Consider the following 70,963-nt stretch of genomic DNA (forward strand, 5'->3'; position numbering starts at 1 on the left):
GTGAGAAAGGAGGGGCTATTGAACTAATGAAGAAGATGAGTGATTTAATTTTTTCCAATTTTATATTTATTTTATGTGTTTTAGTCTTTTTTGGCTTGGTCAAAAATTGTAGGAAAATTAAAATGAGTTTTGACATCATGATGATGTCATCCAATGAGGTAAGCATGATGTAAATAAACTTTTTATATTTTCTTTTTATTTTGTATTTATTTTTCTATTAGTTCTTTAATTTAATTATTGATCCCGAAATTTTCTTTTCTCTAATTTTGTTGGACAGTTAGGTCAGGAGTCAGCTCTAGGGGTGAATTGACCAAGTTGCCCTTCGCTAGTTCAATCCGGTTTGTAAGTTATTCGATATTTCTTTCGGATCCCTGACCTAATTATTTGACCTGCTTAACAACTCTTTTTCCTGATTTTCTCTTTTCCACTGTGTTCGCAATAGTCCTAAGGACCGCGACGTCACATTTTTTGGTTCATAATTCGGGTTACGATTGACCTCGCAGTCATTTCCCAAGAAGGTCACCCATCACTGTGACTTCCGACTCATTTAACTTCTGGTGTTCTATTTTTCTTATTTATACTTAACTATTTGGCAATTACTAATTATTTGTATTCAGTTCTTATCTAGGTGTCTTAAATGTGGTTCTAATTCTCTTAATTATCCGAACCAACACCGGTCACTAGAACAGTGAAATGCACAGGACCGTGCATATAGGGGTGTTACAGGTTTATGAAATGTTTAAGAGTCTGACCTAGAAGATATATGTGTCATATCGGACAGACACAATGGGATTATAAAAGGCAATGCAGGATGATTGGTGGCAACCTCTTACAGCTTATCACCAGTTTTGCGTTTGGCACATCTTAAACAATTATAATGCCAAGTTCAAGAAACCAGTCATGAAAGATGCATTACGTAAGGCTGGTTAGTACAAAAACTATTATGTATATTTTTAAATTTAAATAGAGTAATAAGATAAGGCAATAACTGATAAATTTTTTTTTTCATTTTGAATGATTACAGCACATCAAAACCAAAAGAAGAAATTTTATGAAGCAATGAACAAAATTCGAGATATGCATCAAGAAACATATGATTAGGCAGCAAAGATAGATTTGCAAAAGTGGACTCGATCTCACAAAGGAGGTAAAAGGTATGGTTTAATGACAACAAACAATGTTGAGTTGGTGAACGAAATGCTTAAAGGATTATGTGCATTATCAATAACTACAATAGTAGAAAAAATATTTTACCAATGCGTGGAGTATTTTGATACACGACGCACGACATTTTGGGAATAAGAACAAATGGGCTTTAAGTTCACACAATTGTGTAGCAAAATTTTACAAGAAAATGTACGAAAAGCATATGGACATCATGTCCGTGTCTTCAGCACCAATTGTGGTGAATTTGAAGCGAGGACTGGTAGGCAAGGTCATAAGCAGGTGGTCAAGCTAAATGATCAAACTTACTATTGTGGCAAATTCCAAGAGATGAGAATCTCGTGCTCTCATGTCATTGCAATATGCCAATCCAAAGTAATAGATTATGGGCAATATGTGTCTGATTATTATAAGTTGGAACGAGCATTGAAATGTTATGAGTTAATGTTCCATGCTCATGGAGATGAAGCTTATTGGCTAGAATCGAATGGCGATCCTCTTGTTCCTGACTCAACAAGGAAAAGGCAGAAAGGGAGACCAATGTCCAGTAGAAGGATGAGCGAAATGGATTGGATGCTTAAGGGAAAATTAGGGAAGAGATCAACAATCTACTGTTCAATTTGTCTTGAACCCTGACAAAGTTGTCCTATGAAGAATGTAGATCGCTAATATTATTGTTTATATAGTTCATGAGTTGATGTATTTTTCTAAGTCATTAATGAAATTGAATATTTTCAATTGAATAAATTCTCGTAATGTACTAATATAAATTTATTTCAATTTTGTCGCTAATGTAACAAGCAATATGAGTAGGATAAACGTTGGTGGTGAAACATCAAAGAATAAAACATTTCACACGACCATGTGTTCATGCAGGGAGTTATATTGTAGACAAATATACTGATCCCAATGGATGCACATGATATAGTCATAAAAGACCTTTTGTCAACTTGCCTAGTTAAACGTGTATTCAGAGAGGCTATGCAAACCATATATTTGTTGGAAAGCATTCAAAGGATATTGCTAATTTTGGTAGAGTTGCAATTTCTCCACAACATGAATGGGAGAGATTATGGGAGATACATTGTAAGATGGAAGTATATTGTAGATTTCACTATTTATCAGTCTTGAAAGTGCATTCAGCTGAATTAAAATGTAATACTAATGAAGAAATATGCAAAGTGAAAACACAATTACAACTTGAGATAGATAAAATAAATAGTCATCTTGAATATTTTCACAATCAGTTTAGTCCACACAAAAATGCAGGTGAAAAATAAAGTCTAACTACATCACAATTAATTATTGATTATGATGAAATTTCTGATAAAATTGCAACCTAAATTGTCATAATACCCTATCAGGTTGGTGCCACTCCATAATGTGAAAGCAGATTAGTGACACCATCGCCCACCACACACTCTCTCCTTACATGCAATACTCAGGCAAATCATTTCGTACATCTTGGGTGCATAGTTCCCACATAAACTGCAAATATAAACCATAGAAAAAATTGTTGTTAGATGAAAATCAGGAAAATAAGATTAACTCTCATAATTAATTTAATAGAAATATGTTATTATGTATCTTACATCATTATCCGTCATTCTATCAGTATTATCTCTCATTTGGATTAATACATGCGTGGTAACCTGTGTCACCTATCGCATATTACTACACCTGCAAAGTAACCCATTAATTTATTTCTTAATTTATAAATGTTTAAATTTTGTATTACATATTAAAAAAATCAATACTAACATACGTACCTACTACCCAATGGAGCATCATCATGCGGTGCTGGATCTGGTAATGACGGAGCAATTGTCTTAATTCTCTCCCATGCCCAAATCTATAGGATGAAAAGGGCATCAGATATCTCTTTAGTTTCAGGATATGCTCCATGGCAAAACTCTCTATATAGATATGCAAGGCATGCTGAACTCTAACTATATTGCCCAGCCTGTTTCATATCCATAAGCAATGGTAGGAACATCAAATTAACATGAGCATTTGATTTTTTATTGAAAAGTGAACATATAATTAAACGCATTATATATGCTCGTGCGTGTATAAGTAAAGTGGCATCATCAGCTTCTTTAGGAATAGCTTCAAATTAACCTATAAGCCATGACATATATAATCCACATCCCTTAAATACATGTGGAGGTGGCCTTATGCCTAGATATTCTTCACAAACAGATGGCCAATCCAATCTAGAATTGCCAATTACTGCATGACCATCTATAGACAATCCAGTAATTATGCTGATATCTTATAGAGTGATAGTGCACTCTCCTATCAGCAACATGAATGTGTGTGTCTCAAGTCTCCACCTTTCAATTAGAGCTGATATGAGATGTCAGTCTAATGTAAAAAATCTTATTCGAGATACTCCAATAAAACCACTTTCCGTCAAATGAGGAACAATCAATTGTGGAGGGGCATCCAAGTAAAGAATATCTACATGTCTTCTGCAAGTTATCACTTCTTCCTGCATTGTATCTTCCCAGATAGACTCTGACCGATGAAGTCTCTGGTGTCTGAGTATTGAAGGATCAAATGGACCTGTCTGGTGTCTGAGTATTGAAGGATCAAATGGACCTGGCCGCAGGTAATTTCGACTGTGCATTTGTTCTCCTTCCATTCTTATTAAGGGTAATAATCAACTTATTAATCTTTCACTGCACCTTATTATTACTCTTCTATTATAAAAATAAATGAATAAACAATCACTCTAATTATTAGTCTTTTAATCTATTAATATCTATTATAACACGCTATATAAAAAACTTAACAAATACAATATTGTATTTATATCTAATATATCAATTTCTATTTAGATTTTCATATAACAACAATAATACAAAAATTAATGTCAAAATAAATATTACCTAAAAATTTTCCACAATAATAAAATAATGTCATATATGAAAAAAATGTCACATGAATAATAAAAAAATTTAGCTCAAAATAAAAATTACCTCAAGATTCACAACATTAATTTTATACAGCAGTTATTTTTATTATAAAAATATTATTTAACAATAATAATTAAAAAAATTTACTTTTACTCTTACAAAAAATTGTTTTTTTTAGAGTGTGCAAGAATTTTAATCAATAATAGTTTTTTTACAGTATTATAAAAAATTATATTATAATAGTTTTTATTATAAAATTGGTATTTAACATCAATAATTAAAAAAAATGTAATATGAATAATAAAAAAAATTAGCTCGAAATAAAATTTACCTCAAAATTCACTGTACCTTAATTTCTCTATAGGCACACAGAGAGAGAGAGAGAGAGAGAGAGAGAGAGAGAGAGAGAGAGAGAGAGATTGAGAGGGAGAGATTAGAGTGTCAAAAAATTATAGTACAATAATTTGTAATATGGCATCAATAATTAAAAAAACATATCAAAATGCACTGGAACTTACTTTCATTACATGCTGAGAGAAAGAGTATTAATAGAAAAATAGAGAGGGAGAGAGAGATTAGAGTGTTACAAAAAAATTATATAACAGTAATTTTTATTATAAAATTATTATTTAACAACAATAATAAAAAAAATTTACTATTAGACTTACAAAAAATTATTTTATTTTACAGTGTCTACGAATTTTAATAAATGGTAGTTTTTTACAGTATTATAAATAATTGTATTACACTAATTTTTCTTATAAAGTTAATATTTAACATCAAAAATTAAAAAAAAATCTCAAAATAAAAAATTACCTCAAAATTTACTTCATCTTAAGTTCTCTATAGGTCGAGAGAGAAAGACAGAAAGAAAGAGAGGAGAGAGAAAGAGAGGGGGGGTGGAAGAGGGAGAGATTAGAGAATCATAAAAAATTATACTATAATAATTTATAATATAACATTAATAACTAAAATAATACCTCAAAATGCACTGCACTTTACTTTTTTTTACAAGCTGAGAGAAAGAGATACAGACAAAGAGAAAGAGAGGGAGAGGGAGATATTAGAGTATTACAAAAAATTATGTTACAGTCATTTTTATTATAAAAATATTATTTAACAACAATAATAAAAAAAATTATACTGTTACACTTATAAAAAATTATTTTCTTTATTCGAGTGTGCAAAAATTTTAATAAATAGTATTTTTATTGGAGTATTATAACAAATCATACTACAATAATTATTATTATATCATTATTATTTACATTAATAATAATAACAATAAAATCATCTCAAAATAAAATTACTTAAAAATTTAATGGACTTTAATTTATCTACAAATAGAGAGAGAGAGACAGAGATAGAGATATTGTTATCATATAAAAAAACATATCAGATATTGTTAGATAGAGATATTATTATATGATATTTATATAGCATGAATAATAAAAATTAACTCTAAATATATTTATTTACCTTTTGTTTCCTCTATAATCAAAGAGAAATAATCAAATAAATGATCACTAAATTTCTTACATAGTGTTGATCTCCAGCAAAATTTTAGAGGGAGAGCAGAGTAGGGTTGTAAAAACTTTTTTGTTATAGCTGATGGGTTGTTGGAGACGAGAGGGAGAAGTGTTTAAATAGTGCACTCAGATACTACTATCATTCGCGTCTACCTGCAGGACAAGACTACTCTATTACGGGTTCTGACGCCACACGTCAAACGAGAAGGAACTCTGCAGAGTAACGTGTTCACGGGTACCTGGACATTACCTTTGGTAGCGACTGGCTGCCGCATCTGATAACGTGGCAACTAGACACTATCATGGGTAGCACCCAGCTGCCTACACTTCTTTTTTTATTTTTGACATTTTTATTTTTTCGCAAAACAATACCTTTTTTAACTTTTTCACAAAACGAGACACCTTTTTCATAAAAGGAGAAAATCTGTACTATTCACTGCAGCCAGACTCTACCATGGATAGCACCCAGCTATCTCTGCCATTTTAATTTTTTTTTTTTTTTTACATTTCAGTCCCAAATAAGGTTTTTTGTTACAAGTTAGTCAATAGTTGCTACTCATGATTGAATTTATCTGTCTCTCTACTCCACATCATCAAAAATATCCTCTTTTAGTAAATAATTTTTTCCTCATCCCCTTTTTGTAATTTAGTTTTTAAATTGCATCCTCTAGGTAATTTCGCCATTCCTAGAAGGGAGAGAATGCATTAAGGAGGGAGAAATTTGTTTACTATTGGGCTTTTTTTTTTCCTTTCCTTGAATCAGCATTTTATAATATGTCTCTCGTTGGCGCGTGTTCATTTATGCTCTCTACTAACTGTGAGATCATAAGGTTATCCTAATTTCAGTATTTTAAAATTTAGATGTGTATAAAAGCTTTTTCTATAAAGTTAGGTGTGAATTTATATGTTATGCCAAATAATAATAATAATGCAGGTTCATATGATATCAGTAAAAGCTAATTCAATTGTCCTTCAATATGCATCCTTATTTAGCATGATTGTATCCATTATCCAACAACATAACAGAATGCATGCTGAACTTTTTTTATTTTCTCAGATTTCATGGTGAGGTTATCTAAAGACAACTTCACTGGAATGGTAAGTTAATTTATTAGGCCAAGATAGGCCGCTGGACATAAACAAGATATGTATATATGTATATGATAAACGAATTGATAGTTACCTATATATAAAAACAGAAGAGGAATGAAAGGAATGAAAGAAAAGTCTCTAATCCTTTGGGTTGGTTAAAATACAAGACGAAGGACCAAAACCCAACTTACTCCTGCCAATATCAAACTCCCAATAATGACCTTGCTGCATAATGTTACCGATGATGGAGATATCACCCTTTTGAGGTGGCTGAAATCCAAGACACTTGATCCCATCGGCCGCATCAATGATATAGCTCTTAACTAGCGGCTCAAGCTTAGCCCCATCAGCAAAATGAATTACGAAATTTGGCACGGATGATTCTTGGAATCCTGTAGCTTCAAAACAAAACTCCGTAACTGGCATTTCTACCTTTTTAAATTTTGTCAAGGTGCCAATAAAAGCATCCATCACAGCGGCATATGCAGCTTCTGCTAGAAGTGTCAAAGTTGTACCAGAATCAATAATGGCTCCACCACCATTTGTAATGTTCCATGTCTCTGGTGGAATATTTAACATTTTATCGCCCACTGAGATACCGGAAACATTAACCCAATAAAACACATCAGAGTTATGTAGGATTAATTCTGTATACTGCATTTTTTGTGGCTTCGAATGCTGAGGCTCTCCAAAACTGAGGTAATTGTTAAGGTTACTTGGGCTTAAGTGGTCAACCAAGCAATATGAGAATTTGTTTCCAAACATATCTGCCAATCTCATGGCGAAAGAAATACTGCTGAATCCCAACCCCATCACTCCATCCGGAAAAGGTGGAGGAAGACGAGACGACTCAGTGCACCCAAAAAGCACATGATAAAGTACTATTTTATGGTGACCGTGAAGTCCCACTGTGACGGTCTCATTGGCAAACACCCCTGACGCACTTCTATCTCCATAATAGCTGCCATAAAAAAATAAAAATATTATCTAATAAGCCCGTGCGTGTGATGATTGTTTAAAATATTACAACATCCGCATGATGATGATTTCAATTTCTGGAAAAATCATAGCTGAAAAGATCTAAATTCTGTTGCCATGAAATGAGAAGATGCATACTTTTTCATTAAGAAGAAATAATAATTACCTGTAATTATAGAGGCATGGCGTATCAGGGGTAGGACAATCAGGCAAAGCAAAAGATTGAACAAGATCTTCCTGACAAGTTTTACCGCCGCATGGAATTGTCTGAAAGGAAGGAGAATCCTTAGCCTGAAAGACCCTTCCCGAGCTAAAATTGAACTCCGGACAACCTTTGCACAACAATTTGCAATTCATCCAGGTGAGATCACTGGCCGTATCTGCCACCAACACAAACTTCTGTGGATGAGGACTCCCAATTCGGAACGATACATAGAATACCCCATGTCCAACACTTGCACCTGATCGCAATGGAATCTCAGCTGTCGGACTCTGTATCATCATCCTCCTTTGGCCCAGGCGATGTGATGATAACATTGTCCGCCTGGCATTGTCGTTTTCGAGCAATTGCATAAAGCGATCCAGTCTACACTTGGGAGTTCCAAGAGAAATTTCCTGTGTCTTTAGCTCGGGCGAGTGCATGTGGAACATTTCAAACGATATCCCAGTAGTATCATTGGAAACAAATGTTGCGTCTGCCTGAAGAAAGAAGACCACAACATTGCAGCACCAGATCAACCACAATAACAACAGCAGGTGGGGCTTAGACATCTCTGTATGGCTAAAATTCCAGGAGGAAGGCAGCCAAAATGTCAATGCTCAATGATGAACAAAGCTATAAATGAAAAAGAGAAAAAAAGAGGAACTCAAGTGATTAGTTAATGGTGGAAAACTCATCAGGTAAAGATTGGCGAATGTTTTAGGCTGCAAATGCGGGGATTCTCACATTTTTAGGGAACATGTCTCTCTTCTCATGGATGGCTAAATATAATCCTTGTATTGCCTTTCCCCCTTCGAAAATACTATATGCTACCACCTCACATTACCGCCTAATATGGCACTCCCATGTTGGCAAATTGAAACCAAACATAGCTCTAATGTTGGCAAATGGGTGTTTCTTCCCACAATATGGAGACTGTTGCTGTGTAATAATGAGATACACGTACCCAAACAAATTTTTATTGTGGGAGCTGCATGCTACTCCCAACTTTAGTGGCCATATTTTTACAAAGGAAGCTAAAGCCTGTTGCCTGTTCAGGAGTTGCATTGGTCATCATACGGATGACGGAATAGCCACGACTGATATTGTTATTAATTTTTTTTTCTTACCTTAAATACTATCAATTAATTAATTTATTCATAATTAAATGCCATCATTTTTTTTCAATTTATAAATTAACTTTTTTAGTCAAAAGATGTTAACTATATATAAAAAAAAAGATTACATTATAATAACTTTTGAATAATCAAGTACATGTTTTGTAATCATAAAAAAATAAAAATTTAAATTTTAGTTACACTTTAAAAAGAATATTAAAATAAAAAATTATGAATGAGATGAATAAAAGTAATATCTCAATTTATGCATGTTATTAATAATTTCAAGTGTAATTATTTAATTTATTATTAAATTTTAATACCATCACTTAGTTTTAGTTTGTTATGACATAAAATGATCCAATTTTTATTTTTATTTAATAAAATTAATTATATTATTAAATTTGATAAATGTTTTTTGTGTAAAATAAATTTTAAAAAATATTTAAGTAGCACGTCAAATTTTTAATTAAATTATTATAATGTATTACTATATTGATATACTAAAATAGATGACAATTTCACTGTTTTTAAAAATAGTAAAAGTACAACTTTACCCTTTAATTTATTCTATTTTATCCTTTCTAATTTACGTTTTTCACTAGATCTCATATTCCTTTTCTCTTTTAAGAATCAATAATTTTATCCCCTCGCGGACCGTCTAATCACATGCGAAGATTGCTTTAATGAAAGCACCAATCAAGCCTCATATATACATAATCCAATCACAACAAAATGTTGCCAATAACACATATAGGGATCTTCTCTGAGGAGTGTTTCCTGCAAAAAAAAAATCCAAAATAAATTTCTTCGGCCCAATTCTAAGAATTCAAACCAAAAACACACACAACAGAATAAAAGTTTAGTCGGGAGACTTGGCAAAGTTGTGGCAACCGTCGAGCCATGAAACTTGAGGATGAAATTGTACAAATTGGATTGTTTAATAGCCATCTCGCTACCATAAAACGAACTCAGCGACAGTAGCAAGAAAGAGTGACGGGGAGGTGGGGACTGCAGTTGGCAGAAATGAGACAGTGTGAGCTGCCATTAGCAACAGAGGCTTCGATTAGACAGGGATTCGACTTTCTACGAGATTGGCTTTTCTAGGAGGGTTTGGTGTTTGTTGGGCTCATTGCCTGCCTCAGGCCCTCAGAATTCTGAGCCTCTTCTTTGCCCTTGCGTTGGAAACTTGAAGCAGAAGCTGGGCGTCATTCAAAGATGAAGGGCCCAACTAGTGAGGCACTGGAAATACTTGGGCCAATGGGTCTCGCTCATCTTTAGCCACAAATTTATTCAGTTGTGGAGGAACAAGTTGCCCGCTTCACCACGCCCAAGGCTCAGCTGCCAAGCTCAACCACGGATGTTTTTGTTTTTTACTTTTTTTTGTAATTTACAATTTAATAATTTTATTAATAAATAAAATTATTATAAATATTAAAATTATATAGATTAAATTATTTTATATATTAAAATTAAAAAATTTAAAATTTATTTTTTAATTTTAATAATTAAAGTGTAATATAATATATAATTCAGATATTAAATAATTAATTTTTTAAAATTTAAAAATTAAAATATAATATAAAATAAAACCTATTAACCAAATTATAAATTTTCCTTTTCTCTTGCCAAGCTCAGCCTAATAAGGATAGTAATTATTTTCAAACCTACTCTAAATTGAATCATTTTTTTTCTTCAATGTCAATATTAGGAGATAGGATTACTTGCCTTGAATCTCCGTAATTTATTCCACTCGTATTGTATTTTTATTAAAAATTATTTTTTATATATTTATGTATTTAAATATTATATTTTAAACTTTTAATTTATTTTTAATAAATAAATTTCTACTATATAATGATACAAAAATAAAAAAAGAAAATTCTTCTTGGAAAACCCATCTCACTTTACCTCCTTGTACCAATAAGGATGGCAATAGGTTAAATAGTTATAGGTACTCGATCTAATCAAATATTATAATAAAACAGATTTTAATAGTATATAAATAAGTTTAAAATAGATTTATCAATTTGGGTTTAATAAATAATGTTTAAGTTAGGTTTAATTTTTACACATTAAATATGCTTACATGAATCACTTTATATAAGTAATTAATTAAATATAAAATATATGTTTTATAATAATGTTTATAAATTTTTATATATTATATTTTAAATAAATAAAATTTAAATATTTTATAAAATTATTAAAATTTAAAAATATAAATTATTGATAAAAAATATTTTTTATGTAAATTATTAATTAAAATATATAAAATTAAATAAATTTTAATATTTTTTAAATAATTTAATAAATTTTAATTGAGTTTTAAAAATATTAAATATTAAAAATATTAATTAAATTTATATACAGTAATTTTTATGAATACTCAGCTCATTATCATCTCCGCACCCTTGACCCGATCATAATCTCTTGTATAACGGGACGGGAGAGCGATCCCCACCCAATTAATTCTACTGCCATTCTTACAATGAAGGGCGCTTTTATTTTATTTTATTTTTTTTCTTGCCACGCGCTTGAACATCCAACACCATTATGCCTTCCCTTCTTTCTTATTTATTTATTTATTTTAATTCTTTCCAGCATGAAATGTATGAAATTAAAGCTTTGATAACCCATTGCAAAAAGTCATAAATTTCACATTTATTGTAGGAGTATTTCTGTTATTTTATTACAATGGCTAGGAGAACTTTTTTTTAATAATATTTTAATAAAAAAAAAACAATTATTTCACTTCATTTCCTTTGAACAAGGTGAAATCTACATGGCCACATGGGAGGAAAATAAATATTTGCAATTTTTCCTTTTATAAATAAATATTAAAAAATAAATTTAATTATAAAAGTATTTTAATAAGAGAAATTAAAATTTTCAAAATTATGTGAAACTAGTAGATTTATGATAAAGTCAAATCAAGAAATAGATTATAAGGTGAAATATAAAGTAACAAAAAATATGAAAATAATTTAATAGCATATTAATAATTTGTGGGAAAAAAAAGAAAAAATATAATTAAAAAAATATAAAAGAATTTTTTCTCCGATCACATACATAAAAATACTGGTATTAATTTTGGGTCAATCTTTTAAACTAATAATAATTTAAATAAATACTTTTAATTAACTGATTAACTTAATATATTTAAATTAGGTCACTTATATATATATTTACTTATAAATTTTATACTCCAGATATTTACATTTAAATATAAAATATGTATTATTTTATATTAATTTTGAATGAAATTAGATTTGATCTATTTTCTCTACAATAATAATCCATCTTTGTTAAGAACTAAATCAAATTAATAACTATAGATAACATAATTTATTTTTGTATGTAACATCACACTTTATTTTTTATGCGATATCACACCTTTTTAATATAATATTATAAATTTTTATATAGCATTGATAATTTTTTATATAAATTTAATAATAAATAAATATATATAATTAATCTCAATAAGTACAATATAGCATCCGTTAAAAAAACTGATAATAAAAATATTTTTTCCAGCTTGTAACTTCCCATTTGGAATTTTGCAATCATAAATGATTACAACACTAAATTAAAGACATGACAAATTTGAAAGCTAAATTAAAGTATCTTATTATTCTCAATTTCTCATATGGATTTACAGAAAATATTAATTTTAATTTATCAATTTAAAAATATATAAAATAATAATAATTAAATCTTATTCATAAATTACTGCGTGTATAAGAATTATTATTATTATATATATATATATATATATATATATATATATATATAATAATTCAGAACTTCTGAAAATTCATATTATAAATATTAATATTATTTTTTAATAAAATATTTTTAATGCGATAAAATAGTTTTTATTTAAAGCATAAATGCTAATATTTAACTTAAAAGATAATTAAGAGTAATAAAGGAAATAAATTAATTTTGATTTATTATTAATTTATTCTAAATAAAATAATTCTATTACTAATGAAAATGAATTGAATTCTATTAATAGAATATAATTATTTTCTTTTAATGGATTTATTTTAAATGGGGTGTTAAAGAAAAAAAAAAGGTAAACATAAATTCTATTTCTCTTTTAGTTTTTTCATAAATAATTGTGTATTTAATAATCTTAGATTCAAGCGTATCTAAATTTAGTTTAAGTTTTATTTTTATCAGATTAAATTATGTGATATTTTAAAATATTAATTAATTAATTAATTGAAAAAAAACCTATAACAAATATATATTTACTATGAAATAAGGCCAAGAATCGCATTAGATCTAGCTTCCCCGACATCAATACTCATCTATTTTCTCTCCTGAAATCTGTGATATCATCAGAGACCTGTTATTGATTCACATAGTTTTCTTTGCTACCTACTCTCTTACTTTCTAATCCTCCTCTCCTTCATCCGTTATGAGTTTCTCCACCCCTCACTATCAACAAAATCAATCCGCACAGCCACCTCTACTAGTTTTTAATGAGATAGTAAATATGATAAAAACTTTGATGTGTGAAGAACCTTCCTTGGAGTTAATATCGACTCAAGACTTTGGCTGTCACGACCCAACCTATGGACCGGACCGGCACTAGAACCTGGGTCAGTTTAAAGTCCCCGAGGCCCATAGTAAGCTTAACTATTCATCAACCCAATCCTAAGGCCCATTTGGGCCAAATTTCAAGAATTCAATTGGACAGAGTCCGAACATAAAATTAACCATTCAACGGGGAGTTTTTGACTTGCCCGAGCTGTAAACACAATATAAAATAAATTAGGGAGCTCAGCTCACCCTCCACATGCTCATAATATCAAAAATCCAATGGGAGCTTAGCTCCCTCATCCAATCCAGTCATACATACAATTAATAATCTTACAAATTCAACACAATATTATATTATAGACCCAAATTAATTAAAATACTCCTAACACATGCCAAGTCTAAAAATTAACTTAATTGTACAAAATACATCAAATACTACTAATTGACCTGCGAAGAAGAAGAGTAGGTTAGTCACAACAAGTAATCCTCCGGCAGCCTAGAAAAATAGATGAACAGGAGTGAGTGTTCGACTCAGAGAGTAAAATACTAATTTTAACCACAATTTCTATAGCTATCTAAAGCTAATGCATCATAAGAAATGGAATGCAACATCATCATAAATTTCATACAAACCACATCATAACAGTAAAAAGACAATTTGAAGCACTCACCCATCAAACACTGTACAAATAGTACATATATGAGAGCAGATCCCCTATACAGCTCTCTTAAACCAACCTCTGCCAGCGAGTGTCTCTCAAACTTGACTTTCGCTTAATAAACCAAATGCGGGGGCCAGCGAGTGTATCTCAAGCTGTACCTACCCCGACTTATCCATAAAGGATCGGGTCTTAACGAATATCTCCCAAGCCGTGTCTAACCATCCTGTCCATATCCAATACCATACCACACACACACCAACGCACGCACACTACTCTAAATTACCATAAACAACATCCATGGCACTTTATCAATTATGAATACAATATAAAATGTGCATAGTATTTAACTACATAGATACATATTTATAAGTGATGCATGGACATGCTTGAACATAAAATAATATTGAAATTATAATTAAAATTAACATTTTACTCACAGACTTAAACCAAGGTCACTGCAGTGATTAAGAGGAGGAGAAAGGTTGTCTCGGCTCACCTGAAAATTTCATAGCAATTATTTAATATATTTGACTCAATACAAGCCTGAAAAATATCAAAGACACCCTAGGTCATGCCGAAAATCCGGCAGAGTCTCCCCTATACCTAGGACCTATCCAACCTAAAAAAGAGTTCAAAATGTACTTCTATATCCACAAGTCATATATCCACAACTCAATCACATCATATGGCCTCTCCTGGGCCCATCCAAATAGTCAACTACCATAATTTAAGAAATTACAATTTAGTCCCTATAATTACTCCTTTTGCAAAAACTACCAACATAAGCTCTAAAAATTCTAAAACTTTGCTCCGTGGTCCTTGGTTATAGAGCTAACGCAAAAGTAATTATATTTTTCTAACCTATTACGAATATTTTATAGATTTTTAATCGAAATCAGGCACTAGTAAATTAAGAAAAATGAGAGTTCGGGTTTACCTATGCCAATTTCGACCCTAGAGACGGGTCCGAGACATCTGAAAACTGTAGGGTAGCCTATAACCTCGATCCAATTCAGAGACTTTTTCGGTAGCTTATCTACCTAGCCCAAAATTACAGACCCGAGCAATTGTTGGATTTTCGCAAATTGAAGGTACCTACGCAAAGCCCACAACACGGGGGTTAGTATATAATTTTTACGAAATTTTCTAAAATCATTTAATGCTCAGAAAAATACTGCAAAGTCTTGCGGGACCCACTGAAAAATGGTGTTGAAAAAATTTGAAATGGGTATTGCCACGAAGCTCTGGACGAGTGAAGCACTCCGGTACTCTCGAATTTTTGGTAGGGTTTATAGTTTTTGAGAAATCTAGCCCGAAAGTAAAAATGGGCTAAAACTTTCCGGATAAAAATTGGACAAACCGCTCGATGGATTTTGGTATTCTTGGTGTCTATGGAAAGCTCTCGAGGTGTAGATCGGTTTTGGCATAAGACCCGGTCCAATCGGTGGCCGGATCGGCCGGATTTTGGCTGGGAAGACGGGCGGCGACGCGAAAGGTGGGTGGGTTTCGCGCGACGTTTCGCGGCCCGAGGCTTGTGGGTGGGGAGGTCTTTGGCGAAATGGGAGGTCAAGGCGAGAGGAGGAGGGAGGATAGAAAAAAAGGAAGAGAAGGAGAGAGGGTCGCACGACGTAGTAGGAGAAAAGAAAAAGGGAAGGGCCAGTCCGATTCGACCGGTCTGACCCAGTTAGATTTGATTCGGTCTGTTCGATTCAAGATATCCAAAATTGAATTTTTACTCTGCCCTGAGAGAAAAAACGATACCCAAAAAATTTGAAAAAATTTCAGAAAACTCAGAAAAATTCGTAGAGTCTAAATATATTTTTAGTTTTGCCACGTGATCTTTAAATTAATTTTTAAAAATCATTAAAGTTTTATATTTTTAGAAAATCAAACTCGATTTTTAAAATCCAAAAAATTTCAAATAATTTTTTAAAATTTAAATAAAATAAAATATTAATATCTACCCATAAAATAATTAATTTAAAAACGAGGGGTGTTACAATGGTGCTCAACATACAAACAACAAGATAGTGGCCAAGGTGATTGCTCCTAGAAAGTATAATCTGTGGGTTTTAAAGAATAGTAAGGTTTGGAAGGTTTCGTCCAACTTACAAGTGAAAAGGGGCCCAGACGGAAGCTTCATTTTTTTTATTTGAGGATGCACAAGAAAAAGAGAGTTTTTGATGCAAGACCGTGGTCTACAGACAATAACCTCATTGTGCTGACCAAGTGGTGCACCTGATCAAACAATTGAAGAATTAGATTTTTCTATTGTTGCCTTTTGGGTCCAAGTTCATGGTCTCCCTCCATCAAATTGGAATCAATAAAATGCTGAGAGGATAGGGAATTTATTTAGGGGTTTGGTTCATATGGAAAAGCGGGTATGGGAGGAGATAGCTGAGAATCTTTTATGAGGATAAAGGTCTTGGTGCAGATTATAAACCATTGCTAACGGGTTTTTTTTAGCTCCAAAGGGGATGAAAAGAAGATATGGGTAAGATTTAAGTATCAGAGATTGCCTCTCTTTTCCTTTGGATGTGGAATCATAGGACATATCGTTCGAGACTGTAATGAAAAACAAGGTTCATTCGTGGAATCTTGGCAGAAGTATGGCCCTGGACTAATAGCTAAAATGCATCCTCATCACAATATGTATGTAAATTCTTCCTGTCAAAGAGTAGTTGAACCTTCACCTCCAAAACCAAAAATCCCTTTGCTCACCTTTACAAAATCTCCACCTGTGTCTTTTTCATCCTTGGTGGCACGCTCTTCATACACTCCACAGTCTAATCCAAACCAAACCTCTCAACCCAACAATAATTGTGATAATATAAAAAGCTTGGTCATGGCAAGAGCGAGGTGCTCGAGAGCCCCTGAATACAAAGAAAACACAATCCCCGAGGATGCTCAGAGTAAAGGGAAGAGTCCTATATTAATGCCTGTAGAGCCAGTTGCCTCAACAATTTAGAAAGACTCTGTCATTTCTTTTGCCCTATTGTTATATTAGGCTTCTACTCTGACCACAACATGAATGCTGGCCAACCACCAAAATCCTCTCTTAAAGAAAAGAGTCTTAAGGTGGGTATCTCGCATTCGGCTGGGCTCAAGAAAAAAGGCCTAGTGAGCTCAAAAAGAGCTAGGCCCCATTTGTTGGAGCAAGTTACGTTCTATCCGTCTAGGCCAAACAAATTTATCACATGTACACATTTCAAGCCCAATCCCTCAAAGTTCAAGCCTGGTTTGTTTAAACCAGAGACCATTGTGGCAGGTTCAGTGCCTCAGGAGATAGTAAAAAATATTAACATAACGAAAGATAATCCTTTGTATTCTAAAGTTGCCTTTTATGTTCAAATGGAAGAGAGAACTCCAGCGACATGTGGAAGATCTTTTATTTAGATTGTGGAGAGCCCTGCCCTAAATGAAGAAGGTGATATGGGTACAGAACATAGCCCTTTATTGGGATGGGATCATAATCAAATTCAAGATGCTTATGAGTCTTCTGATAGTGGAGCTCCTGTTGAGGCCTCGGTGGCTGGCCAAAAGCCACCAAGGGAGCCATGATTACCATCTCTTAGAACTGTCAGCGGATTGGGCACCCCAAGACAGTTCGAGCTCTAAGGGAGCTCATCTAGAAATATAGCCCCCTCCTTAGTGTATATAATGCAGACAAAAAATAAGAGGCTATATCTGGAGAGGTTGTGTAGGCGATTTGGTTTTACTTCTTCTTTCTATATTGATCCTAAATGCTTATCAGTTGGACTTGCTCTTTGGTGGAGGGATGGTATTAAAATTGATGTTAGGGCCGCTTGTGAAAGTTTCATTGATTTGGATGTGGTTTTGGTTGCTCTGAATTTGAAATAGCGCTATACCCTGGTCTATGGTACTACGGTGAGAAGCGAAAGAAGAGCTTTTGGCAAGAAATGAAGATGCTTAGATCCTCTCAATCTAGTTCGTGGATTTGCTTGGGTGATTTCAATTCGGTTACTGCTCAAAAAGAGAATTTTGCAGGTAATGTTGTTGACCATCTCAAATTTCAAATTTTACTGACTTCCTTAATCGCTGCCAGTTCATGGACTTGGAATGTAAGGGGCCTATATTTACTCGGTATAACAAACATTTTGGGGAGGAAGCCATCCAAGAGAGGTTGGATAGAGTAGTTTCAACAGTTGAATGGCGTGAAACCTTCCCAAAAGCAATGATTATTCATGAAACTCTGCTTGGATCGGATCACAGGCTGTTGGTGTTATTGATAAAAGAACGCAGAATCCAGAGGCAAGGGTCTCATTCATTTTGAAGTTAAGTGGCCGCATAATTCTGATTGTCCGAGGATTATCTCTTCAACTTGGCAGTAGGTAGTGAGGGGTTCTCCTATGTTTGCAATAATGCAAAGGTTGAAACTGTGCAGAACAACTTTGAGTCGGTGGAATGCTAGAGTTTTTAAAGGGGATCAGGAGGAAATGAAGTGAATCAAAAGTCAACTTGAGGAGGTGTATAACAATGTGATAGATGGATCTAACAATGATGTAGAACAACAACTTCTATCTCGTTTACATGAATTGTCGTATCGAGAGGAAGTCCATTAGAAACAAAGGTCCAGAATTAGTTGGCTTGTTGAGGGCGACCGAAATACTCGCTTCTTCCATTTATTAGCTATTCAGAGGAGATAGCGAAATCTTATCATGAAGCTTCAGGATGTTGCTGGAAGGTGGTTAGATTTGAAAGAGGAAACTCATGCTGAGATATCTAATTACTACCGTAGAATATTTAAAAGCAAGGAGTAAATCTACTGATGATTTTTCTTCATCTCATCTGAACCATTCTACTTTAATGTTTATCTCAGAGGAAGCATGGAAGGCTCTGTGGAATCTGTTAGTTCAGCCAAAAATAAAAAAATTTCCTTTGGAGAGCTTTGCTTAATATCATCCCAACTAGGGAGAATCTAGCTCGCAAGGGATTATCAGCGGATCCAGTTTGCTCTATTTGTAATGTAGAAATTGAATTAGTAGAACACACACTTTTCTTTTGTGATCATGCATGAGCAATGTGGCTTTTAGGTCCTTGTAATTATAAGCCTAGGCTTGTTGGATTTTCTTCCTTCTCTCGATGGTGGATAACAATTGTGCAACAACTTAAACATGAGCCTAATATTTTGGATGCTGTTGATATTTCCTATTGAATCATATGGAAGGAACGCAATAAAGCTATGTTTGAGCACAGTTAGCCTAATCCCATAGCAGCTCATCGTTAAATCTTATTTTCTTTGCAAGAAATGAATATGATGAAAGCATTGTTATTGCCTTCTCAAATGGAAATCTCTCGTAATCATATCATATAGAATTGGTTGCGTCCTCTGCAAAATTTTTTAAAGTTCAATACTAATGTGGCTTGGGTTAGTCCCAATCAAGCAGCCCATATTGGTGTGATTGTTTGAAATCATGAAGGTAGGCTAGTGAATGGAGCTATTAAAAGAGTTTTTTCCAACTCTCTGTTAGCAGGTGAAGCTCACGCTATGCTTTTTAGCTCTCTAGTTGGTTAAGGCTATAGGATATGTCTTGTTAATGGTCGAGACTGATTCTGCTATTCTTTTTTCTGCTCTCACAAGCCCATCTAAAAATGTACAATGAAAAATTCAAGCGACTATAGTTGCCATTAAATCACTCCAACCTATGTTTTGCTTTATTTTTGTAACACTCCTAATTTTTAAATTTATTATTTTATGGATAAATATTAAATTTAATTTTATTTAAAATTTGGGAAATGTTTTGAAATTTTTCAAATTTTAGAAATCGGATTTGATTTTCTAAAAATGCGAAACTTTGATGATTTTTAAAAATTAATTTAAAGACCACGTGATAAAACTAAAAATATATTTAGACTTTATAAATTTTTTTGAGTTTTCTGAAATTTTTTTGAAATTTTTGGGCCTCGTTTTTTGTCACAGGACGGAGTAAAAATTCAATTTCGGGTATCCTGAATCTAATTGGCCGAATTGAACCAGATCGGGTCAGACCGACTCTTTCTTTTCTTCTTCTCCTTCCCCGTGCACTGGCCAACGCCCTAGCTGGCTGAAAAATCGTGCCAAACTCCCTCCCTTCGCACGCGCGACTTTTTGCCTTTTCGGTCGATACAGCCACCGATTGGATCGAGTCTTGTCCCAAAACCCATCTACACCTTGAGAGCTTTCCATAGAGTCAAAGAACACTAAAATCCATCGAGCGGTTTGTTCAATTTTTGTTCGAGAAGTTTTAGCCTATTTCTATTTTTGGGATAGATTTCTTGTAAATCGTGAACGCCACAAAAGATCCGAGAGCACCGGAGTGCTCCCTCGATGAGAGCTTCGCGGCAATACCCATTTCGAATTTTTTCGACACCGTTTTTTGGTGAGTCCCATGGAACTTCGCAGTATTTTTCCGAACACTAAACGAGCTTAATAAATTCAATAAAAATTATGTACTAAACCCTGTATTGTGGGCTTCGCGTAGGTACCTTCATTTCTCTGAAATTCAACAGTTGCTCGAGTTTGTAATTTCAGGCCGAGTAGGCAGGCAACCGAAAAAGTTACAGAATTAGGTCGAAATTATAGGCTACCCCCATCATTTTCAGACGTTTTGGACGCGTCTCCAAGGTCGGAATTGGCATAGGTAAACTCAAACCTTATTTTTTTTTAATTATCTAGTGCTTAATTATGATTAAAAATCTATAAAATATTCGTGGTAGGTTAAAAAAATTATAATTCCTTTTGCATTAGTTTAATAATATTGCTAAGGACAGCGGGGTAAAATTTTAGAATTTTTAGAGCTCATTTGGGTAGTTTTTGCAAAATAATTAATTGTATGGACTAAATTGTAATTTTTCAATTTATAACTGTTGACTGTTTGGATGGGTTCAGGAGGGGCCATGTGATGTGATTGAGTTATAAATGTGTGACTTGTGAATATATAAGTGTATTTTGAACCCTTTTGCAGGTTGGGTAGGTTATAGGTATAGGAAGACTCTGCTGAATTTTCGGCACGATTTATGGCATCTTTAGCCCTTTCTAAACTTGTATTGAGTCAAATATATTAAACAATTGCAATGAAATTATCAAGTGAGCTGGGACGACCTTCCTCAGTTCAAGTATGTGAGTAAAATATTAATTTTAATTATAATTTCAATATTATTATATATTCAGACATGCTCATGCATCACTTATAAATATGTATCTATGAATTTAAACACTAGGAAAGTTTTATATTGCATTCTTAATTGATGAAGTGCCATGAATGTTATTTATGGTAATTTGGAACAATATGTGTGCGTTGGCGTGCGTGTGGTGAATGGTATTAGATATGGATAGAATGGGTAGACGTGGCTTGAGAGATACTTGCTGAGACCCGATCCTTTATGGATAAGTCCGAGGATCAACTTTCATATATGTACTGTTTGAACACTATATGGGTGTGTGAGTGCTCCAAATTACCTTTTTGCTGTTATGATATGATGTGTATGAAAATTTCAATAGTGTTGCATTCTACTCCTTATGATACATTAGCTCTAGGTAGCTATACAAATCGTAGTTAAAATTGGTATTTTACTCTCTGAGTTGAATGCTCACTCCTATTCACCTTATTTTTTTAGACTACCGGAGTATTAGTTGTTGTGGCTAACCTGCTCATCTTATTCACAAATCAATTAGTAATATCTAATGCATTTTGTACAATTTAGCTAAAATTTTAGACTCCGCGTGTGTTAGTAGTATTTTAATCAATTTGGGACTATAATATAATATTATGTTGAATTTGTAAGAATATTAAATATATGTATGTGTGAGTGTGATTGGATTGGATGAGGGAACTGAGCTCTCATTTGATTTATGATATGATGAATATGTGGATGGTGAGCTAAGCTCCCCAAATTGTTATATATTGTGTTTATAGGTTGAGCGAGTAAAAAACTCTATGTTGTATGGTCCATATTATGGCCAAACTCTGTCCGATTGAATTCTTGAAATTGAGCTTAAAATGGGCATTAAGATTGAGTTAAGAAATAGTTAAGCTTATTACGGATATCGGAGATTTTAGGTTGGCTCAAGTCTTAGTACCGGTCCGACTCATAAATTGGATCATGACAACTTCTTTCTCTCGTATTGATAGAGATGCTAATAGAGCAGCCGATTGTGTGGCTAAGTTTTATTGCAACGATAAATTTCTCATTTTTTGGGTGGCTTATCTCCCTCGAGAGCTATTTTTTATTTTGTATTCTGATGCCATTTGGCATTTGCTCTAAAAAAATATAATATATAGATTATTTTGGTTTATAATTAAAAAATTAATTAATTATTAACTATCTTCTTAATATGAGGATAAAATAGGTACTTTTATTAATTTTTGAGCTACTTTGTATATATAAATTTTAACTTTTAATTAAAAATATTTTAATTATTTATTAAATCACCTCTTAATATAAAAAAAACACAATTACAATTACTTTATTTATTGTGTTTTATTATTTTATATTATTAAACACAAAGTGTGACTATTTTATCTGTCTATAGTAATTATTAATAAAATAATACTTTTCTTATTTAAAAATTTCCCACAATAACAAATCATTTTCAATAAATAAGATTGGAAATATAAATTTAATTCTAAATTTTATCAAAAAAATTATATTACTTTAAATTTTTAAAAAGTCTCATCTTATCTTTTAATAAATTAATTCTTTAAAAAAAGTGAAATTAAAATATATTTTAGATACTATTTAATTTAAAGACCTTAAAAATAATTTTATTACGTGTAAACATTTTAAAAGTTAAAGTTTCTCAATATTATTTTGTAAATTTTAGGTGTGAGATAGTGTATGCCAGTAAGTGAATAAAAAAAGGCCAAATAATGGACCTTTGTCGATCGAGACAAGCAGGGCGGCGGTGCAGTTCATAGCTAGAACCACCAAAAAAAAAAGCAGAAAATCCCAAAAGAGAGAAAACCAAATCCTGCCTTTTCTCTCTCTTAACTGGAAAATTGAAGGCAAGAAGAGACTTAAAAGAAGCAGAACAAGATTGAAGGTCGCTAGAATTCACGCGTTCTCCGCATTATTCTTCTCAGATTTCTATGTCATTCAATAATTGAAATATCTCCTTCTCCCGATCCAAGATCCTTCCTCTTCCTCTTTCTCCAAAACGTCTCCGTTTTGGCTTCCTCCCAATCCGGAAATTTATTAGGTATAGGTTATTTTCAGATTTCAATTCTCTGCTTCATTTTTCTTTTCTCCTCGTGATGTCAAATCCATCGACCCCAAATTCAAAAATTATCGAGCTTCATTGCGGCATTTAGTCTCATCTGCACGTTTATTTTTTGAGTGAAAGTTGTTTTCTTTTGACTTATGAGGATCTGAAGAAGGTTATAATTGTTACTTATATAGTGATTTCGACTTGGTTTTAGATAATTGAAGAATTTATTTTGAAGCAGATTTGAAGAATTTGCCTTGTTTACGTGTAAATGTACTTATAAAATTTCTTTTTTTTTATCTGTCGCTCAATTCTTTTGCCTTTTTTTTTTTAACGATGTATTGTGATTTTTTTTTTATTGTTAAATGTTATATTGAGTTCTGTTATTGTTCATTAAATGCCGTCATGTTTTGCTTTCTCAGGTTACTGAAGGCGATTTCTTGTTTTTGATCATTGAATTGAGGATTAAAGCTGTGGCGAGTCGATCTCTGCAGCTGTTGGTCTAAATACACATGTCTCACATTTCCTTATAGAGCCTAGTAGCCTACCTAATTTGGAAAGCCATGATTTTGGATTCACCAAAGGGCGTTCCTGGATTGGTCGCGTTACCGCGGTCGCTCTCTTCTATGGCAGTCACAGTTGGAGGCCTTGCCATTTTCTTAGTTCTTGGTTCTTTGCTTCTGATTTCTTACCCCATTGGTTCCACCGTCCATGGGTATTTTTATGGTGTTGATAATTCTAATAAATTGGCTTTGCCCGTCTTTCCTTCTAACGAAAGCAACACAGATAGTAGTCTTGATCGTAATGTAGATGTGATTAATAGAAATTCCTCATCTGGACCTAGTTTGGAAGTACCCATTAGTTCTAGTGGTGTTAATGATAGTGTAAATGACATAGATAAGAATTCTTTGCCATCGGAGTCTGATCTACAAATTCCCTCTGCCAATGCCCGACAAGAAGTTGGGGTGAAGGAGAAGGGCAGTTCAGTTGCTTCCAGTGCTAAACGAAATGTTGTGTCTGATAATTCAGGTAGTGCAGATAAAGGATCAGATGAAAGTAGCACAACTACTTCTGCTCCAGATTCCGAATCAGAGGCTAAGCCAGTTTTATCTGATGTGCCCAGCAACACAACCCCGATCAGTTCAGAAGATTCTGGTACTATCTTGTTATTTTATATTAATCTAATGCTATCTTATAGTGGAGTCTCTGTGTGGTTATTTGCTGATATGATTTATTTCTCTAACTGCCAAATAGTTTCTTTCGACTTCATACTTTGTTGACTGTACAATTATTAAATTGATGGTGGAATTTGTTTATTTCTATCATTGAATATATTTTTCTTTTTCATTTACAATTAGAATATGTTTTTTCAACAGAGGGGTAAATTCTTTTCCCCTTTCCTTCTGTGCATGACGAGATGATCTGCTATCAATTCATCATACTTTAATCAAGAAATGAGATACTTCATTTTTTATATAAAAAATTAGTTTGTTATAAGGTACTTTGATGATAGTATCAAAAGTCGTAATCTTTTAATAACAAATATAATTCTAAGTCAATAGACTTTTGAGGCCTAATGGTGTTGACTTCCCTGCAAAACGGGAGGAGTTTTCTCAAGTGCTGCTTTAAAAATCAGGCAAGGGATGGGAACTGGGCTGTTACATATCAGCCTGCACACTTACTAAAACAGAAGAATAGAGAGAGAGATAAAAATAGATGAGAAAAGAGAAGAGAGTAAATGAGAAGAGAAAGAGAATACTTTAGAGATGAGAGATATCTTTGATTATTAATGATCTTGGATAGTCTCCTCTTTACAATTAAGTTCCTATTTATACTTCTTTCGATCCTATAACTACTATCTACAATTACAATTGACTGGATAGTAATTACAATAGACTAGTACAATAGAATCTTCCTATTTAACTACTGGACTAACCTCTTAACTGCTCTACTCCTTACTCATAACATTCCCTACTCCTTGACATCATTTTTGTCCTCAAGAATGAAGAAAATGCTGGAAATTGAAATGAATTTTAGGTGCTGCCTTATCATTAGCCGACAGATGTGATAATCCCACATAGTTTCTTTTGCTGGCCAGTTAATTCCCTGAATGTTGGAATACCAAATATTAACTTCCATCATATGCTTCAGCTGAAATGTAGAATTGGCTAAAAGTTGTAGGTGATAGTATAAACTGTTAATGAACAAAGATTTTTTTTTTTCTTCTCCAAATTTTCCATGCTTGTTCCTTGAAGATCATAATACCATTCGATGGCTGAACTTTCTTCCTTTCCCTTCTTGATATTTCCCATTCATCTTCCATGAGACTTCTAGGATTACAACAGTTGAACTCACCATCTTGGCTGCTAAAATTTTGCCACTTGCTTACAGTAACCACATTTTTTGTAGTTCCTTTATCTTTCTTGTTTTTAGGAACATCCCCAAAAGTTTGTGCAGCAAGAATTTCAAGCTGAGCTTCTGCATTCCCCATTGTCAACTCTAGTTTCCTATCATCACCATCTTCATCCTTCTCCTTCTCATATTCCTCCCTTGCACTAGACAAATCAAAAACAAAATCTTGATCTTGCTCCATCTCAAGGCACTTGTCTTTCTTATTAGAAGTTTCATCAAAGGCATCTTGTTCCTCACTTGAATTTTCAAGAAGTGGATCCTTATTATTAAAGACCGCAACATTCTCCTTTACCACTTGAATTGCTTCCACCAATTTGTCGATTTTCTCTTGAAATGACTTCCCATATTTCTCTAATTTTTGTAATAACAATTCTTCCTGCCTTTTTAATCCTCTTTCAACTACTTCTATAATCCTATCAAGCAATTTCTGTTCCCAATGATGGTCTTCCATGATCATCTTTTAGAAGGCTGAGCAGGATGTTAGAAAATTTTATTTATCAGAGAAGAAAAATTATAGGGACTGGGGAAGAAAAGTTGATGTTGAAACATGGATTTCAAGAATTTCAGGAAAGAATAAAGAGAAGAAATTAGGGAAAAGGTGGAGGAAGAAACGGGTTTCTAGAAATTCCAAGAATTTCAAGAAACAGGTTTCTTGAAATGCAGGAAGTGAAAAATCAAAGAAAAGAAACAGAAGAAAGAACCAGAAATTTATAGAAGAAAGAAATTTGATTCAAGAATTTAAGAAAGAAAGAAGAATAGAAAAGAAATCTGAATAGAGGAAAGGAAAGAGAAATAGGAGAAAGGAGAAGAAGAGAGGAAGATGATAGATCAGAAAAGTAAGAACAGAAGAAGAAGAAGAAGAATAGAGGGAAAGAAAGAAGGAATTTCAGAGAAGAAGGAGAAGAATTAAAGGGAAGAAGAGAAGGAGAAGATTTAGAGGGAAGAAGAGGAGAAGAGAGAAGAATAGAAGAAACCTGGTATTTTGAGAAGAGTAATCTGCCATAGATGCAACTCCCATGAAAAAATTTTCAGTAGTTGCCCACCAATCTAACAGCTCTGATACCAACTTGTTACATATCAGTCTGCACACTTACTAAAACAAAAGAATAGAAAGAGAGATAAAAATAGATGAGAAAAGAATAGAAGTAGATGAGAAAAGAGAAGAGAGTAAATGAGAAGAGAAAGAGAATACTTCAGAGATGAGAGATATCTTTGATTATTAATGATATTGGATAGTCTCTTCTTTACAATTAAGTTCCTATTTATACTTCTTTGGATCCTATAACTACTCTCTACAATTGCAATTGACTGGATAATAATTACAATAGACTAGTACAATAGAATCTTCCTATTTAACTACTGGACTAACCTCTTAACTGCTCTACTCCTCGCTCATAACATGGGCAAAGCCTTAAAGGAGGATGAAAGTATTGCTATCACATAGCCTTAATCATAGATTCATAAAGTATACTACCTATCTTTGTAAGGTATAGCAGAAGCTTTTTGCTTTCTATATACTATCTTCTTTGGTAGACAATATGCATTCTTCTTCTTCGTTTCATGTGGCTTTCTCCTGGAGCTTGCTAAAATTTTGGCAAACTGTGAGGTAGAGCTGTTTTGTCAAATAGCAATCCTTTAATTATCTGCTTCATGAAGCAATAATGCCTGAAGAACATGTTTTCACATTCTAGGCTTGTTTTACGTTCTTTGTTAGAAGCATTAAAGCCTGCTCATCGTGAAGTTTTTTATTCATACTTCGGGTGTAGAACTGAATAGGAAAATATTTGGCTTCATTTTTTCTATGCAAAAGAATGTTCAGATGAAAGAGTTCTTTTGAAATTTGTTTGCATATAAAATATTTGGTTTATGCTGGGTTCATTACTTTTTCATCATATTTTTTGATTTTGTAAGATTCTAATTTGTTCTTTCATATGTTGAGCTGTAGGTTGTGATCTGTACCATGGAATTTGGTTCTTTGATTCTCAGGGACCATCATATACAAACAACACATGCCCTGTCCTGACACAGATGCAGAACTGCCAGGGGAATGGGAGACCTGACAAGGAGTATGAGAATTGGCGTTGGAAACCTTCTCAGTGTGAACTTCCACGATTTGATGCCAAGAAGTTTTTGGAATTGATGAGAGGGAAGACTCTAGCTTTCATTGGCGACTCTGTTGCTCGAAACCAGATGGAATCAATGTTGTGCCTTCTCTGGCAGGCAAGTATACTTGCTTCCTGTGATGTTGGTCCATTGGCAATGTTGTGCCTCATATTGGCGTTGCAATGTATCTTGGTTTAGGGATATTTTATTTTTGTGAATTGGTTATGTTGGTAGTATGACTGAAAATATTTCTCTATGTTTTCTTGGTAAGTGTGGGGCAAAAGATGGTGATTTCAACAATTTTGCACTGCTGCCCTGCCATTTGGAGATTTATAATATTCATGTGGTCTTCCCATTTGTTATTCTTTATGCCTTTTTCGCTTAGAATAATTTTTTTTTTTTTTGATAAATGTGATTAATTGCCATTCCTATGAAATGAAGTGCTTCTCACCTATGAAGTGTGACTTATGGTAGACATGATTGCTTGCTATTTTTAGTCTGGGATATGTAACTTATAAAGAGACTTCTGAAATATATTCAGGTAGAAGTTCCCAAAAACCGTGGGAACAGAAGAATGCAACGATATTTCTTCAGGTCAACATCTACTATGATTGTGCGAATATGGTCCTCTTGGCTTGTTCACAAAACATCAGAACCTTTTGACTTTGCTCGAGAAGGTGTTGTCAAACTCCACCTTGATGCTCCAGATGAGGATTTCATGGAATTCATCCCGAGTTTCGATGTGATTGTTCTTTCTTCTGGCCATTGGTTTGCCAAGCAATCTGTCTATGTCTTGAGCAATGAAATTGTGGGAGGACAGTTGTGGTGGCCAGACAAGTCTCGTTCAATGAAGATTAACAATATTGAAGCATTTGGAATATCTACAGAGACAATTCTCACGTCTATGGTTACCCATCCAAATTACACTGGGCTGACCATTTTGCGTTCCTATTCACCTGATCATTATGAAGGTGGGGCATGGAATACTGGGGGATCATGCACTGGAAAAGTGAAACCTCTTGCTCCAGGTGAGTTGGTGGAAAATGGCTTTACGGATATAATGCACAAGAAACAGGTAAGAGCTTTTGATCGTGCAATTAAGAAGGCAACGAATAAATCAAAGTTGAGGTTGATGGATATCACTGAACCCTTTGGTTATCGCCATGATGGGCATCCAGGTCCATACCGAAGTCCTGACCCAAATAAAATAACGAAACGTGGACCAGATGGAAGGCCCCCGCCACAGGATTGCTTGCACTGGTGCATGCCTGGTCCGGTTGATACGTGGAATGAATTTGTGCTTGAAATTATAAGAAGAGAATTTGAGGGCAGCCAAAGCTCTTTATTGTGAGAGTGTTGCTTTTCTTTTTTCCTAACAGCTTGCATACTTGTGCTTTGTACTGGAAAGATCATTTGTTCAGTGAGATTCAATTTATTGTAGGATCAGGGGTAGCCTAGTCCTTTACGGTTATTTATTTATTTATTTTTTCTTTTTTTAAAGGGGGAAATATGGCTGCGGTGGGTTTAGGATTGATCGGGATATGATGTATTATAAGGCCTCCATGTTGTTCGATTATCAGGATAAGATTAATATTTACTTGTGGAGAAAATTGAGAGCTATTTGTTGGATAGTATTGTTACATGATGCAAAACAATAAAATTACAAGTTCTGTTCTTTCAAATTTTCCTCATTTGTTCAATCTCTTTTCATCTACTTGTATCTTTTAGTGTTAAATCATCAGTTATACTTTGGAAACATGGTATGTCAAATAAAATTGGTAGCTTCAGCTATTGAATATCTCATCTTTCCCTTCTTTCCCTTGCCCCTTGTCATTTGGAGCAAAGAAACAAATCTCACAAAGGGCTCCCTTGTCAGGTAATGCAATTAAGCTTCGCATCTTTGACAAATGTTGGACACAGTGCATCAACAGAAGAAATATAGCATACGATCGTGTATTTTCCTATTAACAGCTCCTAGTTGCAATAGCTTTGTATATTCAGAGTGGCTTTTAATCTTTATCTGCTTCCATGTTTGGAAACTGCAATAGAAGTAACTTGATATCAAATGCAAAGTTAACAGTATTTCTGTTATTTTGGGATGACATGGTGGTTTTCTTCTAACCGTAAGAGCAAATTTTCTTCCCTGAGACTGTTGTATTATGATTAGCCAGCATCTTTTGGGAGGCAATTGTAAGTAATTTGCCGTACTTTCAAATTATTTGATATATTTGTCTTATTCTTTTCAATTCAAGTGAGGAAAAGCACAAAATTCTAGTAAAAATTCGAATCGTTGAGTGTTTCTGTCACAATTTGAAGAACCAGAAAACTTCAGCAATAAGGCATCTAAAAAGTTTTGGGCACTTACCATCTGGGTGATAAGGGCCTACGAGAAAAAGCTTACTAAGATGTTGATCTTAAAATTAAAAAACATGGATGATTTGGATGTTCATCCTAATTTTCTCATTAAGATGAAATGTATACAAAAAAAATATAAAATAGATTTATATTTTTTTTAGAATAAATAAAAATGATTTCTTTAATCTTAAATGGTTATCTAACAAAATATTTGTTGATTAATCAACCAATTAAAACACAAGAAAAAATATTTATTTAAAGTGTTTAAAATTAATTAAAATATAGCAGAAGCAAGTAGCTATAAAGCATAGATTCTTCTAAAATGAGAGGACAATTATTTTAAGATGTCAGTAGCTTGAAAATGGCATGCCTCTGCCTCCAACCTTAGCTTTCCAGCTTCAAAATTATTTTTTATGCTTTAAATTATTAAAGAGGAATTTTAAAATATATGAATTAATAAACCCTTTTTCTTTGCTCAAATTTAATTACTTTTTTATTAATTAAATAATGTTATTAAATCACCTCTTATTAAATTTCGAAGACGGACTTCAACCATTTTCTTAACTAAAATTTATACTTTGAATATTGCAATTAAAATATTGATTATTAATTAAATTCACAATATTATATCGCATATACCTTTTTTATTTTTTATTTTCCTTAATTTTCCTACTTTATTTATTTCTCCTCCTTTTCCTGCAAGAACCCTAAATTCATTTCCTTGAAGAATTTCTGCAGTCATTTTTTTTTTGCAATTTTTCCCTGTAATTTTTTTGTTACTTCTTGAAATTTTTTTGTATCAGGATAAATTCACCATTGAAGCTCTGTGCATTCTCTGCAATGGCATAGATATAAGGCAACAAACTCACCCAACTGTCGTAATCTGTACTATTTTGTTTCTGATCTTTGAAGTTACAAAGCAAAAGTCTCGGTTTTCCTGTTTTTTCGGAGCTGCATTTGCTGGTTTGAGCTCATTTTCAACATAAAGTTTTGATTTTTAGATAATTTTGTGTTTGGGTGTTGTAATTCTACCACTTGAGCTGCAAAAAGTGTTGATTTTTTACGTTTATTAGGTTCTAGGGTTTTTAGGGTTTTAGGGGTTTTAAGTGATCTATGAGAAATGGAGGCAAAGGAGGGAATAAGTTTGGGGGTGACAGTGAAGGGAGATGAAGCTCCAGAGAACTTCAGAGTGGCCCCCAGAACTGAAAATTCAATCTCTAACCTGAGCCCTAACCCAAATCCTATTCCTAATTCTAATTCTAATACTAATCCTATCCCGAGCCCTAACCCCACCCCTAATCCTAACCCTACTCCTAACTCTAGCCAGTTTGGTGGGCCCACCGTGACCTCCTCGCCGGCGAGCGCCGGCACGGATGTCAAGAAGAAAAGAGGGAGGCCAAGGAAGTACGGACCTGACGGCACCTTAGCTACGGCATTGTCTCCGATGCCGATATCTTCGTCTATTCCTCTCACTGGGGAGTTATCAGCGTGGAAACGGGGTAGAGGACGGCCTTTAGAGTCGGTCAAGAAGCAATATAAATATGAATATGAGAGCACAGGTAAAATAATTCTTGATCCTGATTCTGCTCTAACAAATTTTGAGTTTTTGAAATTCGTTACTGTTGGGCATGTTTGTAATGTTTTACTGTTCCATTTGGGATCATGAGTTGATGATCTGTTGCGACATCGATGAGCAGAGATGCGTTTAATCTAATGTAAATGATTTGCATGGTCTGGTTATGTTAAATCTGAAGTGGGTCTATATTGATCTTTTGGTTTTGATTTGGATTTAGCTGTAGATATGGAGTATATTTGTGAGAGTGAGAGTGGGACCATTAGCTCTGATTTGATGTTCCCCATATTTGGAATTAACGTTACGGGTAGGTGAATAACAAGAGTATTTGATGATGACACAATGGTCTGAAGGAATCTTTTTCTTCTAGATAGAATACCGTACTTTCTTGCCTTTTACGAGGAAAAATACCAAAGTCTTGCAAGAAAATCAGAGAATATTTTTGAAGCTGCCAGTTTGTTGGATAGGCAAAATCTGCTATCAGCTGTGATGACTGGATCCAGATCTGTCTTAAGCTAATAATTTATTTTAAATGTCTGCTAACCCTGGTGCTTAAAGATTAAATTGAGCAACTTAAGTTGCATAAACTCTGAAAGAATAAAATGGGAGTACGAAGAAAGAATGAATATTGTTATAAATTTAGACCATTTCTCTATTCAAGCAGTAAAAATACAGGAAAAAAGGATCAGCTGGGTGGGGTGGGAATCAGGGTATTGCTACACTTGTTCAGCCAAAATATTTGCAGAACATTTGTTTGAGTGTCACTAAAATTATTCAAAAAGTCACAACACTTGGTAAAACATTTTATATGTTATTTTATACAGTTTTCATTTGATCCCAATTGCTATTTTTTACTCTATGATTAATTCCTTATATTTGTATAATTACTGATCATATATGTTTACTTGATATTAGAATGCAATACAGTTTCATCTTCACCAAAGGGTCTTGTGTTCAATGAGATGCTCAATTTTCTGGTTTTTCTTGCTTGATTTACTTTCTAGTTTTGTGGTAAAATTAATTGGCCTAGTTATTTTGAGATATTATTTGTATGTTTCATGAAAATTTGGAACTAAATAAAGATGAATTAAGAAAAAGGATCCTTGTGTTAAATCTCAACTAGTTTATGATTGTGGTTTAGTTGTGTTGACTTTATTCATTAGTGTACTTTCTGGATATGATTGTGCAACTACAAAATTGTGAAGTTCCATTATGATCATATATTGATTTATTTAAATATTGTGTTGTAGGGGAGAGAATTGCGTACTTAGTTGGTGCAAATTTTACACCTCATGTAATCACAGTTAATGCTGGTGAGGTATGCCTTGAATTTATTCTGAATTATTTGTATATGTGCCACATTACAAGGTTGCATCCAACAAGCCTTGAGGCATGGGTCATTTACCATGCCTCTATCATCACATATGATACTTGGGAATAACTTGATGTTCCTTCCTGATGATACATTTAATGAAGGATGATTCATTGCAATATTGCAATGTTTATTTAATGAAGGATGATTCATTGCAATATTGCAATGTTTTCTGATTATTTGTGTTACTTTCTTATGGTTCCATTTTGTTATAGGATGTCACAATGAAGGTCATGTCCTTTTCTCAGCAAGGAGCTCGTGCTATCTGCATTCTTTCTGCAAATGGTACAATCTCAAATGTTACACTTCGTCAACCTACTTCTTCTGGTGGTACTCTAACATATGAGGTGCGGTCCTTAATCCACTTTCAACATAACTTCACATGATAGAAGTGCAAGCTCTTTTTTTGAAGACAAGTGAATTTTCTGTGAGAGTAGATCTGGAGAATGCTCTTCTTTTGGGCACTGTGGTTGGTCTACACAACAATAGTGGCCTTAGACTTCCCTTTTTATTTTCTTCTTTTCAATTATTTTTAAATTTCCCGTTCCAATAGACAAGAGGCATGAATGCATGCAGACAGTCTAACATACAGAGGGAGAGCCATGAAAATAGAGTGGCCAAATATTTTATGCACTCCAAAGTCATATAATAGTGCACTAGTTGATTAGAACCATAGAATTAAAGATCACAGGGAATATGTGAGGATGAGTGTCTGGGAATATCAAGTTGTCCTTCGACTTGTTTATTGGTTTGTGTTCGGAGTTGGACTTTCTGTTTGATATGGGGTAAAGGAGAAGGACTAGTGCTGTGCTTCAATCTCTTTCATCTATTTGACATGCATTCATAATTGATCATTAGTCAAGTGTCAATATACAACCATTGGGGCTTTTTCTGCTATCCAAAGGAAATGTTTTTTTTACTGTTTCTTTCTGATATATTTCTTAAGCGACTTTTTGTTTCTCTTGCACCATCCTTTTAGCATTTCATGTCATGTGGATGCTTTTCTATGTACCTAATTATTTTAGGTTTTGATAATCTGATATTGAATAGCTTCCATACTACTGTACACCAACATTGTGAAATCTGTTTTCTGTTATGTGGTAGATGTAATGTTTTAAGAGTATAGATGTGACTGTGAAGTTATTATTTTAAGGCATTTATGCTCATGAGAAACACACTAATTATCATTATTTTTTTTTTGGGGTCATTCTTCATCTCAGGGTCGTTTTGAGATACTTTCCTTATCTGGATCATTCATGCCAACTGATAATGGAGTAACAAAGAGCAGATCTGGTGGGATGAGTGTCTCATTGGCAGGTCCAGATGGCCGTGTTGTGGGTGGTGGACTTGCCGGTCTGTTGGTAGCTGCTGGCCCTGTGCAGGTACACCATTTTGTTACCAACTTATAAGAAAGAAAAGGACAGGACAGGGATTTGAAGTCATTAGTAGTTTATTACGGTTGGATTTTTCCACATTAGCTAAACTTTAAAAAAAAAAAAAAAAATTCCATCTTCTTTTCGTGTTAACATAGTGTGTAGAAATGATAAAGTGAATAATGATTTCTATTGAGTACAATGAACTGCAATTTTGCACAATGTAAACATTTTGATTATTATTAGTCATTTGCCACTGAGTATCATGTTTTAAATGGCATTCTTTATGACTTGTTTTGAGTGCATCAGGTTGTTGTGGGCAGTTTTCTACCAGGTCACCAGCAGGAGCAAAAACACAAGAAGCAGAGAACTGAAATTGCACCGGCTATAACTCCTGTCAGTGTTCTCTCTCCAGAAGAGATGAAAGGGGCATATGGTGGAGTGAAGCCAGTTCTCATACCATCTTCGTCCTTCCATGGAGATAATTCAGGTCCTATTAACCCTATACAGGCCTTTAGGAACTCAGCTTCTGACAATAAAACTTCTTCACCTGAGGATGAATCTAAAGGTCTAGATCAATCCAACTGCGAGGTTTCTAGTTGATGAACTTTTATATATGCTGGTTGTGTCTTCATTGTTTTACTGCAGACATAACAGCATTTAGGCTCGTTCAACCTTGTTAGAGATATAAACAAACTGGCTATTATTAAAAGCAGATTAGCGTTTAACATGGTATGGATTTTAACCCAGAAGTGTACTCTTTCTTTGTTAGCTTTAGGTAGGATTTAACAGTTTTTAGGATCATCTGCTGCTGTTGGCATCATGTATTTTAAGCGTTTGTGTTGTTATAGTGGATGTATGAAAACCTGGTGTGTCGAAATGTCAATCTTCTTATTCAACTACTCTGTAGCCGAACAAATTTAAGTGGATGATATGTTGTTTATGAATGACTTCAACTTAAAATTCATGACACTGAATTTTCCTTTTAGTTGTGAGGTTGGTGGATTATAGCATGATATTCGGTTTGGAGATGCCCATTTCCTTCAACAGTCTATATATTGTGCATGTGCTTTATCAGAATTTGCATGAATTTTTCTTTCTGTTGACATATATTGAAGTTTCTTCTTAAAGATTTTGATCCAATCATTAATTTCTGACTCTGCCCACTTGCATAAGGTTATGAAAATTGTGTTTCTGATGTAATTGTGTTAGGAAAACTGAGAATGACATATGGATTAAAAGATGATTCCTTTTGTAGGGATTAAGAATAGTTATTGCTGACCCATGAAGCTGATGAGCTTTGCGCTTTCCTGTCCACGAGAAACAGGAAATCCAAAATTGACGCCTCCGCTTTATGTCACGCTGTGGCTGCTGTAATCTAATAATCCAAGTGCCTTTCTTGAAGAGGCTTATACAACAATTTTGAGCGATGGTAATTATTGAAGCCTATTTCTAAAAAACAAAAGAGATGATTGTTGAAGCCTGGGATTCCTCATCCATTGTGGTTGACGTCGTATGATTTGATAATTTTGTTGATAGGGGAATATTTGATTTAAAAATTTAGATAGCCCCATTACAGTTATAATTTTAGATATTTCATAATTTAACTTTTAAAAAATGATAAGAATTACATTTTAGTTTTTTTTTTTAATAAGAAAAAGGTAATCATTGAGATATATTTTTATTCACAGAATAGCCTTTTTATTAAAATTACTTTGTTAAAATTTACTATCAATTGACTATAAATTAAAGTATTTAATCTAAATAGCCTAATTTAACTTAGTTTAATAGTTAAAGTATATCAGTCACATAATAAATTAGGTTTAAATCTCACTTGCTAATCCTCTATTTTAAAAAAAAAGTGATTAATCTAAATAAATACTAAAATTATAGTGAATAAATTGTTACGAAAAGTAAAATATAATTAATTAAACTGTTATAAGATCTAATTTATTTCTCATTAAAAATTAAAACACCAAATTTTAATTTTTATCATCTCAAATAATAAATTATAAATTACTCTAATTTTTTTTATTCATTTGCCTTTAACCAAAACCGATACCTAAGCTAGTACATTTTATAATAAGTTGTGGCTTGCAAAAGGAACTTGAAGCAACAACTAGGGACTGATAGGAATGGAAATAGATAAGATATTTATGAAAATCACTCCACCCAATCCCAATTAATATTATCAAAATTCTAATTCATCTTAAATTTAATTAATTACAAAAGAAAAAAAATTTAAATCCGTTTAATTTTATATATTTTAATCAATATTTTACATAAAAAATTATTTTAATTAATAATTTAAAATTTTAATAATTTTATAAAGTATTTAAATTTCATTTTATATAAAATAAAATATCTAGAAATTTATAAATATTATTATAAAAAATATATATTTTGTATTAAATTAAGTATTTATATAAATAGGTTCGAGTAAGAGATACCTAACATATAAAACTCAAACATGTATTATTTTTAAAATCCAAATTCGTCCGAAACCCAATTATATAATAACAAAACCTATTTATAACACCTCTAATTTTTAAATTTATTATTTTATTTTATTAAAAATTTTGGAAAATTATTTGAAATTTTTTGAAATTTAAAAATCGGGTTTGATTTTTCAGAATCAATAAACTTTGTTAATTTTTACGAATTAACTTAAAGACCACGTGGCAAAACTAAAAATATATTTTTTCGGAATTTTTGGGCCTCATTTTTTGTTCCAAGGCAGAGCAAAAATTCAATTTTGAGTATCTTGAATCGGACTGGCCGAATCAAACCAGACCAGTCCGACCGATCGAATCGGACCGGCCCTTTTCCTTTTTTCCTCTTCTTCCCTCGCGTTCCAACTGCCTCTCTTCTCTCTCCATTTTCTCTCTCCTCTCTCCTTCCCTGCCGCCCCACCGCCGCCCTCCCTTCTTAGCTCACTGGCGTGCCTTCAGGTACCCTTCCCATTGCCAGCCGACGCTCCAAGCTGCCAGAAAACCACCCCAAAAACTCCCTTGCGCGTGCATGATCCTTTGTCTTCCCAGGCCGATTTCGGCCGATCCAGCTACTGATTGGATCGGGTCTTGTCCCAAAACCCATCTACACCTCGAGAGCTTTCCATAGAAACCAAGAACACAAAAATTCATTGAGCGGTTTGTTCAATTTTTGTCCGGAAAGTTTTACCCATTTCGATTTTTTTGACTAGATTTCTCGCAAACCGTAAATCCCACGAAAAATCCTTGAGTACCGGAGTGCTCCCCTTGGCGAGAGCTTCGCGGAAATACCCATTTCAAATTTTTCTAATACCATTTTTTGGTGGGTCCCACGGAACTTTGTAGTATTTTTTTGAGCATTAAATGAGTTTAATAAATTCTGTAAAAATTATGTACTAACCCCATGTTGTGGACTTCGCGTAGGTATGTTCGTTTCACGAAAATTCAACAGTTGCTCGGGTCTGTAATTTCGGGCCGAATAAGTAGGCTACGGGGAAAACTTCAGAATCGGGTTGAGGTTATAGGCTACCCTACCATTTTTCGACGTCCCGGACGCGTCTCAGGGGTCGAAATTGGCACAGGTAAACCCCAACCCTCATTTTTCTTAATTATCTAGTGTCTGATTTCGATTAAAAATTTATAAAATATTCGTGATAGGTTATAAAATTATAATTCATTTTGCATTAGCTTAATAATATTGCTAAGGACCACAGGGCAAAATTCTAGAATTTTTAGAGCTCATTTGAGTAGCTTTTGAAAAAGGATTAGTTGTAGGGACTAAATGGTAATTTTTTAAATTATGGTTATTGACTGTTTGGATGGGCCCAGGAGGGGCCATGTGATGTGATTGAGCTGTGGTTGTATGACTTGTAGATATAAAAGTGTATTTTGAACCTTTTTTCAGGTTGGGAAGATCCTAGATACAAGGGAGACTCTGCCAGATTTTCGGTACAACTTAGGGTGTCTTTGGTCCTTTTTAAACTTGTATTTAGTAAAAAATATTAAATAATTGCAATGAATTTATCAGGTGAGTCGGGACAGCCTTTCTCCTCCGTCCTGCAGCCGCAGTGACATCGGTTCAAGTCTGTGAGTAGAATATTATTTTTAATTATAATTTTAATATTATTATATATTCAAGACATGCCCATGTATCACCTATAAATATATTTATGTAGTTAAATACTATGCACATTTTATGTTGTATCTTTGATTGATGAAATATTTATGGATGTTGTTTTATGGTAATTTGGAGTAGTATGCATGTGTCGGCGTGTGTCTGGTGTGTGGTATTGGTTATGGACAGGACAGGTAGACGCGACTGTAGCTTAATTCGCTGGGACCCGATCCTTTATGGATAAGTCGGGGTAGGCACGGCTTGAGATGATCTCATTGGCCCCCACATCTGGTTTATTAAGCGAAAGTTTGGCTTGAGAAATACTCGCTGGTAGATATTGGATTAAGAGAGTTGTATAGGGGATCAGCTTCCATATATGTACTGTTTGAACACTATTGGGTGTGTGAGTGCTTCAAATTACATTTTTGCTATTATGATGTGATTTGTATGAAATTTATGATGGTATTGCATTCCACTCTTCAGGATGCATTAGCTTTAGATAGTTATAGAAATTATGATTAAAATCGATATTTTACTCTCTGAGTCGAACGCTCACTTTTGTTCACCTTATTTTTTCAGGATACAGGAGATTTCTTGTTGAGTTCTAACCTGTCTCTCTCCTTTGCAGATAATCTATTAATATCTGTTATGCTTGTATAATTTTACTAAATTCTAGACTCCGCATGTGTTATGAATATTTTAATCAATTTAGAACTGTAATATAATATTATGTTGAATTTGTAAGAACATTAAATGTATGTATGTGTGCGTGTAATTGGTAATTGGATTGGATGAAGCAGCTGAGCTCCCATTTTATTTCATGACATGATGAGTATATGGAGGGTGAGCTAAACTTCCCAATTTGTTATATATTGTGCTTACAGGTCGGGCTAGTAAAAAACTCACCGTTATATAGTCCATGTTTTGAATTCTTAAAATTGAGTTTAAAATGGACCTTAGGATTAAGTTAAAAAATAACGGGAGCTTTAAGCTGGCTCAGGTCCTAGTGCCGATCCGGCCCATAGGTTGTATTGTGACACCGTTCTATTAGGATTCAATCTGATCAGATACCCACTAAAAAACCTGACACATTGCCATCTGATCCGCTGCCATTCCTAGTGGCTAGAGCATCAACTACACTAATTTCACTTAGGATGATCGAGGACAGTTGCAAAGTGGAATATATAATTGCCACTCTACACAGTGATAAAGAGACTACATATGTACATGAAACACGAATAACAAGCATCCAGTTCTCTTGTTAAAAACACAAACGGTCATATGAGACCTAACCTAAGCTTCCACCACATATGATGTACTAACTTGATTCATTCAAATCATACCTCGGTAATGAAGACACAAAATACAGCACACAAAACATCCCACATTTTTAGGCTTTGGAGAGGATTGACATATGCAGCCTTACCCCTGCTTTGCATTACACCAATACAGCTAAATTTACTCTACTCAAGATGTTGGTGCTATTAGCAAGAACAATGTTTTCTGGATGCTGTAAATAAACCCAGAAAGGAAACAGATATCGTCACTTCAGGACCAAATGCCAGTAGCACAGAATGCCATCAGCTTAAAGTTTACATGATTTAGAAACAGAGGAGATCAAAGCTATTACAAGCCCTAACAAAAATAATGTAAATAAATAGTATAGTAAAATTCCAAGATGGTTGAAACACAATTAGTTCATTCTAAGTCTTGCATAAAGCAAAGCCACAGGCTAGCATATCACCTCTTCCTTTTCTTATTTCCTGGAGCACCACCGTTGTTGTAGCCTCTCAAATTGTCAGTAGTATCACCTGTGTTCTGCTTCTTCAAGCCTTTCCTCCCACCAAATCCAAATTTGGAGTTCCTTGCTTCCCTTTTCATCTGTTGCTTCTCCAGTCTTTTTTTGCCTCCCTTTTTCCAATCTTGTTTTGCTTTCCCTCCAGACCGATCTCCTGGAGATACCCCTGGCCTCTTCTTGCTTGGCCTTTCAAATACGTTCCCATCCTCAAAGGACAAATTCATTTCACCATCTTTATCGCCTCTGGCAAAACCACTTTGCTGCCTTTGCTTCCTCCACTTCTTAACAGTCTCTATCTCCATTTTCTTCTGCATAGCTCTCTCTTTCAGTTTTTGCGTCTGAACCTCTTTAGCAAGCCTCTTTGCTTCTCTAGCCTTCCTTCTTTCCTCAGACTCTTCAATGTTTCTCTTCTCAGCCAAAAGCCGACCCTTCACCTTCTCCATGTGAGCATCTGATTTCACCATTTCAGCATAATAATCAGGAGGCCTCAGAAAAGGAAGCCCCATTGACTCAAGCTTCTCAAAGGCCTGCCTTGTTCCCCCCAATGCTTGTGTGTAAAAAGCCAACTCTCGTGCCAGGTCATCATTCACATCCACTTCTTGTTCTTGATCAATGTCAACAGAAAGCTTGTGTATCCATCCCACATTTTCTGGCCAGCTAATATCTTGAAGTTTGTCATTGAGACCATCTCTGTTGTATATGGCATTCTGTGAAGGTATAGACAACTTTGCATCTTCTTCCTCTGATTCGGACTCAGATTCATATGCCATATCATCCATTTCATTATCTTGCAAAGGCTTCTCATCATACAGGCTCAAATCTTTATCTGTTGTCCCCATTAAATAAACCTATCATAATAAGAAAATGCAATCCTAGTAAGTATGAACAGTAAATCTAGCAAAACCATGGAATTTGTACTAACATACACGCTTAAAAGCTTGCGAAACCACCAAGAAAAAAAATGTAAATATCATATTGATCTATTCATAAAAACAAAAAGAAAAGAAAGAATTGGAAAATCAGAAAATAGGTCTTAAAAGAAGCTCCGCCATTATCTACCATTTTCATAAGAAATTAGACCGGATACAACATCAAAAATATAGTAAAATAAATCCAACACGTAAAATGATATCTGCATAGGTGACCACAATCAAAGGGATCTTCAACAAGCTGAGTAGAACTTGAGAGATGATACCTCAAAAAAAGCCCCTCAGACCCATAAAATCTTAAAGAACTTAGCCTACAGATCAGAATTTCACACTCTCAACTTGATTATCTATCAAGTGATTTCACTATCCTTCTTCTTTATAACCCATATCACAGTTTCTATAGTTCAGTAACTTGCACCGTATACATTCGACCATTCATTACTGCATAAATTACAACTTAAGCAGACCCAAAAAAAAAAAAAAAAAAAAAAGGACCTGCAAGAAGAAGCAAATAGACCTACCATAAAGATTATTACAAAAAAAGCCAAAATTAGCGAACATACATGACAAACTATAATTTCCGATATCTTGTTTGTGATAATCTGCTAAATGCTCAAAATGAAAAATTCTCTTAAAGTCAAAATTGTGCTCTCTCTAGCTGGAAACACAGATGCCGATTGCTAAGCCTCAATATGATTGGAGAAAAAACAGAAAGAATTTCCATAAGTAAGCCAGACGAATTATGGTATAGATTAACCACTACCACCATAGTATACAAAGTAGATAATTTCAAAACTACCAGAACGCTAGAAAACCAAAATTGCAAATAGTATAGAGTTGAAGAAGAATGAGAGATCAAATTAGGGAGCGCGAAGAAGTACCTTTCTTTTTTGCGTGTGTCCTCTCAAAACTCAAAACCCTTGCAAAACCCTAGAGAGCAATTTCTAGAGCGATCTAGCGATGCTAAATTGCTAATGATATTATGAAGGGTATAAAAATTGGGCCAAGTCTGGGCCGTTCGTGATTCTGACTTCGGAGCCTCATATCAGATTCTGTGCTGTCTTCAATAACGCGTAATCTACATGTATTCTCAAGGAGCTAACATACGCCTTATATACGGGTATTTCCATGGAGGATATTTTCTTTAAAACTGTTGCCATGTAACATTAAGTTATAAATTATTTAATAATTATTCTATTAATATTATAATAAATAATTATTATTTATAATATATTAATATATATTAATTATATATATATATATATAATTTAAATAAATTTTTAATTACACATAGATATTAATTACATATATTAATTATATATAAATAAATTTTAATTATTTTTATTATAAAATTTTTATTAAAAAATTATAAAAAATAAGAAATAATAAAAATAAAATATAAAATTATGAATTAAAAATTTGAGACATTATATTATTTTTATATATTAAAATTATTAATAACTATATACATTAACATGAATAATTCTCTTATTTTAAACTAGAGGGAGTAAAATATCTAACAAAAATATTATATTTTTTATTTAATGAAATTTTATATTTTTTTATATTTAATCGTATTTCATATTCAATTTTAATAATACATATTTATTAAAATATAAAATAAAATTACTTTTTGGCATATCTATAATTTTTTTTGTCAATATATAAAAAAATTAAATTAAAAAATACTACTAAAATAAAAAAAAAATCATATTCATGTTTTATAATTGGATTGATTTTGAAAAACATTAAGAATTGTAATATTATTAATACCGTCAAATATATCTCTTTATATAAATGATGAAATAATTATTTATTAATTGATGACATATGTTTATCTTATAAAAACTATTGTGCCTTTTATTTAATTTTAAATTTTATAAAAAAATAATTTAATAATTAAATTTATAAATAGTCAATTTAAATAAATATAGTTATATATAAAATTTTTTAATAAAAAAGGAATCAATTGACTTTTTTATACGTAAATCTATCACCATTTTCATAAAAATATATTCAGGCTCTTTTAAACATAATAAAATAATTTTTATTTAATTATGAAAAAAATAACTTCACTCATATTAATAACTTATTCTTTTGGAATGAGCTATCTCACTATCTTGGGGTTAATTGCACAAATCGTTTTTAAATTCAAGGACCTTTTCATTTTCGTTCATAAACTTTAATTTCTTAAAATAAAAACACTCAATTTAAAATTTATTTAAAAAAAAAAGTCACTTCCACCTGCAATAATAAGTTTTTCACTCAACATTGAAATTTTTCCTTTAAAGTCTTTTTTCACTTTGTAATCTACGATAAAATGAAATTTTGTGGTGGCATAAATTTCTTATCTACTCCTCTTAAAGAAGTTGTGACTGATTCACAAATTAAGCTAGAGTCTATTGTGGATGATGATTATCACGATGAGGATATTGCTTCTTTTTGGAGATGAATAAAATAATAATTTTATTTTTTTAAACTAATAAATCTACTATTGCAGATAAAAGATAGCATGTAAGAGTGGTTTTTATTGAAATAAAACTTAAGTTTAATAATTTTATTTTAAAAAATTAAAATTTAAGAATGAAAATAAAAGGGTCTCTAAATTCAAGAGGATTGGTACAATTAACTCACTATCTCGTTATTTACTAATTTTATTATATTCAATTAACTTTATAAATGAGTGGTATTTGTAAACTTGGTCAAGTGTCAAAAAAATCAGATTGATTTAATTTAAAGTATGACTTGATTAAAATAATTTTTTAAAATTAAATTGAAAAGATTAAAATTAATTAATTAGATTTTAAATTAGACTGAATTTTTAAAAAAAATATTGACAGAAATTTCAGCTATTAAATTTCACCTAAAATTAAAATTAAATTTCAATGATACGTCATAAATGCCTCCGTCTTTAATAAAAGGCATAATTATAATAAATTTAATTTTATATAAAAATAAAATTAATAGTAATTAAATTATTTATATTTAAATTTATACATTTATTATATTTAATTTAATTAATTTTATATAACTTATAATAAATATTTAATTTAATAATTTAAAAAAATAATTTAATAATTATACTCTTAATATATATATATATATATATATAAGGCCCCCGGTCCCAAAATCACTGGTTTCCATGCGTCGAACGCTGCGGGAACTATTCAATTTTCATTTCACTTTTTGCTTGCTCTTACCCAGATTCCGCGTAATATTCCATTTGATGCGCATGCTCGTACACGAGATACCCAAGACGCGCAAATCAGAACCGTCGACAAAGTCCCTTACTTTTCCACAACCAACGGCTGCTATTTGACTAGCCGTGTTTTGATCTTCCAACATCACACGTCAGTTTAATCCCATAAATAACCCCAAGCAAATCCTTGTCATTTTCTCAGGCAACCGTTCGACGGAAAGTGTAAAGGAAACAGGGAAACTCCTTAGTGCGATAATGGTTACGATTAAGGTTGTCAAGGCTCGTCAAATTTTCGACAGCCGTGGAAATCCCACCGTTGAAGTAAGCTCCATTCGATTTTCAGCCGTCTCATGTCATGTCTTCTTCATTATTAGCTAATATGCTATTCGGTGTGAATTATCATCATGTGCTGATGAATGTGGCTTAAATAACAGGTTGATATAATACTTTCTGATGGAAACTTCGCTAGAGCTGCTGTGCCAAGCGGGGCTTCAACTGGTAAATGCCCTTTTATCGCTTAATATTTTTTTTTTTTTCAAATGATTTGGTTCTGCATGCAAATACGTTTACATTTATGTTTGTTATGGTAGTGTTTATAAACATTTCTGGTCCGGGGTTAGCCATGTCAATATACTATCTTCTTGCATTTGCTTGATTGTTCACTGATTCGTATCTGATTGTCGTGTGAAAGGTATCTATGAAGCTTTAGAGTTGAGAGATGGAGGATCAGATTATCTTGGGAAAGGTGTCCTTAAGGTATGTTTTGATTCTTTTATCTGTCACTAGGCCTGTTAATTGTTTGATTGAAGTAGGGAAAAAGTACAGTAAGCTTTTTTAGAATGTACAAATTTTTATTCATTTTTTCCATGATACTATTTAGGCTGTGGAGAATGTCAATTCGATCATTGGACCTGCCTTGATTGGCAAGGTAATATATGTATTTTGTTTTGCTTATATATATGCTAAATTTCAAGTGGCGATTGTTATTATTGATGCGGATATTGGGTGTTTGTAATTTTACATTTTACAGGACCCAACAGAGCAAACCCAAATTGATAATTTTATGGTACAACAACTTGATGGAACAGTTAATGAATGGGGTTGGTGCAAGCAGAAGGTACCTTGCCTTTTCTTAAATCAGCTTTTGATAATAGCTTTTGGCAGGACATTGTTTTGATATGATAATGCCTCGTACTTCTGTACTGATTGTGGTTTGCTGGTTTTCCTTTTTTTTTTTTTTTAATTATTATTCCAGCTTGGAGCGAATGCTATATTGGCTGTGTCCCTTGCTGTTTGTAAAGCAGGTGCTATGGTTAAGAAGATCCCACTTTATCAGGTATATGTGGTACGGGTATAGTGTGCTGTTCAGCTGTTTCATTGCAGTTCTTAGTATTATTCTCTTGTTTTATGTTGCAGCACATAGCAAACCTTGCTGGGAACAAGACCTTGGTTTTGCCAGTACCTGCATTCAATGTTATTAATGGAGGTTCCCATGCAGGCAATAAACTGGCAATGCAGGTATTTTTGATAGAAAACTCACATAAAGCATAGTCAGTTAGTTCCATTGCTTCTCTGTGCCGTAAACATTTTTCTCTATTTGTTTCTTCTAGAGGAATTCATGATTCTCCCTGTCAGGGCATCATCTTTCAAGGAAGCAATGAAGATGGGTGTGGAAGTGTATCATCACCTCAAGGTGTTTTTTTCTCTTCCTTGATTTGATTTTGTACATGTAGTCCACATATGATATGGCTTTATGTGTGACTTCTTGCACGTACTTTTAGACTGTGATAAAGAAGAAGTATGGACAGGATGCCACTAATGTCGGAGATGAAGGTGGTTTTGCTCCTAATATTCAGGTTTGAAATTGCTCATAACTTTGCTCATGTGACAGTCCTTGTAAAGAAATAAGAATTCATTCTCTGAAATGCTTTCTAAGTTTCCAGTGCCAGTAATTGGATATGTTAACAGAATAGTTGGTTCTTCTTTTGCCTGTCACTGGATAAATGCATAATGATCTCTAGTAAAAATGTTTTATATTCAGGAAAACAAAGAAGGCCTTGAATTGCTGAAGACAGCCATAGCTAAAGCTGGATACACTGGAAAGGTAAGTCTCATATTTGATTTATTCAGCAATTTGTATTATGCTCAAATAATCTTATTTTATTCCTGGATCTCCTGTCAGGTTGTGATTGGGATGGATGTAGCTGCTTCAGAATTCTATGATAACAAAGACAAGACCTATGACTTAAATTTCAAGGAAGAGGTAATGTAGATGCATGCTTATCACTTAACAATGTCATGTATAATTGCGGTCAAATTAGAATGACACGGTTAGTCTAAGGTTCTGAGCTCATGGACCCCTTCCTGCTGCAGAACAATGATGGTTCACAGAAGATATCTGGAGATAGTTTGAAGAACGTGTACAAGTCTTTTGTGACTGATTATCCAATTGTGTCCATTGAGGATCCCTTTGATCAGGATGACTGGGTGCACTACTCAAAGTTGACAACTGAGATTGGTGAGCAAGTGCAGATTGTTGGTGATGATCTCCTTGTCACAAACCCCAAGGTGAATAGAAGACCTAAAGTTTAAGATATCAGTCCCTTGAGTTTAAACGTCTCTTTATATGAAATTTAAATTGAGTAGTCTAGTGACACAGAATGTTTTCTTCTTATGGCAGCGTGTGGAGAAGGCTATTAAAGAGAAAACCTGCAATGCTCTTTTGCTGAAGGTATTATTCACCAACTGTTCATTATTGTTTTTGATATTTTGGCTGGACTTGGGTCACTTCAGTTTAATTATACTTCCAAATGACAGGAAAAGCAAATTTTCCATGATAATTAGAACTAGCAAAAGCTAAAATGATTGCCCACTATTCTATGTTCTATCAGGTGAATCAAATTGGTTCTGTAACTGAAAGTATTGAAGCTGTGAGGATGTCGAAGCGTGCTGGCTGGGGTGTCATGGCTAGCCACAGGAGGTAAATCCTAATATTTTGAGTTAAGCTTTATAATTACTTTTGCAATATTTGTAATGGAATTGATGACATGGTTCTTGTACACGGCAGTGGTGAGACTGAAGATACTTTCATAGCTGATCTTTCAGTTGGATTGGCCACGGTGAGTATCCCACTCTTGATGTTTTCGCATTTTCATGTCAGGTTTACCACTTGTCTACCGTTTGAACACATGGGTCACTTGTACTGATAGATTGTGGTGTTGTTGCCCTTAGTTGATTTTTGTCTTTTGCGCATTACTGTAAACAGGGGCAGATCAAGACTGGAGCTCCTTGCAGATCAGAACGTCTTGCAAAGTACAATCAGGTAAACGGATATGCCTTGCAACCAAGAAAATAGCTTCTCAGCACCCTTTCTCTGGTTAGTTGAATGCTTGTTATTTTTCCCACTGCAGCTTCTTAGGATAGAAGAAGAGTTGGGATCTGCAGCAGTCTATGCTGGAGCAAAGTTCAGAGCACCAGTGGAGCCATACTAAGGCACTACATGAATGCCTATCATATTAGACACCTTATAATATTACCAAGCAGTATCTTTATAAGCATCTATTTGTATTCAGAAACATGTTCTTGGCTGCATGTGGGTTGGTTTCGTGGGATGTTACCAAGAGCGTGTTGATACCTTGCTGCAATTACTGAGCATAATATTAATATCAAGACAACTGAACTGGATATCTAATATGTTGAACTTCATCTTTTCTTTTCATTTAGTCGAGAATATCCATTTATTAAGTTACATTTTCAATTTTGGAGCTCATAAAAAATTCTTCGGAGTTGAACATGTGGAAGATATTAAATAAATTTGTTTAGTACATTAAAGATTGGGTAATTTTTATCATTTAACCGTGTATTTTAGCGTTTAGATTTAACCGAAGTTCAATGGATTGAGAAGTAGTTATTTTCTTTTTGTCAACTCGAAACCTCTACATTTTTATATTTTAAAAATATATGTGAAAAAAAAATACCTCAATAGAGTATTTTATTATTAATAATATTTTAATATTTATATTATAATTATTTATAATTTATTTATTTATTTTATTTTTTATTTTTTTTATTTTTTCTTTTGCCTCGGATAAAGAGTAAAAGAGTTGAAAGAGAAGGGAAAAAAAAGAAATAAAAGAAAGAAAGATAAAAATAAGAAAGAAAAAAAAAAGGGAAATAAAAAACAAATAGAGATGAAAAATTATAAATAATTATAAAACCAAAAAATTAATTTGTAAATAATTACATCTAATACACAAGAACCTCAGAGTATGACGAAAATAAATTCAATAATTTATTTTTTTAAATATAAAAATAAAAATAATATTAATAATAAAATTTATTAGCTAAATAGTAAATTACCCTAAAGAATTTTTTAACACCTATCATTCGTAAAATTTAATGAAGAAAGAAATAAATTCAAAGGAAATACCAGTCCTGATAGATATCCCATCGGCGCCCTGTGCAATTTTTTTTTTTCAGCTCATTTCTTTTATATATTTATTTCTTATTTTATAAAGAATACATGGCTTGAAAAAATTTAAGACCAGCAGGGTAAATAATAGACTACTGCCAGCTTTGATTTCGCAGTGGTGGGCTACTCTTGTTACCAGGTGAATGTTAAAACTACTCATAGAAGCTAACAGATTGTCTTCGACAGCGAATTCCATTCTCCAATGGGAACAGAACGTCAATACATATCAAATCCATTAACATGTGGAAAAGGGAATGGTCCCTCGCAATTTAAACCAAACTGTTTCAATCATGTTGCACCTCAAGTTCATTAGAGGTTTGATGCTTTAAATACCTCAATGCATAATTCTTCCTCCCCTTAACAAAGTTCGCCAAAATTCACACGCACAGCATGAGTCCAACTTCAAAGAAACATGACCCATGCAAAGCCAGATTCAGCTAGTTTCTATCAAAATTTCTGCACACCCCCATCTAACAACACTGATTTCACATGCATGATGGGGATGAACTAGTACTGTAATAAAACGAACTTGTCTTTAGAATACCAAGTTTTCAAAATCCATTTAAGCTGCCGATTCAAAACTGAAAGAAAGGCACGATGCTGATCATCGAACGTTCACCAACTCAACATCAAACACAAGCCACGAATTTGGTGGGATCTTTCCACCAGCTCCTCTATCTCCATAACTGCACATAAAAAATGTATCAACAGATAATATAGTGTACATGGAGTAGACTTCAACCAACTTGAAAATCACAATTTAGAAAGGCACATCACCAATGAACAAAAAAGAATTTGCTGTAAGCATCAAATTAGTGACTCCCAAAAATTAAAGACATAGATGGCATGCAACAGATTTAGCCAAAGAATTATGTTGATGGAGTGATAACAATTGCTTACCCCATTGATGGTGGAATTGTGAGTCTTCTCTTATCCCCAATTCTCATACCTGAGGATTCAACAAACATACATGTAAAAACATGTAAATATACTGAAAATAAACCAAATAAACAGTTAACATAAAAAATAAAAAAAAAAGAAAGAAAAGAAAGAAAAGAAGGAAAGAATATAATCACCATTAACTCCAACATCCCATCCCTTTATAACTTGGCCTACACCTGCAGGAATGAAGGAAAATAGTTAATATCATTAACCAATCAAGTTCCTATCATTTGTAGTCCAAATATTGTAGTACCTAGGCGAAATTTGAACGGTGCCCTCCCCACATTAGAATCAAATATTTTGCCATTCTTCTGTAGCTTGCCAATGTAGTGCACACTGACCTGAAACCCAATAAAGGATTATTTTCAGCAAAGTAGTAGTTTAAATTCAATTAACCAACACAAATAAGAAAATCTCTAGTTTAGATTGAGGTCACAGTTTTTAAGCGTGGAATGCTTATAATATACAAATACATATGCTCCAACTCAAATGTACTTAAATTTCCATGCATCTGTCTAGAAAGAAAAACCATTTGATCACAGTAGAAGTATCAGAGGTTGAACAGACCCCATAATATGCCAAGCCATTTTCACATTCAAGATATTTCTGCAGTGAATCACAAAAGACTAGCAGTGTTTTCACAATTAATCTGATTTGTTTCAGCACAGTTTATTGATCACCCATTTGAAATCAGAAGGAAATGCATAAAACTAAAACAACAATGCAAGAGTGCATGGCAAAATACTCATAGCTTTCACTTTATGGGCTAATTACCCAATCACCAAATACTTGGCTGAAGAGTTACCTGACATCCAGGAGAAGCTCTTTTACCATCGGGTTTGCCCATTGCTAGCTCCTCAATAACCAAACCATTGGCAAAGGTTCTAACCTGTGAAGATTTGCCTGAAGATTGCTTATCTTGAGACCCCAGAGAGGATTTGGCCTCATCTCCCACAGCTGAAACAGCTTGATCCTTATGCATGTCCTTCCCGCTATCCTGGTTCTTCTTCTTGTTCTTCTTCTTTTTCTTCCTCTTTTTCTTGTCCGAGGCATCTTCACCATGCACACTGTCTGCATCAGAGTTAAGGACCCTGCAAATTGATTTGGCAACATGCTCAAGAATGGAAAAGCAAACAACATCATATTTGCATGAACCTACCTCACAAGTGCCCGTTCACTAACAAGTGCATGCGTGTGCATTGCAATCAAATGCTGAAACATTAACCTGTGCATGCTCATGTGAAGTGTATGGTATAACCCAGAACCATTGTCAAGATTTACTTGATGAATCATTGTGAAGAAGGAAAAACTATCTCAAGTAGCTAAGATTCACATATGCTGAAAAGCAGATGGCCAAACCAGATCTGATACTTCTTGCATTGAACTCTGTAAATATGGACAGTTTTTCGAAACATGAACATGCTAGGATGGACAAACAAACCATGGGAATACTTGTATTTTCAGAATGTAGCAACAATAGTGCACTGGTACAAAGTAGGAGATTGAAGTTTTCACCTCTGATGATGCTCATTTCCATCAGGAGAAACCTGCTGCTTCACCTCCTCATGATGGATTCCATCTTTAGAAAGATCATTTTTCTCATTGTCATCTATTTCATCAGCGTCTACCTCTTTACCTTTTTCTTTCTGCTTCTCCTTCTTCTTTTTCCTAACATCAAATTAGGAACCCCTTCAATATACAGAAGTGATAAACCAATAGATAACAGGCCTCCCAGATCTGGGGAAGTGTGAACAAATAGTACAATTGACATGTCCCCTAGGTTTGCTAAAGACTATGCCAACAAAGACAAGATAAAAGAAATTAAGGGGAAAAAAACTCTAGCAGCAATTCTAATTTGGAAGAAATAATGCCAATGAATGGGATTAACAAACCTTATTGGTTGACCATATTGTTCAGTACTTTTAACTTTTCTCTTTTTGCCTGCAGCATCATCATTGCCATCTCTTGCTTTCTTCTTGATTTCTTTACCTCTCTTTTCTTTCTGTACAGCTACTTCTGCTTGGAGATCCTGAACAACATCTTCGCTTTTTTGTGAGGCAGTAACTGGAAAGCCATCTTCATCTTCACTTTCCAAAACTGATGCATCAGTAGCCCCCCTGATAACAATTTGCTGTTGGGAGTTATTTTGGTCCTCATGGTCGTTCGACTTATTATTCTTCTTCTTTGATCGTTTAGGCTGACCATTTCCATTTGTAGGTTTGTCATCATCCACTATTTCCTCAATTACAACTAAAATCAAGGGGAAATTTTGAAAAGCCAAACATCTTCAGTCAATTGCCATCACATAAAAAAATAATCTGCCTTTTTATTAAAAATAATGTCCTTTTAGGTGTTGATAATAATGCAGCATACATATATGATATGGCAAATATATACACACCAAAAGAAAATTATAGGCAAATTTGATTAAGTGTATATCTAATCCATTAATTTGAATTACCAAATCTTCAACAAAAAGATGTTTTCAAACTCTCTCTCTCTCTCTCTCTCTCTCTCTCTCTCTCTCTCTCTCTCTTTGAAATATGCTTAAATGTGGTTAATAAGTTTAGCTTTTGTAAAAAGGTGAAAGTAGCACCTATTGAGGAAAAGTTGAAAAGAGGAGATTGAGAAGGTTTGACACATGCATTGTAGACCAGAAAATGCACTAGTACAGAAAGTTGAGTATATTGAGGATGATAGGAGATAGGAAAGTGAAAGGCAGACCTAAGATGACATGGGAGAAGTAATGAGAAATCATATAGTGGCTTTAGATCTTTTTGAAGATGTAGTCTTAAATCAATTAAAATGGAGGAAATGGATCCATATAGCTGACCTCAGCCACTTGTTTTGCGCAAAACTTCCAATATACTGACACAATTCCTTGTAGCAGGTCCAGATTTGTGACCAAGCTGGAACTAGATAAATTTTCAACAAATTGTCAGGTCTAGAATTCATAAAAAACCTAAGACCTGACCTTTAATTGCAGAAATAAGATTGAAGAGGAAGAAGAGGAGAAAAGGATAAAGAAGATACTAGAGAATGAATTGAAAGAGAGAAATGATTTGAATTGATAAGGAGTATCTGGTTTATACAATGCATATCCCCATCTGCTATTTTCTGCCCTTTTATAATTCCAAGGCATAACTAACATTTCTTTTTTTCAAAAAAGGGCACAACTAACATTTGAATTACAGCAATCATAACCAATGCAGCAGGATGACTAACTCTCTCACTTTTAATTCTTGACACAAAGTAACGTGTAAATCATGCCAGCCGAAATGCATTAAATAGAAAATAAACTCCTTAAGAACATAAACGACACAGTAACAACAAATACAAAATAAATCTTGTGTGTGTACACGTGTTTCACAAGCAGCATATTTTACCTCCACTATTGGGGACAGGTGAAGGTGCAAACATTTCAATATCCTCATCATCATCAATGAAGTCATCATCATCATCATCACCATAATCAAATTCACTTGAATCTTCACTCTCTGTCTCAGCAATGTCTTCTCCAGAATCACTAAAGATTGTAGTAAGAAAGGAAAAAATGACCACCAAATGATTCAATCAAACAATTCACCTTCTTTTCAGTACAATTACACAAAATAGGCAGGGATACAAGGAGGGGGACCAAAAATACGAACTCAAAGCTGCAAAAGTCAAAAGGATACGACTCGTATTCATCTCGGAGATGATCGCCTTCATCAGACACAAAGTAACCAGATAGATGGATGCTTCGTGGGCCAATCACCGAGAAGGCTACCAATTCATCCTTGAATTCGAGATTCAAGGAGCAAGATTCAATTCTATCTGGTAACAAGGAACACAAGAAAATTGGACTTTTATGCCCAACAGAACACTGAAGGATGGTCGTCTCTCTTGATGAACCAAGGCCTAGAGTTGCCTGAATCATGATACCAAAGGGGAATGAATGAAAAATGCAGAAGACTTTCAACAATGCAGCAGAAAATTTTCTACTTCCCTTTAGCGTATATAACCATATTATATCCAATTAATGATGCAGAAAATTCAAAATAATGTACTCCATTGAGATTCACAAAGCCAGTAATTTTCACTAGAGCTTGAAAAAACTAAACAACACATTCACTCAATTTCATTTCTATAACAATCACTTGATTACAGATTCTAAACGCATTGACAAGAAGATGAATAAACTCTCGTGCAATTTTAGAATCTATTTTCTATTTAAACCTTCAAAACTCTTAAAAAGAATGAGAGATTGATACCTGAGTTACATAAAGTCTTCCTTCCACATTATCAGAGTGGTAAGGGTGCGGTTTGCCTGGTTTCACTTCAATTCCTAATCAATATTAAGACATAGATCAAATAAAATATTCATCAGCCAAAAGATATCCTAAAAGATCCTATATTCAATTTGTGCTTTCAATTAATGTGAGATTTCTCAGCAAACAAATGCAAAAAACAAATGAAAACACAAACTCGTGAGATCATAAGACGGAAAATGGTACTAGAAAAAGGAAATGAAAGCAGTACTTACCCCAAAAACCCATTGTTTTCTCTCGGATTCGAATTCAAAGCACAGTCCTCTAAAACCCTAGGTCTGACTCATTGTTTTAAACCCCAGCTCCGGCTGCCTCAAGTTTTGGCTACCAGGTACCGCCCGAAATGTTATGGAAAGTTCGTGAACTCTTCCACAAGGATGACACGTGTGTCCTAGCGGTTTCTTAACGGACAAAAAATTGAGGCCCTTTACCATTGGACAGTAGTTGGTCCTGGGCCACATCATAATCTTATAAGAGGGCCTAAACACGGTTGCTTCTTCAATCGGAACATGAGGCCTAAATTCATGAAGTCTTTCAATATTCTACATAAAATTAATATTTTTCTAAAAATATTATTTAAAATTAAATAATAATTTATAAATTACACAGCCACAAATAACTTTTTTCCTTTCTATTATTATAAAATTAAAAATCTTAAGGTAAGTATATAGAAGACTAACTTGAAACTCTCACTCTTATTACACCTTTAACTATAGAGTAAAAGCAATAAAAACTATCTTTTAATTAAAAAAAATAATTTAATTTAAATTTATCACAACTTAACCAACTAATAATAAATGAAAAATTCAATTCCTGAGTTCCAAAAGAGAAAGAATACAACATAAAAGCTTTATTTATCATAAATTATAAATTAATTAATTATTTTCCTACACATTTTACGGATTATTTATTATTTTATTTTAATAATATAGTTTCATATTTATTTATTTAAATATTATATTTTAAAAATTATATCATAAAATTTATTAATAATAGAATTTTTAAGTAATTATTTAAATATAATTTAAATTTATATTAAAATTTTGAATAATTACGTGTCTATCAAAATTAAATTAAATTTTAATTTATTGAATGATGATTTTTTTAATTAATATAATATTTTAAACTTTTAATAACAATTTATATAATTTCACATTTAATAAAATATTAAAAAGATATTTATATATAATTTAATTTTAAATTTTAAAATAAATCAGTTAATATATTATTTCTATTATTTTTTCTAACATTAATTTAAATCTTTTAATATATCACACCCTAGTTTTTAAAATATTATTATTGAGTAAAATAACTTATTTTTGTAAGCTATATTTTAAGATTTAGCTTTTAAATTATATTAATGATGATCATGAAATGCAAAAGTCCAAAAAAAAAAAGAAAAATCCATGTAATTTTCCTATGTCAGGCTGGAGGCTAAAATTGGCAATGAGTGACCCAGAAAAATCACTATATCCAGATTCGCATTAGTTTTAAATTCAATTAAAATTTACAACTAATCATTTAACCAGTTTTAAATTTAATTATTATTACTATTTAAAAAATGTTTGATCTTGTTTAATTTTTTATATTTTAATTAATAATTTACATAAAAATATTTTTTATTAATAATTTATATTTTTAAAATTTAATAATTTATAAAATATTTAAATTTTATTTATTTAAAATATAATTATAAAAATTTATATTTTATATTTAATAAACTACTTATATAAATAGATTTAAATAATTAATATTTAAAATATAAAAATTAAACTCATTAATTTTTTAAACATGATTATATTACTCAATTTTATTTTATTAAAATTCATTTGAATGATGTCGCAAGTATCCAACCTGTTGTCGTCTTACTTAGAAGCTGGCCTTGAGATGGGATCCTCTCGTCTCAAGATGTCCGTCCATCTCCGTGTTATCTGAAATGAGACTCGCCAACTTTAATTCGAATTAGTTGTAAAGTCGAAATTATTTTAAAAAGAGAGAGTAAAGTTGGATTCCACCATACCCACTCACAAAACGATGCGTATTATATAATACAAATGGCTCCTAATTGAAACACGTGCACCTATACGTATATATATATATATAATCATTCTTTTTTGTCTCAAATAATTATTATTAATGATGCATCTCCATTCGGCCCACATCCTTTTACTCACACAAAAACAATTGCCCATTGATTATTGTTATTATTACTTTTTTTTTTTTTTTTGCGCGGTACACTGCGTTCTATCTACGCCTAATTACTCGTCAGGTTATTAATTACAAAGCTTAGCCTTTCCCTGATTACCAAGGGACTGTATTTAAATGTTATACATATATTAGTTAATTAATATTTTTAAATAAATTCAATGACTTATGGATTGAAATAGGAATAAAGAGATTTTTTTTATTTAAAATTTAATATAATATTATTTTTAACTTCAGTTTATTATAATTTTAATTAAATTTAATAGTTACTTTTTAAAATTTTTATTTAGTTCAAATTTAATTTTAATTAATTTAAATTTAATGAACTGAATTTCAAATCAAATCAATCTAATTATATTCTGAAGAATAGACTATGGAAACCTCTGCAAGACTGCGACCGCCCGAATGGAAAAACAAAGTTGCCACAGTGCCTTCAACCCTTCGGAAACAAGCAATCAATTTTTGAATAGAAAGCGAAATATCAATGACTTTTCGAAGAATTTCAAAGAATTCCACGATATGGAATCTGAAGTTTCATAATTTTAAAGTTTAATTATTTTTTGTTTGAACTGCAAAATTTAAACTGAACATATACAAACATTAACATGGGATTATGTAGAGAAATTATATGCATTAATTTAGATTAATTAATCATGCTTAAGTATAACTTCAAATGCTGACTAAATTGATTGCTTATATAATTAAATAGGGTAAAAATTTATAACAATATATGAGTTGGTTATTTGTGAAGTGAATGTGACATCTCAGAAATGCCGGATTCATTTTGATTTTTATAGTTCTTATGGTGTATATTCTTTTAAAAAAAATAAAAAAATAAAGATTTAATTAATAAAGATATAATACAATTTTGAAGTATAAAATTTAATATTATTATAATTTTACATTAAAAAAAATAAAATAAAATATTTATATAAAAAATAATAGCAATTATCTCAATTTCAATGATTTAATCATATTAACAGAAGATTTGATTTAGCCATTTGACAGTAAATATGTTCCACACAACATTAATATATCATTATTTGACTCAACTATTTTTCCACGTGTTCGATTTGAAAACTATTAAATTTTGATATTTTCATAAAGAAAAAATCTGACTTCTTATCATTACATTCATACCTAAATAATAAAGCAGAATATCTAACAACTCAATGATAAAAAAAAAAAACCCTCACACTGAATTAAATAATAAATCCTTGTAGAAGAGAAAATATAAAATTTTCACATAAAATGAGATACTAAATTCTTCTAGTGAATGCGACAAAATTTAAATTTATAGATTATTAAAAAAATAATAAAAATATAAAAGAGATGGTAACCATCAATGAAAATACTTACCCATGATTACCCTAAAAAACTTATAAAGAAAAAAAAAAGAATTGAGTGATAGAAGTTTAGAGAAGGAGGATGTTAGAGTTTACATTTATGGTTTATATTTTTTTAGTGAAATTAAAATTTTTAGAAATTATTTTTTTAAAATTAAGAGATAAATAAAATTAATTAAATATTATATAATTAATTAATAATTGACAACAAATAATGTAATGATAAAAGTTATACAATTTAGTTAATAATGGACGTCAAAACCAAATCTATTCATTCATCTGAAAAATACCAAACGAATTAGAGTAGGCCCTGATGAAATATATAAAAATTGAAAATGATAATAATAATAAGAGAAGCGTTGGACAATGGACAAGACCATTTGCTTTTGCTTTAGGTTGAAATGTCACCTCTCAACGTCTAAACAAGGATACTTTTTTGACTTTTTATTAGCGTCCATATGCCTACCATATTTGTGTAATCCTGACGTTATCATGTGAAATTCATGGATTATTGGTGTTGATCATTTGGGTAAAATTTCTATTCGTCAAAATGCCAATTGGGATCCAAGAAGCCCTTGGGAAAATTCGAGCTAGAGGATATTGTGTTTGGAGGAATTCAAGGATGGTGACTGCTCTTGCGATTCCCTTTCCAATTCATGGAATTTCAATTCAAATCCACACAAGATGATAATGAAAATGGAAATAGTCATTTCTTATACTAGTATAGTTCTATATTTATGCATTTATTAGTTTATTTGTTCATAATTTTAAAGTAAAAGTGATTTAAGAAAATATTAAGTATGTTTTTTTTTTCAATTATAAACATTTTTTATTCAGTTTTTGCGAATTAAAATTAAAATTTTCTCTAATAATTTTAAAAGTGGACGCTATTAATATTTATGATAAATAAATTTAAAAAATTATTTAAAAAATCAAACCTTGATAAAAAAAAAAAGAACTCAAACAGGCTAATAGAAAATGATTATATTAAATAAAAATATTAAGTGTACTAAAATTTGATTTCAAATTTTATTTCTAAAATACATGAAATTAGAAGTATAAGATATTTTTTATAACATAGAATTTCTACTGGATAAATTTAAAATAAAATAAAATTTTATAACATATAATATGCATTTCACCTATTTTTTTATTTTAAATTTAAAATTTTACAAAAATTTAATTTAATTTATTTATTTTTATCAATTTTCATATCTAAAATAAAAGAATTTAATTATTTTTAATTAAAAAAATAATTTTTAAATTAATAAAAAATATGTATAATTATGTGAGAATTTATTTTAATTATTTTTTATAAATAATTTATTGTAAATGAAGTCATTAGGTTCACAAACATTACCATTGGTAAAAAAATAAATAATTAAATACAATCGATAGAACTACCACTTTTTAGAAATTGAATTTGTAATGAATTCTCACTTATTTATTTATAAATAAATGCAAGATGATATATCTACCATTTTTTTTTAATTTATATTATTTTTCTCTTTGATTTTGGTAAAGAACTGATGAGGGAAAAAGAAAAAGAAGAAGAGTATGGCCACCGCATAGAGGACTATCTTAGTTTATATTTATTTATCCCTAACATATATCTCTTGAATTTGTTTTCCAAAGTAAACATAATCGTATTTATAATTATACATATTAAATATTTTCTCCCCTTTTCATACCATACACTCGAAGAATAATCAGTTAATTTACATTAAAAATTTAAGAAAAATAATACATTATTAACATAACATAAAAATATAATATAATTAAACATATAATAATTTTTAAATTAATGTATTTGAAAGGGCATCTACTTAATTTGGGGTTGAATTTATTGACAGCAGCCGAATGGTTAGGAACTATTTGATGAATTGATACCCATGAGGCTCTAAGCATTATTTTCTCCATAAATGAAGTAGCTGAAGATCCTTCCACCTTCCTTAATAAAAGAGATTCCAAAGCACCCACTTTTCATTTCCATTAAGCAACAGTCAGTATCAAGCATGGAAAAGCTGGGGGCTGCCAAATATAATTATATTTTTCTTGTTTTCCAACTTTTCTTGATCATTGCTTTTGTTGATGTTCAATTTCTCCCATCTTTAGATCTTATTTGGTTTAAAATATCATATTTTTTAAAAAATATATGTTAAAGGAATTCATTTTTGAAAAGTATGATATAAATATGTTTAATATATAAATTAATTTTATAAAAAAATAATTTACTTTTAAATTATGAAAGATAATAAATATTTATAAAAAAAATTAAAATATAATAAATTAACAAATTCATTACCCTTTAAATAGAGTAGTGCAACTTATCAAATTCCATCTAAGTAAGTTATTTTCCTTACATGAAAGAAGTAAAATACTCTAATTAACAGAAAGTTTGTTTGATAGTGTAAACAAAATAATATTATTTTCTACATTTATCAGAAAGTTTTACTTTTTTAATCTATTTATTTTCAAGTAAATGAGGCTTATCACATAGGAGTTTGCAACATAATATTTTTATTTTAAAAATTTATTTAGAATTACTGTGATCATAACATGATATTTGATTCTATGGTTGAATTAATAACATTTAAATATGTTAAGCAATCTTTCTTATTTTATAATTTAGAAGAAAAAAAGATTTCTTGCTCTTTTGCTGATTGTTTTTTCCATTATGGATTTGATTTAAATATGATATATAACTTCGTAGACATAGTGAATAGTGGATGGAAAATTTCAAAAAGAAGACCCACATTTAAGTAACCAAAACGCTCTCTCTTCTCTCTAAAAGCTTTTAACCCAGTGTAATTTCTAGGGGAGGTCCGACCGTCTGGCCATTGATTTCCCCCTAACCCCTTTCTTTAGATAGTTTACTTTAGTTTTTTAGCTAGTGTCTTATTCGTTTTTCCTTGTTTTATTCAGTCTCTTTTTTGGAGTCCTTTTGCTCATTTTCTGGATGGGGTTTTAATTGGGTTTGTGTGGAAAGCTTTATATGCTGTAGTCGGCTCCCTTGATGTGTGTTGTGAAGCTGTTTGGAGCTTTGTCGGCTAGCAATCTCGAAGGTGAACGCTGCTTTGGTCACTTTTGCCAAACCTTTCCCAGTTCGTCCGACATTGTCTTAGTCCTTAGTTTTTCTAGTTTTGCTGCATTTCTCCTGTTGTCCATCTGCGTTTGATAGCATGAAGCAAGGAGGGCATTTGGTTTGCCTGGGTACTTGTGTAATTAATAGAGTTTCAAGCTGCCTTGCATATTTTGTTTGAAGGCAGGTGGAGCATTGTTAGTGAAGAGGAGTTGGCATTAGTTTGCTGAAGAAGATGGTTTAAGACTCATACCCGTTTAGCCTAGAGATCCAGATTTTTTTAGGATTTAGGTCTTTTTTTTAAGAGTTTGGATGAAATTTTGTTGCATTGTCTTAGTAGACTTAGAGACCTTGTAACCATATTTCATCAATGAAATATCCTGTTCTATTAAAAAAAAATTAGTAGTAAGTAGCCTGTTGGTAAATGTGTTAGGTGTATAGTCCAGTTGTTGTCTGCCCATTATGCAATTGTCATATATAGGTAAATAACCATTAAAAAAATCCCTACGTTTTATTAGTTGTATCAATTTTAGTGATTTAATGCAATAATTACATAATTTTGATAAGCAATTGGAATTCTTTTTTCATCTTTCATTAACGTGATAGACATATAAAATATTTTAAATGTTTTAATTAATATAACAAAGCAAAATATACTTTAAAGCTAATGGATAATATATATATATATATATATATATATATAATGAGCTTTACAAGAGTGCATCACCTCATTTAATCAAAGGATTTAAAAAATTGATATGTGATAATTTTTTTTATATTTTTATATAGAAATTAATTTATTATATTAAATATTATATTTTATTTAAATATTTTTAAAATTTTAATTACTAAAATCTTATTTCAGACATAAAAATAATAATTATTTAAAATTATATTTACTACAATTTTTTAAGAATTTTAAAATGCCAAAGTTTACAATTTTATATATTATAAAAAATCTACTCATCATATTATATATCTTTAAAATTGATTGTTTTTAATTAATTTTTCTATTAAATTAGAAAATTGATGAATTATTTTATAAAAATTACATTAATATATGTATAAACAATTATTTATAAAATTTAAAATTTATTTTTAAAAATATTTTTTATATTTAAAGTATAAAAATTTTAATAATGATATTTTAAAATTTATCACGTAACATATACATATATTTTTTTCACTTTATTTATTATTTTATTGGTGTATGTCAATTAATTTTAAAAATATTATTTAATCAACTTATTTATTTATTATCACCCGAAATAAAATTATAATTAGTTAAATATTTTATCATTAATATAATTTTATAATTTGATTATAAAATATAAAAATATATATATATATTTATTTTTATATTATTAAATAAAATAATAAATAATCCGTATAATATAAAATAAAATGACCAACTAAATATAAATCTATGTTATTTATATTAACTATTTATGATATCTATATTTATCTATAATCTATTCATTTATATTTATTTATTATGGATCATTTAAAATATCCTTAATTACTTATCAAATTACTATTACTTAATTAATTATTTAATCATTTATTTGAATTCAAATTTAAATAGTATAAGATATAATATTAAATTCAAATAAAAATATAATTTATTTAATTAAATATTTATTTGTTGAATATAAATTTAAGATACTAAAAAAAATTAGAATACAATAATATTAATTTTACTATCTATAAAATACATAATAATCTGACCAATTACTACTAATAGTGCTTTAAAAGATATGTTAGCAACTGTTATTATTATTAAAAATTTTTGGCAACCCAATAACCACAATTTTGTTATAAAATATATATAGTCATAATTTTATAATAATAATATTCAGTAATTTATATTTTATTATTATAAATTTAAGTTAACAAATTTTATATATTTAATAATAAAAATTGTTGCCGATAAATCTAACTTTTTTTTTCAGTGTGTTAATAAAAAATTATATTACTTTCTTTTTTTTTTTTATATATTCATTAAATTAAAGCAACTTATAAATTAAAGCAACTTAGAGATTTCTTTTTAATAACAACCTACATGAAAAACTTTAATAAGCTATTTAAGATTTTTTTTTTTACCATAATAGTTACTAATTAAATTATAAAAGCTATATAAAATAATTTTTATTTAAAAGAAAATAAATTTTAATGTGAATTTCTTAAAAAATAATAATAAAATGACGACAATATATGTAATCAGATAAAAAACTTTTATTTTCTTAATATCATAATAGGTCTCTAATTAAATCAAGAAGCTAAAAGTTAAGGAAAATAAACATTTCTGTGTATTTATCTATAAATATCAATCTCACGTTTCATTAACAATGTCATTTGAGTAAACCTAATAAAGCTTAATTTAGTAATTAAATACATTCCACTCAGATTAAAGTCTCGATTCCTTTAATTATCTTTAAAAAAAAAAAACCAATATTATTCAAGTCTAACAACAATGTTACATTCTGTGGTATTTCTTTCAAATTCTTTAGTAAGCCTCTAAAATTGAATTGCTTCTCTCAACTTTTGTCTATTTTATTAGTTGAATAATCTGTTTGTGTTTTCATTTTACACATTAACTTAAATTATTAAAAAATTAAAATAGAATATAATATACAATCAAACTTATTTTTAATAAAATGTAAGAATAGTTAAAAAAATTTTCTAATACCATGATTCAACTCACATAAAATATTAATTTACCATTTTAATTTATAATTAATATTCTAATTAATTTTTACTTTGTTAAAACCTAATATTATATTTTATATATTATATATAAATAATTAAATTAATTATAACATATAAATTTTCATAGAAATACCATCTTTTTAAATCTGCTCTAAAAATAATTTATAAATAATAAATATTCTTATATATAAAATTCAGTAAATTATATATATATATGTACCCTATACCATACATATATGTGTCACTGTTTCTCTCACTTTTCCTCGTCAAACATCAACTTACAGGAGACTCACTCCAAAAAGCTCGCTTACTGTCTCAGTCCTCTAACTAATACTGTTCCCCGCCTGTTCCACCATGAAAATCCGGCCAAACTCCACCCCTACTTTGCCATCTCTTTTTCGCTCCCGATAGATCACTGCCGTTATTCGATAACAACAGCTAATCCATTGGTATATGCTTATGGATTACAGAAAGAGCTCACGGTGTGGGTGCATGAACTGAAATTTGCAAACGCACACCCCTCTGCTCACTGCTGACTTCACTAATGGCTTCCACCAGTTCAACGCCTACTGACCCTTCTTCTTTTATGGCCGAGGACACGGCAGCCAAAGCTGTGATCAAGCGATACGAAGGGTTGGTTGCGATTCGAACTAAGGCGAAAAAGGGCAAAGGAGCATGGTACTGGACTCATTTAGAGCCAATTCTCATCAGAAACCCAGACACAAGTCTCCCCAAAGCTGTCAAACTCAAGTGTTCTTTATGCGACGCCGTCTTTTCAGCCTCAAACCCATCGAGAACCGCCACTGAGCATCTCAAACGAGGCACCTGCCCCAATTTCAACTCCGTTTTGAGACCCAATTCCGTAGTTTCGCCTTTGCCTATTTCGTCTTTGCCTTCTCCTCCTTCGCATAATCATCGAAAGCGAAGCTCTTACATGGCTACCCCTTTAAATTCACTGGCTACCGTTGAGTCAACTCGCTTTTGTAACGAGCTCGGTTATTCTAATGCTGGGTTAACTCAGCATCAGCATTTGGTGTTATCTGGTGGAAAAGAGGATTTGGGTGCTTTGGCAATGTTGGAAGATAGTATTAAGAAGCTTAAGAGCCCAAAAGCTTCTCCTCGTCCTTCGTTAAGCAAGGAACAGATTGATTCTGCACTTGAGTTGTTAGCTGATTGGTTCTATGAGGCTTGTGGGTCAGTGTCATTTTCAAGCCTCGAGCACCCAAAGTTTCGAGCTTTTCTTCATCAAGTAGGCTTGCCTTCTTTGTCAAGCAGTGACTTGTCTGGTGCTAGACTAGAGAAGAGGTTTCACGTGGCAAAGTCTGAGGTGGAAGCTAGAACTAGAGATGCTATGTTCTTACAAGTTGCTTGTAATGGCTGGAAGAACGAGAATTGTTGTAGTGGAGAAGAGAATTTGGTTAAGTTTAGCATTAATCTTCCAAATGGTATTAGTTTGTATCAAAAAGCAGTGTTAACCGAAGGATCGGTGTCTTCAAAGTATGCAGAGGAGATTATGTGGGAGGCCGTCATGAGCATATGTGGGAGTGATTTACAGAGATGTGGAGGGATAGTTGCAGACAAGTACAAGGCCAAGGCACTGAGAAATTTGGAGATTCAATATCAGTGGATGGTGAATCTCTCATGTCAGGTTCAAGGGTTACTTAGTCTAATCAAGGATTTCTGCAAGGAACTTCAACTTTTCAGGACTGTGACTGAAAATTGCTTGAAGCTTGCCAATTTTGTAAATAATAAATCTCAAGTTAGGAGTAGCTTCCAAAAATACAGGATGCAGGAGCTTGATTATGCCGGGTTGCTTCGACTTCCTTCCAGTAAATGTGAATGCACAAAGGATTTTACGCCTGTTTATGTGATGCTGGAGGATATATGGAGCTGTGCACGTGTGCTCCAGATGGTTGTCTTGGATGATTCATATAAGATGATAACTGTGGAGGATTCTGTTGCTGAGGAAATTGCTGGAATGATTCAAAATGAGGGATTTTGGAATGACTTGGAAGCAGTTTATTCACTAATGAAGCTCATCAGAGGGATGGCCTATGAGATTGAGGTGGAGCGCCCATTGATAGGGCAGTGCCTCCCTCTATGGGAGGACTTGAAAGCAAAAGTGAAGGATTGGTCCGCCAGATTCAACATTGTTGACGGACACGTTGAGAAAATGGTGGAAAAGAGATTCAGAAAGAACTACCACCCAGCATGGTCTGCTGCATTTATACTTGACCCGCTTTACTTGATGAGGGACACAAGTGGAAAGTACCTTCCTCCATTCAAGTGCTTGACACATGAGCAGGAGAAAGATGTCGACAAGCTTATAACACGACTGGTTTCTAGGGAAGAAGCTCATGTTGCCTTAATGGAGCTTATGAAATGGAGATCAGAAGGGCTAGATCCACTGTATGCTCAGGCTGTTCAGGTTAAACAGAGGGACCCCTTGACCGGAAAGATGAAAATTGCGCATCCGCAGGGCAGCAGGTTAGTGTGGGAAACTTGCCTGAGTGAGTATAAAACATTAGGCAAGGTTGCAGTCAGGCTTATCTTCCTCCATGCGACATCGTGTGGGTTCAAGTGCAATCGGTCTTCCATGAATTGGGTTTGTATGCATAGGAACTCGAGTGTGGGCCTCGAAAGGGCTCAAAAGATGATATTTATTGCGGCTCATGCAAAGCTTGAAAGACGGGATTTCTTGAATGAAGAAGAAAAGGACGGAGAGCTTCTCCGCGTGGCAGGCTGTGAGGATGACGTGCTGGAGGTCTTTTCTGATACACCATCAGTGTAATGCTTTTCCTTTTAACTCGTGTAGAATTTCGAAACTGTAGGATTTTACTGAATTCTTTTGCTATCATTTTTTTTTTTAATTTTTACTTCCAGTTGAAGATGTGAGAGGTATGGTTAGGACAAAATATATTGGGAGGGAAACAAACTATGCATCGCTACGCTGCTTAGCTGCATGATTTGAGTGAATCAATTACCCCTTCCCAAGAATGATTTATGATTTTTTTTTAATTGAAAGTTGAAACATTTCCCAGTTTTGCTGCTTATTAACTAAAAATATTCGGCGAACGTAATTTTGCTAAAGTCATTTGAAATTATTTTGTTTTATATTCCATACTCTGTCAAAACTTTGCTTTATTAGGCTTCTGCATCTTATTAATTATAAGTATAGACCTCTATGAATTGGTTCCTGATTCATTTGGAGTCTTTGGCATGAATTATTTTCCTCTCTTTTTCATTTTTTGGTAGTTTTTTCTTTGAAAGCCTTGCCCTCTCAGATGCCCTCTTCAGCATGAGTTACCTGCATTTGTATGGACTAAAAAACTACTTATTTTTCTATTTCCGTTTAACTATCTCACGGAACTAACATTGGAATTGGTGTCATCCAAACAAATTAAACTTAAACATAGATTTTGTTGGCCAATCTCTGGTTTGTAGCATAAACACCTTGATTTATGAGCACCTTTTTTTAATGAGGTTGGCTGGATTTATTCATCATCAGTCAAGATTCTATATGTTATTTTCAGCGAAATGAATCCTTATATGGCAATTATGCTTTTAAGGCTTGAAGCTGATGCTGTTATGCATTACATCAGTGATTTTAAGTGGCCCGTTCTTGATTACTCCAATATCCTTTTGTACATTTACTATAAAAAGCTTTTGTTATAAAATTGAGAAAGGAAGAGGAAGAGCACAAAAGCAAAGATAAAAGTGATGATATAAAATATGTAAGCCTACTCAAAAAGCTATCAATTCATTCAAGTATGATTGAATCCCTTCTGAACTGTTACCTGCTGAAAGAGAACTTAAATTCTAATCAATTTTTAACTATCTATCTTATTTACACATGATCTGATAACCATCCGTGGAATTTGCTCACATACCAGAGTGATACTACCCAAGTTTGGTAATTTATGGGCTATATTATATAAGTAAATTTCTTAGCAAGTGTGATAAAATGGCCAGAGGTTTCCATTTATCAGTTTTCTGAATGAAAATTAAAAACTTATGAATTATTAACTGCTTCGCCATCTAAAGAGTTGCTAATTTGTTCTTTACTTTGGACATATTTCGAGAAATTAAATTTGTTAATTTCTAGTTCAGCTCTTCACTCAAATCTTGGGTTCTGCTCTGCATATTGTAAATGAGATATCCAAATACAATAGGTCTGACTCATTTGTCTGAACTGACTATAGCTTTAGTATGCTTCTCAATTTTACATTTTTTTTAAGGAAGCAATTCTGTGGTTCAACCAATGCAATGTTACATAGATCCTTGATGCATGAACTGCTCATTCAACACAAAATGATAAGCAAATGGGATATGCACTCGATGAGCTATCAAACTCTTGCTTAAGGAGAGAATATCTTTATCTATTCTTGGAGTTTCTTGTTAAAATTGCTTGTCTGTTACATGTGATCGCAGTGGGCTAGTATGCATGTGGAGTGCTGTTTTATGTTATAGATCAGACAATATTGACTTTTGCGCAGTTCAGACGTTTATCGACGTCCGTAATTTTTGAGGAATCGGCAAGCACACCCCCATATCTATTGCTTGAATAAATTTGTGTAACACCTCTATCTCTACATTACCAATTCAGATTCCTAAGAAAACACAATTAAAACGACGGAATGTACTGAGAAATGTGTTCTTGGGCTGGAGTGGCTAGTAGCCTAGTATTACATGGTCAGTAGAGTGAGAATTTATTATCTTAAAAAAAATGTTGTCGCAACAGAATAAAAAGTTGGCTTGAAATTTTGAGAAGCATCGTTTTGCTGCAGGATAGGTATTGTTTGAGCCAATTGGATTGGGTGGAAGGTAAGTCAGCTGCTATAGCCGTTGGACTTGGAGGACCTCTTGGGTCAACCTTGGGAGAACCCGAGAGTGAATCTTTGTTTTCAAAACAGAACTCCTACTCACTGATGTAATTTGCCGCATCACCTGGATTGTCTGTATATGAAAATTTAGAGCCCCACCATGAGGAGTGGATGTCCATCTCAGTGCATTGGTTGTCAATTGTTATGGTCAAAGAAAAGTGATAACTAATTGGCCTTCTTTCCCATCGTTTTGCTCTCTCTCTGCTCCTCTGTTTGTCAATAACTTGTGTTCTACACATTCCAATTCCCGTGACACTCTTACTTTCAGGCTGGATCCTTGCAAAACTTTTGATGTGAAGGTTGAAATTTTGAAGTTTTGTAGGGCTATCATCTAGGGTCAGCATGATTGCTAAAAAGTCTTGAGCATAGGAGAAGCAAGGAGGGCTGTCGGCATGGGAAGGCACAGGATGGCTGAGATGGATATTACAACAACTTGAACTGATTTTGTAGGTATTATATTTCAGCATATATTGTTGACTACAAATAAGCAAGTAGGTACTAGTAATTTCCTTTTTTTTTTTTTTTGGTACAATTACTAGGACTTAAACTCTAGATCTCATAGAAGTAGTCATTTTTCTACTCTATAATCCAATTATAAGAAATCTTTATTTATGTTGGCCAAAGGATTTATAAGGACTCTCAACTTGGCTCACATGACACAGCGCATGGAAGATTGTGGCCTAGATAAACAAGCAGGGTCTTGCACTTTGCATGTATTTGCTAGTGGAATTCCAGAAATGCTGTCACCGGCAGGAAAATCTTCTAATCCATGATACATGTTATGCACAATCAATTTATATGAGAGTAGTACAAGTGCAAGACTGAGAGAGAAATACAGAGTGCAGGTCAGAATGGCATATGAAGACTTTGGTTGGTATCATTTTCTTGTAATGGCAAAACAATGCACTAGTTTTGGAATACTATCTCACTTCATGTCACGCCTTTAAATGGAAGTCTCAGCAGACTTGAAAATTATTCCATAATCTCCTTTGAAAATATGCAAGACTAGAAAGCATATTGAATTTTGGACCACCTCTCTCTCATATGCATGGGCTTAGATTTACATTCCACATTCATGTCAGTGAAAATAAATACCAACTGCCAAGTGGTGTGAATGAGCGCACTTAAAATGTGAGTCAATTAAGTTATTAATTCTTCTATTTGAGCAAATAGAGTACGAGATTCAATATATTTGCTAAATTTACCTGTGGCTTTTGTCTTTGGTAGTGAATTTGGTGTCGAGACACGGGATCCGGTTGGCAAGGGTGACTGCTTACCAACCAGGAAGAAAAGCTTTCTCACTCGTAAGGTATGGATATTCAATGGTTTGCTCCACTCATGTTCTTGCTAAAGGAAGGAGAGGTATAATGATTAATACAGGACATGACTTTTTTTTCTACAAGAATCTTCACGCTTTCAATGCTACTCCATGATTAAACTTCTTTTAATCATGTATCTTTTATCCCTTTTTTTGCCCTTTCCACTTATACAATTCTTGATTGTTTTTGAATTCGAAGCCCATCCATGCGAGATGATGTTGAAATGGATTGGTACCATTCATTGCTTGTGGCCCTTCTGTTATATTCACTGTTTATCCAGTAATTTTCAGTGGCTTGCTAGTATGAGCTAACAGCAGCGCCCTTTTGTCGTTACATTAAGGTCACTTTCCTAACTCGGTAAAATTTAATGTTTAAATAAAATTTTAGTAATTGGAGGTGTAACTCATGAATTTTGAAAAATCACAATTTTTTTTTCCCCGTGGTGGGAAGTGGAGTTAAGTCCAATCAGTGGATGGTATTTTGGGTGCCGTAGTGCAGACTTGGGTGGTGAGGTTGTAGCATTGGGTTGCTCATAATGGCGCCCTGTCTATGGCCAGCCATCAATCCAACAAAAGTTCTTATTCCTGCTTTTGCAATCATGATTGTGCTCAAGTCTGCCTCTGAATAATGCTGAGTGCCATTTGTTAATTATTTTGTTTTATTTTCCCATTTCCAACTCTTTTCCCTTTTCTAAAATACAATAAGAACAAATCACTCCATATCCAAAGGGACCAAGTCATATCTCGATGGAAATAGGTCGGATCAAATCTACGCTCAAACTCATTCAGTTCTTTTACAAGCCAGTGGATTTTCAGCCAAGTGAAATTATATATATATATATATATATATATATATATATATATATATATATAAGTGGATATTATTAATTATCAACCGTAATCATGCAATTGATATGAACACATGAAATAAAAGGGATTGAAATTCTCTCAAGTTTTTAAATCAGTGATTGAGATTTTATTTTTCAATACAAAATCATCAGTTTTTAAAATTTTAATTTAATTTTTACAAAAATCTTAACCACTCATCTTGAGT

General features: G+C 32.4%; 8 protein-coding genes across 12 annotated transcripts; 5 read left to right on the top strand and 3 right to left on the bottom strand.

Annotated features, from left to right (window-relative positions):
• The first annotated feature begins 1,308 nt into the window (after positions 1 to 1,308).
• LOC131175494 (uncharacterized) lies at positions 1,309 to 1,800 on the top strand. Its single transcript, XM_058139920.1, has one exon. It carries the CDS (start codon positions 1,309 to 1,311, stop codon positions 1,798 to 1,800), a length of 492 nt encoding a protein of 163 aa, XP_057995903.1.
• A 4,834-nt stretch (positions 1,801 to 6,634) lies between these two features.
• On the bottom strand, positions 6,635 to 8,665 carry LOC110670208 (aspartic proteinase NANA, chloroplast). The gene is made up of 2 exons (XM_021832184.2): positions 7,851 to 8,665; positions 6,635 to 7,667 (listed from the first exon to the last, which is right to left on the bottom strand). Exons 1-2 carry the CDS (start codon positions 8,453 to 8,455, stop codon positions 6,845 to 6,847), a joined length of 1,428 nt encoding a protein of 475 aa, XP_021687876.1. The 5' UTR covers positions 8,456 to 8,665; the 3' UTR covers positions 6,635 to 6,844.
• Positions 8,666 to 23,066: 14,401 nt separating this feature from the next.
• On the top strand, positions 23,067 to 29,622 carry LOC110670168 (protein YLS7). Of its 4 annotated transcripts, XM_058139207.1 has the most exons (5): positions 23,067 to 23,419; positions 23,640 to 23,698; positions 23,848 to 24,580; positions 27,783 to 28,061; positions 28,486 to 29,622. In XM_058139207.1, the coding sequence occupies exons 3-5, from the start codon at positions 23,989 to 23,991 to the stop codon at positions 29,289 to 29,291; spliced, it is 1,677 nt and encodes a 558-aa protein (XP_057995190.1). In that variant the 5' UTR covers positions 23,067 to 23,419; positions 23,640 to 23,698; positions 23,848 to 23,988; the 3' UTR covers positions 29,292 to 29,622. The 4 variants fall into 4 exon arrangements, with proteins under 4 accessions (XP_057995190.1, XP_057995189.1, XP_057995188.1 ...); XM_058139206.1 differs by lacking the exon at positions 23,640 to 23,698 and having other exon boundaries at positions 23,067 to 23,597; XM_058139205.1 differs by lacking the exon at positions 23,640 to 23,698.
• A 1,293-nt stretch (positions 29,623 to 30,915) lies between these two features.
• Positions 30,916 to 35,601, top strand: LOC110670165 (AT-hook motif nuclear-localized protein 6-like). The gene is made up of 5 exons (XM_021832125.2): positions 30,916 to 31,854; positions 33,119 to 33,186; positions 33,456 to 33,587; positions 34,461 to 34,622; positions 34,923 to 35,601. Exons 1-5 carry the CDS (start codon positions 31,416 to 31,418, stop codon positions 35,214 to 35,216), a joined length of 1,095 nt encoding a protein of 364 aa, XP_021687817.2. The 5' UTR covers positions 30,916 to 31,415; the 3' UTR covers positions 35,217 to 35,601.
• A 4,600-nt stretch (positions 35,602 to 40,201) lies between these two features.
• LOC110670167 (probable rRNA-processing protein EBP2 homolog) lies at positions 40,202 to 42,475 on the bottom strand. Its single transcript, XM_021832126.2, has 2 exons — positions 42,326 to 42,475; positions 40,202 to 41,363 (listed from the first exon to the last, which is right to left on the bottom strand). The coding sequence occupies exon 2, from the start codon at positions 41,352 to 41,354 to the stop codon at positions 40,458 to 40,460; it is 897 nt and encodes a 298-aa protein (XP_021687818.2). The 5' UTR covers positions 41,355 to 41,363; positions 42,326 to 42,475; the 3' UTR covers positions 40,202 to 40,457.
• Positions 42,476 to 44,791: 2,316 nt separating this feature from the next.
• On the top strand, positions 44,792 to 48,361 carry LOC110670150 (enolase 2). The gene is made up of 17 exons (XM_021832105.2): positions 44,792 to 44,964; positions 45,078 to 45,141; positions 45,335 to 45,399; positions 45,524 to 45,571; positions 45,674 to 45,760; positions 45,899 to 45,979; positions 46,060 to 46,161; positions 46,256 to 46,336; positions 46,425 to 46,499; positions 46,685 to 46,747; positions 46,826 to 46,906; positions 47,017 to 47,211; positions 47,324 to 47,374; positions 47,535 to 47,623; positions 47,711 to 47,762; positions 47,909 to 47,965; positions 48,054 to 48,361. The coding sequence occupies exons 1-17, from the start codon at positions 44,899 to 44,901 to the stop codon at positions 48,132 to 48,134; spliced, it is 1,338 nt and encodes a 445-aa protein (XP_021687797.2). The 5' UTR covers positions 44,792 to 44,898; the 3' UTR covers positions 48,135 to 48,361.
• Positions 48,362 to 49,319: 958 nt separating this feature from the next.
• LOC110670190 (peptidyl-prolyl cis-trans isomerase FKBP53) lies at positions 49,320 to 54,732 on the bottom strand. Of its 2 annotated transcripts, none has more exons than XM_021832160.2 (11): positions 54,582 to 54,732; positions 54,310 to 54,383; positions 53,734 to 53,966; positions 53,443 to 53,582; positions 51,949 to 52,306; positions 51,572 to 51,724; positions 50,862 to 51,147; positions 50,310 to 50,397; positions 50,191 to 50,232; positions 50,015 to 50,063; positions 49,320 to 49,800 (listed from the first exon to the last, which is right to left on the bottom strand). In XM_021832160.2, the coding sequence occupies exons 1-11, from the start codon at positions 54,592 to 54,594 to the stop codon at positions 49,719 to 49,721; spliced, it is 1,518 nt and encodes a 505-aa protein (XP_021687852.2). In that variant the 5' UTR covers positions 54,595 to 54,732; the 3' UTR covers positions 49,320 to 49,718. The 2 variants fall into 2 exon arrangements, with proteins under 2 accessions (XP_021687852.2, XP_021687851.2); XM_021832159.2 differs by having other exon boundaries at positions 53,707 to 53,966; positions 54,582 to 54,726.
• Positions 54,733 to 63,933: 9,201 nt separating this feature from the next.
• Positions 63,934 to 66,705, top strand: LOC110670204 (uncharacterized). The gene has a single exon (XM_058138895.1). It carries the CDS (start codon positions 64,253 to 64,255, stop codon positions 66,497 to 66,499), a length of 2,247 nt encoding a protein of 748 aa, XP_057994878.1. The 5' UTR covers positions 63,934 to 64,252; the 3' UTR covers positions 66,500 to 66,705.
• Positions 66,706 to 70,963: the final 4,258 nt, after the last annotated feature.

This window comes from Hevea brasiliensis, chromosome 17, assembly GCF_030052815.1.
Source record: "Hevea brasiliensis isolate MT/VB/25A 57/8 chromosome 17, ASM3005281v1, whole genome shotgun sequence".
Classification (NCBI taxonomy): domain Eukaryota; kingdom Viridiplantae; phylum Streptophyta; class Magnoliopsida; order Malpighiales; family Euphorbiaceae; genus Hevea; species Hevea brasiliensis.

What these genes read in the sequence shown, in the direction of transcription:
- LOC110670167 (XM_021832126.2), bottom strand. Translation starts at nt 41,354, where the DNA reads ATGGGGACAACAGATAAAGATTTGAGCCTGTATGATGAGAAGCCTTTG.
- LOC110670204 (XM_058138895.1), top strand. Translation starts at nt 64,253, where the DNA reads ATGGCTTCCACCAGTTCAACGCCTACTGACCCTTCTTCTTTTATGGCC.
- LOC110670208 (XM_021832184.2), bottom strand. Translation starts at nt 8,455, where the DNA reads ATGTCTAAGCCCCACCTGCTGTTGTTATTGTGGTTGATCTGGTGCTGC. An exon ending in CCATGCCTCTATAATTACAG is followed by an intron (nt 7,668 to 7,850) that starts GTAATTATTATT and finishes TTTTTATGGCAG; the next exon opens with CTATTATGGAGATAGAAGTG.
- LOC110670168 (XM_058139206.1), top strand. Translation starts at nt 23,989, where the DNA reads ATGATTTTGGATTCACCAAAGGGCGTTCCTGGATTGGTCGCGTTACCG. An exon ending in GATCAGTTCAGAAGATTCTG is followed by an intron (nt 24,581 to 27,782) that starts GTACTATCTTGT and finishes GTTGAGCTGTAG; the next exon opens with GTTGTGATCTGTACCATGGA. An exon ending in GTGCCTTCTCTGGCAGGCAA is followed by an intron (nt 28,062 to 28,485) that starts GTATACTTGCTT and finishes ATATTCAGGTAG; the next exon opens with AAGTTCCCAAAAACCGTGGG.
- LOC110670165 (XM_021832125.2), top strand. Translation starts at nt 31,416, where the DNA reads ATGGAGGCAAAGGAGGGAATAAGTTTGGGGGTGACAGTGAAGGGAGAT. An exon ending in TCACAGTTAATGCTGGTGAG is followed by an intron (nt 33,187 to 33,455) that starts GTATGCCTTGAA and finishes ATTTTGTTATAG; the next exon opens with GATGTCACAATGAAGGTCAT. An exon ending in TAGCTGCTGGCCCTGTGCAG is followed by an intron (nt 34,623 to 34,922) that starts GTACACCATTTT and finishes TGAGTGCATCAG; the next exon opens with GTTGTTGTGGGCAGTTTTCT.
- LOC110670150 (XM_021832105.2), top strand. Translation starts at nt 44,899, where the DNA reads ATGGTTACGATTAAGGTTGTCAAGGCTCGTCAAATTTTCGACAGCCGT. An exon ending in GCAATAAACTGGCAATGCAG is followed by an intron (nt 46,162 to 46,255) that starts GTATTTTTGATA and finishes TTTCTTCTAGAG; the next exon opens with GAATTCATGATTCTCCCTGT. An exon ending in GTCATGGCTAGCCACAGGAG is followed by an intron (nt 47,624 to 47,710) that starts GTAAATCCTAAT and finishes TGTACACGGCAG; the next exon opens with TGGTGAGACTGAAGATACTT.
- LOC131175494 (XM_058139920.1), top strand. Translation starts at nt 1,309, where the DNA reads ATGGGCTTTAAGTTCACACAATTGTGTAGCAAAATTTTACAAGAAAAT.
- LOC110670190 (XM_021832159.2), bottom strand. An exon ending in ATGGGATGTTGGAGTTAATG is followed by an intron (nt 50,064 to 50,190) that starts GTGATTATATTC and finishes TTGAATCCTCAG; the next exon opens with GTATGAGAATTGGGGATAAG. An exon ending in ACAATTCCACCATCAATGGG is followed by an intron (nt 49,801 to 50,014) that starts GTAAGCAATTGT and finishes TTTTATGTGCAG; the next exon opens with TTATGGAGATAGAGGAGCTG.